This window comes from Oncorhynchus clarkii, chromosome 30 (genome assembly GCF_045791955.1).
Source record: "Oncorhynchus clarkii lewisi isolate Uvic-CL-2024 chromosome 30, UVic_Ocla_1.0, whole genome shotgun sequence".
NCBI classification, from domain to species: domain Eukaryota; kingdom Metazoa; phylum Chordata; class Actinopteri; order Salmoniformes; family Salmonidae; genus Oncorhynchus; species Oncorhynchus clarkii.
The window spans coordinates 12,323,419-12,395,507 of NC_092176.1; the positions used below are offsets into that span (position 1 = coordinate 12,323,419).

The following is a 72,089-nucleotide window of genomic DNA, read 5'->3' on the forward strand; positions in this document are numbered from 1 at the left end:
ACAACTGGAAGTCATAAAGTAGATCCTGTGAAAACAATACTGTGTGACTACTACCCCCTTGTGGCTACAACTGCACATTACCAAGGGTGGACAGGCCGTGTAATGCATTCAACCCAATGCACTATAAATCAAGAAGGTGGATAACAAAATCATGTTTTTTCTATGCCCACCTAGAAATAGAACGGAAATAATGAATCACACATAGTAGTATTATGTCATGAAATAATGTGTTGTTTGAATTGAGGCTGTGAATTAGTAGTGCATCTTCTAGCTGTTCCTGAGCCGTGATGTCCCGTTTGACCATTGAGGGGTTGACGAGTGACAAAAGCCAACGAAGCAACAAAACATCAATGAAATGGACACAAAACCCCAGTCGCAGATCCTGAGGTCAGCATTGTCTCAGAGCCCCCTGCTCTGAGAGTAGAAGAACCACTCAGGTCTAAGCTGTAACACAACATCCCACACGCCGACACCGCTCACTCATAATCCAACTAGTCACGCGTGTACCGGGTGCTGACATCACCATACAAACACAAGTATCTGTGGAAACCGCTGAGATGGTACAGTGAGCTGACGGGACCGGCAGCTGAGATTAAGTTGAGACATGAATAGGTAGGTCTTACTGAAATACACTGTCAGGGTGATACCTAAATCCTCAGGGACACTGTCTCGCAGACTTAAAACTAAGAACATCTGTCCCTTTTGAGGTTCAGGGATCTTTCATAATGTCTTCTTGTCTTCAGGGAGGACAAGTATACAGAGGCACTACTGATCCTACATACAGTGCCTAGTGAAAGTCTACACCACCCTTGCACAGTTGTCACGTTTTGCTGCCTTAAAATAAAATCTAAAAGCGGATTTAATTAGATTTTTTCCCCCTACAGATCTACACAACCTGCTCCACATTTTTAAAGTGAAAGAAAAAGTATAGAAAATGTCTAAAGTAAGAACAAATAAAACATGAAGATCTCTTGGTTAGGTATGTCTTCACAGAGTGAATACTTGGTGGAAGCACCTTTGGCAACGAATTCATCTTGTAAATAGTTTTGAATAAGATTCTACCAACTCTGCACAACTCTTAGGGCAACACATAGCCATTGTTTTTGTCAAAATTGCTCAAGCTCAGTAAATTTGGTTGGGGATCATTGATGGACAGTAATATTAACATCTTGTCTCTGATTTTCAAGCAGATGGTGGCAGCATCATGTTATGTGTATGCTTGTCACCGTCAGGGACTGTGGAGATTGTCAGGATCAAAAGAAATATGAAAGGAGAAAAGCCCAGGGTAAAATTTAGAGGAAACCCTGCCTCAAGTCTTCTGAATAGATACCGTGGGATAGTTTTATTTTTCAGTGGGACAATTACATACATTTTAATGCCAAAGCCACACCAGAATGGCTTTCCAATAGGTTTTGAGTGTTCCTGAGTGGTCCAGTCTCTGCCTTAAATCTGGTTTGAATATTGCTCTCCATCAATGATTTCCAACCAAATTTACTGAGCTTGGGCAATTTTTTACAAAAACAATGGCTATACACTGAGTGTTCAAAACATTATGTCTTTCATTGACATAGACGGACCAGGTGAATCCAGGTGAAAGCTATGATCCCTTATTGATGTCACCTGTTACATCCACTTCAATCAGTGTAGATGAAGCGGAGGAGACAGGTTAAAGAAGGATTTTGAAGCTTTGAGACAATGGAGGGTGAATGGGCAAGTACAAAATATATACAATATAGTTTTTTATTTACCCCTTTTTTCTCTCAATTTTGTGGTATCCAATTGGTAGTTACAGTCTTGTCCCATCGCTGCAACTCCCGTAGGGACTCGGGAGAGACGAATACCGAAAGCCATGCATCCTCCGAAACACGACCCCACCAAGCCGCACTGCTTCTCGACACACTGCTCGATTAACCCAGCCGCACCAATTAAGCCAGCCGCACCAATGTGTCGGAGGGAACACCGTACAGCTGGTGACCTGAAGTCAGTGTGCATGTGCTCGGCCGACCACAAGGAGTCACTAGAGCGAGATGGGACAAGGACATCCCAGCCAGCCAAATCCTTCCCTAAACCGGACAACGATAGGCCAATTGTGCGCCGCCTCGTGGGTCACCCAGATCGAACCTGGAGCTGTAGTGATGCCTCTAGCACTGTGATGCAGTGGCTTGGACCGCTGGCGCCACTCTGGACTACAAGACAAAATATTAAAAACCAGCACACCGATTTGAGTGTGTCAAGAACTGCAACACTGCTGGGTTTTTCACACTCAACAGTTTCCTGTGTGTATCAAGAATGGTCCACCACCGAAAGGACATCCAGCCAACTTGCCACAACTGTGGGAAGCATTGGAGTCAACATGGGCCAGCATCCCTGTGGAGCGCTTTCGACCCCTTGTAGTCTCTGCCCCGATTAATTGAGGCTGTTATGAGGGCAAAAGGGGGTGCAACTCGAAATGAAGAAGGTGTTCCTAATGTTTTGTTCACTCAGTGTATGTCACCCTAAGAGTTGTGCAGAGTTGGTAGAATTGAATCCCTTTTCAGATTACATTTGAAGGCAGCAAAATGTGACAACTGTGCAAGGGAATGTGTAAACGTTCACTAGGAACTGTATCTTTTTGCTGTTACCAATGAAAACTACATTGCATTTCATCCTAATCATTGATTTGGCCAAATTAAATATGTTCAGTCATCTAAGTGGTATCGAAGTAGCTACAATGAGAGATAATGTAATGATCAATGCAAAAAACCGACGAGCCACTGGCACCCTCTCAGGGCAAAGATGAACAATGAAAGTACTCCCGGGCCCAATTCCACTGTAGTGAATGGACAGCTGCTAATGACTGACAATAGGACAAAGGGAGCCACTCCAAGCGACTGATAACCTCCGAAATGGCAGAATCAGCAGTGATTGGTCAACTGTGTCCCTTGGACAGAGTAGGTATGGTGAGGGTGTGGGGGGTTGGAGCCTGGGACAGAGGCAGGTCAGACTAGAGGTGACCAGGGGGTGGAGCCATCCCTGCTGCTGTGAGTGACACACGAGACACCCACCCATAGACAAGCTCATGGTTGTAAACACTTTCCCATCAGGGAGGGACGACCACTTTTCCACATTTTCAATAAACGTCATTAACCATACTTTCTCATCTCTAACAAGTTAAGACAATATGACTATTAAATTCCACATATAAAGCAATTATCTACAAGAAAGCACATCCATATTAAAATAAACCAGCTTAACATTAGTAAATATTGATCTGCCTTTTACAGGTTCACAGAGATGACGGGGAAAGCATTTACAGGGAACGAGAGAGATCACAGCTGCTAAATTCCTCAATTTTACATTCCCCTTCTCTGCTGTTTTAGGAGAGTTTGAGTGGTGGCAAGATTAGGACTTCATCTACTGTGTAGTGGTGAAAACAGCTGTTGCTAACTCAGCTATTTGCCCTCTGAACTGTGTTTTGGTCCCTGAATGAGGGTCTCTGGATTCCCACCCCTGTCACAGCGTTTACAAGCTCATGGAGCCTTGCCTCAGCCCCCCTCCACACTCCACACTCTACAGCCCCTTGACCCCCACATCACCCCTGCCCACTCCATGCACTGAGGCATCCTGAGATGTGAATAGGCTGAGGGAGACTAGTGTTGTCCATGAGTACTCTCTGATCCCGCCTCCTCAAGTTTACAACCCAATCAGGCTTTGCCTCATAAATCCATGCCTCCTCCCTTAGGGGGGCAACAATGCCAGTCTTTTTCTGTGCACTGGTTTAATAGTTCCCCCAAGCTTCCTTCCACTTATTACTGACTCCCACAGGTTTATAGGGGCCAGGACACAGAGGCTGCTAAGAAAGTCCAGTGTAGAGCTGCACACAATCAGGCCAGCATGGAGTCACGGTGGGGTCAGGAGTTTCTGAACTGAGTCTAACCTCTGACCTCTGCCACCTGGCTCCGCAGCCAGGGCGAAGAGAAGGGAGCATCTCAAATGAACTTCGCCTGAACCTGGACCTTAACATTGGACAAAACCCCCACCCCTGCACTGCCCTTTCCACCAGCCTGTTGCCCCACGGTGAGAGGAGAAAGAGGGGCTGCAACCACATGGTCCCACAACAGCCCATAGAACACAGACACGGTCATAGGGTGACGAAGGACTGCCTGACTAGATCCTTTACAAAACTGAGGGGATTGTTTATAGAGAGAAAACTCATTACCATGTATTTGTTCAATTTACATATTTTGGGACTTATGTGCAAATATTCCATTCCACTCCATTATCTTGCAGTATCTGTGAAACCGAGGCTGCGACTAGTGGTGCATAGGGCAGCTGTTTGTTCACCCGCACCCGCCCGCAATTGCTAACACCCATCCACAACCGCCCAATTATGTGTGATAAAGTAACAAAAATCTGAGGCCCGCACCTAGATCATACGCTGTAGTCTACAGTCAGAGATGGCAGAAAGATTTTTGGATAGGGGGTGCAGGATTTTTTGTTGTTGCCTGATTTAGGGGGTATGATGTTTGTGCGTCTGTAACTTTCTCACTCATAATTATTAATGATTCTTTCAGGATTATCGACCATCATGGTAGCATCCACATTAAATGCAGAAACATATTATATTCTTATTTGCAGTGAAAATGACTCTAAAATGACACAATACATTATTTACCAATCATTTCTGTTGGGCACAAAACAATATGAAACACGACCAAAACAAAGAGAGTCACAAGCTTGATGTAGTCATTGTGTGCTAGGCATATGGGACCAAATACAACACTTTTGACTACGCTAATACACATAAGTGAATTTGTCCAAATACTACTAAAATGGGGTTACTATGTACAAAAAGTGCTGTATTTTCTAAACCGCCCACATGGTTTGGATGAAAATGCCCTCAAATTAAAGCGGACAGTCTGCACTTTAACCTCATAGTCATTGAATCATTTAAAATCCAGAGTGCTGGAGTACAGCTCCAAAACAAACAAAAATAGTGTGTCACTGTCACTGTTTGGAGCTCACTGTTTGGAGCTCACTGTTTGGAGCTCACTGTTTGGAGCTCACTGTCACGGAGCAAAACCGTTCAGGGATGGGGAGAAACTGCAATAACCAACAGATAACTGGAAAGATTTACTGTGCAATGACGTCAGTTTGACCGGTTGTAGGGACATAAAAAGCTTTGAAAACAACCTAACATGTTCGGCTTGGATGCATATTTCATGTGGTTGAAATACTATCAAATATGATGCTGACATAGCACCTCTACAGATGGCATCTACCTGTGCATTCACATTCCCTCAAGATGCTGAAAATACATCATACTTCTCCATATATCTGTTCCAGAGTAAAACTGTTGCCTACATTTGATGTATCATTTTAATGCTAGAAATGCTTACTTCTGCAGGAGTAAATATGAAGGCTATGTGAAACCTAGAGTCAGTGTCCAGATTTCAGTTTACATTTATCCCAGATGAACAGTAGGCTACAGTTCCCTTGACATATTTTAGGTCTATAGAGAGCAATATTAATGCCGTTTTTTTTTTTTTTTGTAGGCACTAACTCTGCCATGGTTTGTTGGACAAATCCTATGGGAATATTCATGTAGTTGTGTTATCATCCTAATAAGGTCTGTGGTAAACAGGTTTAGGAGGTGTGTTTTGTTTTATGAGATCATCTAAATAAGGTCTGTGGTAAACACAGGGTCAGGAGATGTTTGTTTTTTCTACCAAACCCCTATTCTTTCCCCATAGGAATAGCTGAACGAACCAGAGGTAACTCATTTCTGGGTTTTAGGACTACAAGCTAACGAGCTCTATTGAAAGTCCCCATCTTGTGACTTTCACATTTGCACTGCGCCTCACAACCACCACACATCCTATTTTACCACTTCACCAAATCTTTCACAAACATTACTTTTCTGCCCTTACTTCTCTTTATGTTCAACTCTCCATTGTGCCGCATTTCTCTTATCGAATTAAACTCCGGCATTGTTATTTTTTTGCCTCCATGGATCGATGTTAACTTTTTCTGCCGTTTCCAAAAACATTTGGCGTACGTGCAGTAAAGCAGGGAACATGAAATAGATTCAGTCGCATACCTGTTTTTTTCTTGAGCGGATGTTCGGGTTGCCAGAACATAACTATAAATCATTTGTAGACTAAATTGACTGCAATAAGCCCAAACAGATATAGTATTTGACTAAAGCATAATAATTTCAAACCTTGCTTACATTTGTATACGATCACGTGTCTCACTATTATGTGCCTGAATAGGTGGGAACAGCTGATTTGCTGAAATTTTTAGTGTTTTATGTCCAACAATTAAATGGTTAAACCCTGCCCTAAAGCTTATCCACTAATGCCAGATAGCCAAAAAATAATAAAATAAAAACCTCAATGTAGCATATAGATATGAATTGCACAAGAATTATACATTTAAAGATTTTTTAAGGTATTGTTTTCTATTTATTCTCATGATCCTCAACCCGCCCGAGGGGATTATGATGCAACTCGCGCATCATGTTGTAGGCCGGTTCCTGCTCTATTTTCAGATTAACATGTCCCCCTGGTGGAGATGGAAGGAGTCACATGCTACATTGAAGACACGGTTATTATGCAGATCCAGTAATCGGAAAGGCAAGAGGAACAGCAAAAACTGTATCAATTATTTTCCCCTGAAATTGGAATGATGAAGAGCCGAGCATGGGCCGACATTTTACATTTCAGGGGGAGCTGGGTTGCCGGCAAAACTGTCTACACTAGTAAAAAAAAATAAACAGGCCATATGAAGCACAAAGTGGCTCTAATTGGGCCGACATTTTACATTTCAGGGGGAGCTGGGTTGCCGGCAAAACTGTCTACACTAGTAAAAATAAAAATAAACAGGCCATATGAAGCACAAAGTGGCTCTAATTTTTCAGCATGTTTTTACGAGGGCACTGTGTATTGACAGAGTGTTGTATACAGTCAGCAAACAGCCTCATTATTTATTAAAGGAGCCAAAATCAATGATGTCAAAGGATGTAGTGATGTAAGGCAGCAGAATAGCATTGCTCCCAATCAACTCCGGTTTATAGGCTTACTAGAGTGTTGTTTTTGTTTTTGAAATCCACATATCCTAAACTATGGGTTACATTTAACACAATATTGTCAGTGATGAATGTTTATTCAGATAACATCTGGGGGAGTGATAGTATCCTGTCTTGGCATCTATCTCCCTACTACACCTAGGACCTGTACATGTACTATTCTATCTCGCCACTAGAGGGGGTTATTTAGCCAATTTTCACTGCCATCCACAAAGCATACAGTAGATGTGACATATATTGCCATTCACACTGTATTGCTGTTGGTTGAATGTAACAGGCCCAACATTAAATTATGTGTGGAATAAATATCCCCAGTCACAATTAGACATGATCTATCTGGATCAAATTGGTCACAATACTCCAAACTAAAATCTTCAACTGAAAATGAACGGAAGAACATCAATCGGCGATTTGCCAACAGGAAATCACATGAATGACTTACTTTATCATTATGTATTTGTCCTATCATGAAGTATAAATACATAACAAGTCAACTTACCTATCCCATTATTTGGTTCAGCTTCCAAGGGATGGTCACCGTAGAAGCCTGAAAAACAAAGGAGAAATGTGAAGACAGAAGGACAATAAGAGATCCCTTACAGTAGCTTTTGCTGTAGACACGAATTCATCATGTTGACTATGAAGTGAGACCCTCTCTGTGATTGGTCCATCAGTGCCATACCATCTGTGCTGTGCACTCGGTCTAGACGCCAGTCCACTTCTCACTTACACACTCAATGACAAGCAATCATTCAAACGCAAAACAGTAGTGTGTGTAAAGTTCCCTGGCGGTATATCCCTCCATTATAGGCCACCCCCCACCCCGCCGTGTCAGCAAACCGCCCTGCTATCAACAGCTGACCCTTGACCCGACACACGCCAGACGCCCCCTGCACCCTCCACTGAACACTGGCATATGGTGTTCCTCAAGCAAACACAATGCACCAACACACACACACACATGCCCATATCAGACTCACAGGCACAGTCACATATGCCCAACTCAGACACACACACACCATTACACTCTCTCTCTCTCTCTCTCTCTCTCTCTCTCACACACACACACACACACACACACACACACACACACACACACACACACACACACACACACACACACACACACACACACACACACACACACACACACACACACACACACACACACACACACACACACACACACAGCCATGAATTACAGCCTGCTCCCAAGCACATGCAGTGTAACCAATAATTAGCACAAACAAGCATTCACTCAACTCCATATTGCCAACAATTAACACCATTACAAAATAAGAAGATTGGCTAAAACATGAATGAAAAATTCTAAAGCACTCTGGTGTGTGGCCCCTTCTTTTCTAATCGTCCTGACACCCGATTGACTATATACACTGAAGTATTCATTGATAGCTGTAAAAGCAGAATATTAAACTGTGATATGTAGGATCAGTAGTGGCTCTGAGTACTTGTCCCCCCTGAAGACAAGAAAACATCCATGCACCTCAAAGGGACAAATGTTCTTAGTTTTAAGACTAAGTTTCCCTGAGGACTTAGGTGCCACCCTGACAGTATATTTCAGTAAGACCTACCTATTCATGTCTCAACTTAATCTCAGCTGCCTGTCCTGTCAGCTCACTGTGCCAGAGCCTCCTCCACTGCAGCCTATTGTGTGTTAACAAAGAAGGGCCGCATCTTTAACCTTTCACCTCTAAAACCTCTGCAACCTCCAGAACACAATCAGCACACAATCAAAATAGCATACTGGCTCTTGTCCTTTCTCTTCCCTCCATGGGGATAAGAAGGTCAGGCATGCTTGACAGAACTCACACCAGTAATCAAAATACTGTAAAGGTTTTTCATAGAGAAATCTATACTAAAAAATAAACACAGTGGCGAGATGGTGTACCTGTGCATATTGCCGTAACCAACCAATCAATTTACGATTCCTACTGTTGTCATTTCTAAATAATAATAAACATGTCCTCCGATAGAGAGAGGGAGAACTACTTCTTCCACAACTCTTTCACCTCTAGCTCTAGTATTCCTGTGAGTTTGGGGATTCTAGGATCCCTCCAGGGCAGGTTTACTACCACCAGTACACATGCTAATTAGCTGCTCAGCTCTGGTAACCAGGTCCGTGACATGACTCCAGTAGGGCCAATGCTAAAGCTAATCACATTAGCCATGCTACGGGCTGGGGAACACCAGCTAACCCACTGCTTCAGCTCTCCCCCCACAGCACCCACTAATGTAAATACAGTATAACCTATTGAACAACCTCTTGGCACCATACTAAAACGTTAAAAGAAAGGACAGTTGGGAGTATGTCATATAAACATTTAGGATCTTCACCTACACAGGTATTCCGAACAAGGATTAAGAGAAGCACAACCAGTGAGCTTCAAAACTACTGTAAATCAAATCCGAAACTCATTTGAGAGACCTCCATGGCTCCAAATATGTTACTGTATGACAAAGAAATACAATAATTTCCACATGCCTTGCAATGGCAGCATTCCTTTTCAACAGGATCCATATGGTGAGAGTGCGTGTGAGATAATGGTGGTGCATAGGTTATAGATGGTAATGTACATGCAACAGAGTGTAAAAGTAAGTCCCCCTCCCATTAGTATGGCCCCCATGTCAGTCCATCCCCTTTCCATTTCAGCACCCTGCCTCTCCCCATTAACATCCACCTAGCCCCTAGATCAGTCAGTCCATCACTGTCCCAGATCGTCTGCCCCAGATGGCCAGTGTTCTGCTTGGCCAGTGAAGAGGCACGCCACCCTGTCATCTGAGTAGAGTGGCCCCTACCTACCTGTCAGCCTGGCCCTGGCCTTATCTCACCCACACACACTATCACATCTATCACATGTCACACTGGGAGGCCTGGCACAGAGGGAGGGAGGGATAGAGAGAGGGAAGGACTGGGGGAGAGAGGGGAGGATGCAAAGAGAGAGGAAAGGAGGTAAGGATGAAGTGAACGAGTGAGTGATTGACTGATCATGTCAGTAGAAAGGGGAGGGAGGTAGTCATATATTTGACCAAGTTGACTCAGTCAAAAAAGCATTATTTAATTCCCATTACAAATTGTTTTGAGTCTTCATGTTTTACCCATATATTTAGTAATTCATTTCTTCAAAATGTATATATTGTTCTTCTTATCCTATTTTCCCAGTATCATAAGCAGGGCCTTTTTACTGTTCACAAGGCTAGCATGTACCAAGGAAATATTTGGTCAAGTTATTTGTGCATTTCAACATCATTAAATGTAGTAATTTACCTGTTTGCAATCCTCCAAGTGGATGCGATGTTGAGGTGCACATGAAAACTTGCTACACTTATGAGAAAGAGGTGCTGTTGATAGTAATGTTTCCTTTGTTTGTGTGTCTCTGAGCTCCATGCCACTGAGGGGATTCGATTAATCTGGCCCAGGCGCCCGGGCAGGTGTGTTTTTGCACCGGGTGAAAGTTGATTTCATTCCCTTTGGAACGTGTTGCCTGCTGGGCAGGTGCCTGTTCAAATCCCACGGGGAAATGGGCTCATAATAAAAGTGATGTAATTAAGCACGTGGAGTAATGAGCAGGATTCTGCTTCTGATAAAAATGCCTTATCTGCCTTCCCAATGAAAACAAGTTGTATGTTTCTGGACCATGCACCATGCTGCGTTGTTGACGACATGACCGCGCAACGCAAAATACTGTTCAAATAGAGAAGGGCACTCTGTAGAACGGTTCCCGCGGCTCAGCATAATGGAATCCGCCCACTCTGTCTGTCATGTCCACTTAGTGGTCATGTCCATGAGGAATGGGAGCGAGTGCGGGTGCAAAGCTGAGGGTTCTACATGGAACCCAAAAGGGTTCTACTTTGAACCAAAAAGATTTCTAGCTGGAACCAAGAATAATTATCCTATGGGGACAGCGTGGAGACAGCGTAAATATTTCTCCATGTACAGTAAATGTAATTTACTAGGAACTCAAGACATTTTCTGTACACAGGGAAATATTTATTCTCCATAGCGGAATGGTGAGTGACATCAGTGATATATCGGCCCACGGGGACAGGAGATTCCTGGGAGAAACCAGCCACGGATATACAATTGTTTCCACTACATTACAGGAGCAAATGAATCACCTGCTATGAAAAGCCAGTGTGGTGTCACAGACCAATAGCCTGTGGGTAGTGTTCAAGTCATCCTGTTCCGAGAGACAGTGAAGCACGTCTTTAAGGAGAGTTTCAGTTTGCCCTCAGCTCCATGCTCTAGAAAGCCTTGAAGAAGCAGATGGGGTAGATGTATAGGGGGGTGTGATACACTGTCACCTGATATTAGTGGGCTCTCTTTGTATTACCTGACATTAAGTTAAGAGGGTCAATGCTTCCTAAGTTGGGGTGGGTCACAGAGGGTAATTTGGCTGACGTGGGTCATTGTTACCAAGAGGGTCAATGTTACCTGACTGGGGCTGTTACGTGACTATAGTGCTCCCAAAATCTAAGAGGAGTGCTACCTAACAGGTCCCCAAATTACTTCCCTGACTTATAACTAATCATATGCACTGAATTTGGTTTATTTTTCCCTCATAATTTATCATATTGTGCACATGTAGCTTTCATTTTCTGCTTATATGCCCCCTTTATTTATCCTATGGTTCTGACTTGGTGTACAGGGAGAATACTGTAAGAACGGCCCATGTTCTGAATTCTGTCGAGGTACATATCAAAAATGTTGAACAAATAGTTATATTGACTATCTACATCCTAGCTCGCTCAGTAATGTCTTAATTGAAATTATGGATTGCTACTTATCCTCTCGTCGTCCCCTTCTGCCATAGTTTGAACATCTCAATTGTCAGTAGAAACCATATTTGATTAAGCAAGTCAGCCATATCAGCTATGTTTTTTTATAAAAGCCAGTAAATGAGGCTGAATTAACTGTTTCGCTGCCAGACAAGGCTCCGCTGAGGTGTAACAGTGGTAAGGTGTTGGGACTGCTGTTGGGACTCTGCTGGTGGGACCGCTTTATGTAGGCCCTAACCGTTTGTGTGCACCGTTTATGACCTTTTTAGTGCAATTCATGTATTGTTTAGTGTTGTGTTGTGTAGTGGCTTTGCTGGCATGCATTCCAAAACATTTGGGGGGAGTTTTCCCCACCAAGATTTACATGCTAAAATTGCCACTGTGTATATTACATTTGTTTTATTTGATGACTTTATTATTTCATTCCAAGTCAACGTCTCATTTCTATAGAGCTGCTGCCTATGCTGTCTGACAAAATCCCTATTTTAGTAGTTTTTCAAAGTAAATAAGTCATACTTTTATGACTGCTGAATACCAACTATCAATCACTTATATAATGTATTTTCAGGTAGAGATACCTTGCGAAGCAACTGCCCTCTATCCCTCTCGACCGCACATTGTTCTGTCTCCCTCTCCATGTCTGCCCCAGACTAACCTAGCGTAGCAGGTGTAAACGAGATACACAGACCGGACAAGTAGGAGGGCAATGGACTATGGTCATTGTAGTTAATTACCATGTTTTCTGTGCAAAACTATGTAGAATATTGGCCTGTTGGAAACTGTGACTCCATACTCCATCACACAGTTCAGGCTTGATCTGATAAAAAGTAATTATTTAACCTTTATTTAACTAGGCAAGCCAGTTAAGAACAAAATCTTATTTACAATGACAGCATACCGGAGAACAGTGGGTTAACTGCCTTGTTCAGGGGCAGAACAACAAGATTTTGACCTTGTCAGCTCGGGGATTCGATCCAACGCTCTAACCACTAGGCTACCTACTGCAGTGTCTTGTAGAGAAATGTGCACAAACTAAATGGAATTCAAAAATGTAACCGATTCAGGTCAATTAGCTGTTTAAAAAAACAAAAAATAACCACATTTTTGGTTAATCATGCAGGGCCCGGGTTTTACCAAATGCATCTTAAGACTAAGTTTATCGTAAGAACCTTTGTAGGAGCTTCGTTAAATCTCTGAGATGTTTTCCAAAACCATCATTATTAACCTTGCACCTGAAAACCCTCATAAGTTAACGCCTGCCTCAGACCACTCATAGACCACCTACCTACATGTAAGTGCATCGTTGGACTCTATACACAGAAGATCTCCGCTAAACATAGAATCACATTTTTAAAATTTCTTTTACCTTTATTTGACTAGGCAAGTCAGTTAAGAATACATTTTTATTTTCAATGACAGCCTAGGAACAGTGGGTTAACTGCCTTGTTCAGGGGCAGAACGACAGACCTTGTCAGCTCAGGGATTTAATCTTGCAACCTTTCAGTTACTAGTCCAACGCTCTAACCACTTGGCTACCCTGCCGCCCCAAATCTCTATGTGACCGCTGATAACCTCAGAACAAAGTGACTACAAATGCAAAGTTGCCAATGTCTTTGCAAATTGATACAAACAAGTGATGTATAAAAAGATGCTTCACATTAAAACTGAGATGACTGCATTAAAATATAAACAGTAGACTATATGACTATTTCAATCAAATTGAAATACATTTCATGTTCAATCAATTTAGTTATATTTTTCTACTTATAGGCTAATATATTTGTCTCAATATATTTAATGATGTGTAGCCTAACATGTGCGCAATGCTGTGCCAGGAAGTAATATCTCTCAAGGAGCTGAACCATCATCAGTATTGTGAAATAATTACACTGAGTGTACAAAACATTAGGAATACCTTCCTAATATTGATTTCCACCCCCTTTTGCCCTCAGATCATCCTCAATTTGTCAGGGCACGGACTACAAGGTGGCGAAAGCGTTCCACAGGGATGCTGGCCCATGTTGACTCCAATGCTTCCTACAGTCAAGTTGGCTGGATGTCCTTTCTGTGGTGGACCATTTTTGATACACACGGGAAACCGTTGAGCGTTTAAAACCCAGCAGAGATCGCAATAGAGATTGCATCATCTGTGGATCTGTTGGGACGGTATGCAAATTGGAGTGGGTCTAGGGTTTCTGGGATAATGGTGTTGATGTGAGCCATGACCAGCCTTAGTGTTCTTTTCAGTCTCCTGAGGGGGAATAGGTTTTGTCGTGCCCTCTTCACGACTGTCTTGGTGTGCTTGGACCATGTTAGTTTGTTGGTGATGTGAACACCAAGGCAATTGAAGCACTCAACCTGCTCCACTGAAGCCCCGTCGATGAGAATGGGGGCGTGCTCGGTTCTCTTTTTCCACAATCATCTCCTTTGTCTTGAAGAAGATAATGCTCTCATGCATGTTTCAGTGTTGCTTGCCTTGAAGCGAGCATAGAAGTAGTTTAGCTAGTCTGGTAGGATTGTGTCACTGGGCAGCTCTCGGCTGTGCTTCCCTTTGTAGTCTGTAATGGTTTGCAAGCCCTGCCACATCCGATGAGCGTCAGAGCTGATGTAGTGCGATTTGATCTTAGTCCTGTATTGATGCTTCGCCTGTTTGATGGTTCGTCGGAGGGTATAGAGGGATTTCTTATAAGCTTCCTGGTTAGAGTCCCTCTCCTTGAAAGTGTCAGCTCTAGCCTTTAGCTCTGTGATGATATTGCCTGTAATCCATGGCTTCTGGTTGGGGTATGTACGTACGGTCACTGTGGAGACAACGTCATCGATGCACTTATTGATGAAGCCAATGACTGTATTCATCAATGCCATCGGAGGAATCCCAGAATATATTCCAGTCTGTACTAGCAAAACAGTCATGTAGCTTAGCATCTGCTTCATCTGACCACTTTTTTATTGATCTAGTCACTGGTGCTTCCTGGTTTAATTTTGGCTTGTAAGCAGGAATCAGGAGGATAGAATTATGGTCAGATTTGCCAAATGGAGGGCGAGGGATAGCTTATTATGCGTCTCTGTGTGTGGAGCAGAGGTGGTCCAGTTTTCTCCTCTGGTTGGAAATTTAACATGCTGATAGAAATGTGATAAAATGGATTTAAGTTTCCCTGCATTAAAGTCCCCGGGCTACTAGGCGCGTCGCCTCTGGGTGAGCGTTTTCTTGTTTGCTTATTGCGGAATACAGCTCATTCAATGCTGTCTTAGTGCCAGCCTCTGACTGTGGTGGTATGTAAACAGCTACGAAAAGGTAGATAGTGAGGTCTACAGCTTATCATGAGGTACTCTACCTCAGGCGAGCAAGATATCGTGCACCAGCTGTTGTTTACAAAAATACATAGTCACCGCCCCTTGTCCTACCTGACGCTGCTGTTCTATCCTGCCAGTGCAGCATATAACCAGCCAGCTGTATGTTTATAGTGTCATCGTTCAGCCACGACTCCGTGAAGCATAAGATGTTACAGTTTTGAATGTCCCGTTGGTGGTTTAATCTTCCGCGTAGGTCATCTATTTTATTCTCCAAAAATTGCACGTTTGCTAGCAGAATGGAGGAAAGTGGGGGTTAATTCAATCGCCTACGAATTCTCAGAAGGCAGCCTACCCTCCCGGCCTCTTTTACTCCGCCTCCTCTTCATGCAAATCACAGGGATCTGGACCTTTTCCAGAGAAAGCAGTATATTGTTTGTGTCGGGCTCGTCAGACTCGTTAAAGGAAAAAAAGGATTCTGCCAGTCCGTGGTGAGTAATCGCAGTCCTGATGTCTAGAAGTTATTTTCGGTCATAAGAGATGGTAGCGGCAACATTATGTACAAATTAAGTTTAAAAAATAAGTTACAAACAATGCAAATAAACACACAAAACACTTAAAACATCTGCCTTCTTCTCCAATGCCATTTTATATGGGGCACTTAAATATTTTGCCTTGCCCATTCACACTCTGAATGGCACACCTACACAATCCATGTCTCAATTCTCTCAAGGCTTAAAAATCCTTCTTTAACCTGTCTCAATCAGTGAACATTTTTGGCCATTGTAGGAAAGATACATTGTTAAAAGATACATTCCATCGCTATCGGGAAACCGTGCCCAGCACTATTCATCACACCATCATGGATATGAAATGTGACAGATTGCGGAGGAACTCCAGTATTAGATCCACAGGCTGTGCTGTGGTCATCCCTCTGGCCTCTACACCTGACCTCTGACCCCAGTATGTAATACCACGCAGCACAATGTCTACTCTGTCCTCCCCTCTGCTCCCTCCAGCCTAACAATGCATACTTCTCTAATCTCGGATGGGCGGCTCACTCCCTCTAACAGGGTCTCTGATCTTTTTTCCACTAATTTGCCTTTTGACCAACCACATTAGATCTTTTTCAGAGCTGATCTGATCGATCAAAAGACCAATTACTGAAAAAATATATTTGAATTGGGCTGCCTGTGTAAACGTGGCCTATGTCCCGCACTCAGTCTAAAATGTATCCTAAAGTATGAGTAACACAACCTATTAACCTTAAATGTAGTCTTCAGTAGATCTGAGATTCTAAAACCTGCAGTATATAAGTGGGGTGAAAAAATGTAAATGTCACTTTCGCTCATTTCTATATGCTTTTTTCTGTCCTCTAGCCATGTTGGTGTAATTTGTTAGAGTAGGTGATTTGGTTAAAGATGCTGACTGTATGTCTTTATCGGCACTAATCCCACCAGCCCCCTCAGCTCAGCTCTCAGGTCAAGCCCTGGTCAGAGCCACAGAGGGGCTGGGCGGGGGTCATTCACAGCTGGTCGACCGACACGCTCAAAGGATCAACTTCCCTTTCATCATAACAGGGGTCAGAGTTTTATTACCACGCACTGGGCTGGATAGCGTAGTATATACACACACACACACACACACACACACACACACACACACACACACACACATATGGCTCAAGGGCATATGATAATAATTATCTTATTAAATGAGTGCCAATAAATAAGAGAAAAGTTATGGCACCATTCATGTGACACTATAAGGAACATGTTATCTTCTTGAGTTTTGTTTTGAGCCTCTCTGAGTCCTCCAAGTTTTCAAAGAGAGTTGGAGAATGTCCACTGGCCAATCATGTACAAACAAAGAGTTTGTGAGGATTGTGAAGTGATGAGGATGAAAGTTTAGAAAGCCCAGATTGTTAGCAGATTCCTGCTAAAACAGTCATTGGGAATGTGACTGTGTGTCTTTGCTGTTGACTGTGAAATGTCAGGGTCAGTAATTCACTGTGCTGCCTTAAATCAGTGCAGATGGCTCAGGTAACAAATGAACGTCGCATTAATGAAATCTGTTTCCTTTCCAAAAGAATGAATGAGTGAGAGACCTGCCGTATCTTTATCGACAGAGATGTATATCAAACACAGGTACACTACATCCGTCACTACTCTAGTGTTGATTGCACTAAGTTTGAGGGGCTAATTTGAATAAATGTGTCACAGTCAGGGGAAGCCGCTCTTTTATAGCCCGTAACAACTGTCTCCTGTAGCAATACCCTGGCTCTGATTTGTGAGATCCACAGGAAAGGCATCCCTACTCTACATACCAAGTTCAGTGTTTTACAGCTCCCTGTAAACTCATCCTCCACCCAAATTCAAACTCAAATTGTAGACGTTTACGGCTCCTGGCTGGCCAACGTGTTGAATATCACAGAGCCCTGACAAAAGCCTGGCCCTAGACTCACGCATCTGCGATGTCACTGTACCAACTGCCTTGATGCCCTTACTGTACTGCCTCCTCCCCCCAAAAAACTTTATGACTCGCCACGCCAGCCCCCCTGCATCTCAATACCAGCTGTTAATTCCTTGTCCATACCTTAAGGGTTCCGCTCTGTGTTCTGTTGGGCTGCTAGCTGGATAAAGGAACAAAACATCTCTGCCTGCCTGTCAGTAACTAGCCTTGTTATTCCTCCAGGCCGGCTCAGTGGCTCTCCTCTAGCTCATGGATCAAGTGGAGGTTGTAAATACTTTCCTGGGTTGTTTGGGGGTCGACAGAGACTTGGCCATTATTGCCTCAAGAGCCACATCTCCATAAGTCTCAGCCCATAGGTGCAAATGCATTGGCTTTCCAGTGTGTTGACTGCAAGACAGACACACATCACGCAAAATGACTTGATCATGTCCTGCGATTTACATCTTCATACTAAAGAAAAAGGAGAATGTTTTAAATACTATGATGCGTCTGGTGATTTCGGTATTGTTATGTGTGAGTCGTGTACGTTCTGAGTTGACTCTACAGTGTGAAGTGTTGAATCCATGAGGCCTGCTGGTTGCTGGGTCACCAGTCGTTGATCTAATTATCCTCTGCTCTCTGTATCATTACAGGGATGACCGAAATAATGTGTTGCCTGGTAACGGCACTTACTGTCAGTGCACCGGGACAGGAGGAGCACCCAGGAGCAGCAATACATAGTGTCCTTACTAACAGCTCTGCTGAGGCAGTACATGTTGGGCAATGGTCATCATTTAGTCACTGTCATTGTTTGGTGAATTTTGCCATGGCATTCTCTATCAAGACAACGAGGAACAGAGCTTGATGCTCGTATCATGATTAGTATTCTGTAATACCAAAATGACATATACATTTCTATTTATTTGTAGAAATCTGTCAAATCTAATAGATTTGCTGAACATTTTTATGTTGGTCCTGTTTGATCATTTCAGAAGGTAAATAATTTTCTCACACATTTATACACAAATCCATAATAGATCTGCATTGTGTCTTTGAATTTAAAAAAATATATACATATCACATAAATCTCTGTTAACAGTATAACAAAGCAATAGAAGTGGCTGATCTTCAGGGTTGGGGAGTAACAGATTAGCCTACATGTAAAGATTACACAAAAACGGTAACTGTAATCTGTTATGTTACCAGCAAAAATATTGTATTCAGATTACAGATACAAAACTAGATGATTACTTCTACAAACATTTGTTTGACACATTTCTGTTTTCTCAATGACATTCAAATCAGCATTGAAAAAAGGTGAAAATGTAAGTTTGATTCTGCCTGAGCAAGTCTGACCGCAACTTAGAGACCACTATGATGACACACCAAATGTGTTTGATGGATGGCATGAAAAGAGCAGGAATAGGCTTTTGTATAAGCTACCGTCCAATCTGTCTTCCAACGATGTGACTGTTGTTGGCATACAAAGATTATCCAACTTGAATAAACACTTGGAGGTTAGGACGACAGCAGTGGTGTAGCCTACGGGCAATACAGATAGCCTATCACTTATTATTATTATTATTATTATCTAGGCTCAGTGGCGCATTGATGTAAATCGTACTGATCTATCATTTTGCTATTTGCGAGTTACGGATCATAGTTGTTGTGGATGGCAAATGTAGGCCTATATGTGTATTTCAACCCAATAATAGTTGAATTGAAGAAGTTGAAGCTGCCTATCAGTCATTGTTTTTGCGACCAGCGGTGTATTCATTATCGAAACTGTTTACTGTTTAACCAAAAGGAAGCAAACAGAGCAAAACAAGAGTTTCTACTGGACACATTAATTTAGGTCCCTCCCGTTTGCTTCCGTTTAAGAAACGTTTTTCAACAGAATCGGCATAATGAATATGACCCAGTGAACAGCCAGTGAAAAATGCACTCTTGCAACAGCTGCATAGCATGAATCCCAGCCTATGGAATAAAAACTCCCCCGGTGTAGACCTATTGTACTCTCAAAAACAAGTTTCATTTAAGAAGACCACCAGTGGGGCTTTTATTGCTCAATCTCCTAACAGACACATGCTCAAACTTGTCCACGTTTGATAGACTTAAACAGCTACAATTTATTGAGATATCAAAGTGTCACCAATTTTTGTTTAACAATAGGCCTATAGCAAATGCGGCATATGGCATTCATTTTTCACATGCAAATAGCACTTGTTTAATTGAATGTTAGGGTTAGGCATTAGGGTTAGCAGTGTGGTTAAGGATAGGGTTTAACATCAGATTGTATGACTTAGTGGATGTGCCAGCTAGTGACCACTCTGGAGAGCTAACTCCAAAACAAGATTCATGACGAAAAACGCTAACCTGCAGTGAAAGTAATCTAAAAACAACTGAAAGTATTGTAATTAGATTAAGTTACTGAGTTTGGGTAATCCAAAAGCACCATTACTGATTAAAATTGTGGACAGGTAACTAGTAACTGTAAAGGATTACATTTAGAAAGTAACCTACCCAACCCTGCTGATCTCTCTCAGAGCAAATACCTCTCACTATGCCTGCACATTATTTCCATAAAGACCTGTTTCTCTAATGACTTCTATCCTCCTGTTTTGTTCCATTATACCCAACAAAACGACACTCTGTCATTCCTCTACTATGATTCTGCCCTAACAATATATTTTCCTGATCTCTGTAAAGGCCAACTCTAATTAGTATTAATCAGGTTAATTACGTAATCAGTCATTTGTCACCACTAGTCTTTCCTTCATAGTATTGACTCTCAACAATATTTGTTTAAATAAAATGAACTAAAAGGTAGAGGGAGTGACAGTGTCTTGTGTCTGCTGATAGCGGGGTTGATGCAGATTGGGAGGTAAGAGATGGAGCTAAAATATGGCCGGGAGTCGAGTTAAGAATCTCTCTGGTAAAAAGGACATGATGGATCACATCTGCCTGCTGTGTGTGTGTCCCCCCCCCCCCCCTCTTCTACCCCACCTCCCCTACTGTAATCTTCAATCATCATTCAGCAGCACCACAGGGGTCGTATCCTGCCCTTCCTCCTTCTCCACCCACAACACAGTTTGTCCCCCCAGGGAAAGGAAAGCCCCATGGTCCCTTGCCCACCTCCCCCAGCCCCTACCAGAGTGGAGGACTGACAAAGCACTCTCTTTCACTGTGTCTGCAGAGATCTGCCAGGCCCTCTTACCACCCTGAGGCTAAACCACAACAGATTCACACAAACTTATTTTCCTATTTAACTTAATGTGAAGACAATTACATTAAAACAGACCTGTTCTATTGATTAGAGGAAAATGTAGAGGTCCTGACACTCAGATCAATGGGAATTGAGTTTTTCTTGGAATGAATTTAGAGATAAGCCAAGCTATTAGATAAGCAGTAAATGAGTATGTGTTTAGAATATTTTCACATTCTGTCAGTGGTGACTGGTGATACTGTAGTATAGGGTGTAGTGCAACAGGGCTCTTCGCCAGAGGACTATACCGTTTTTTAAAAAGGTTTGGCATAGCCAGCACAGTAATGGCCTGATATAGTGCTATACTAAATTGTAATATTGTTTAATTGTGAAATTGTCAATAAACCAACTGAGAAGGAATTCCACAATGAAGTCTTCATAATAATCTTGAAAATAAAATACAATTGGAGTATTTTATGGTAATTATGGTAATGTTAAATTGATGCAAATGAATAGTCTTTTAAAAGTATTTCATTTTCTCTATTTTCATTTGAGAAGAACATTTCTTTGGAATATAACATACTTACTCTAGACACATGCATTTCTTTACAGTAATAGAACATGTCAGGTTCTTTTAGGGTCATTTCAAATTCTCTGATGAAGAAATCAGAACCTTGAAGAATATAACTATTTAAGGGGGGACCAAACTATTATTTTTAGGTAAATATGTTAGGCCCACTAATTACTTTTTAGATACCTTTTTATGTTTCCCTTTTTTCAGGATATACTTATTTAAAAGTATGTTTTACATATGCATAATGATCAAGTTAATTAACCATTGGCAAACGATATGGAAATCATTTGTAAAGAATCTGTAAAAAATACTCATATTTACTTGTGTATTTATTACGAGGTTTAGGCCAAATCAAATAAACATGAACAACACGCCATACTTGTATTTTCTTAATTTAATTTAAATTAGCTACTTTATTTTATTTTAAACTATGTGATAACGTTTATGATCAGTGTATAAGCACAATTTCTAATAACGTATTATAAATGTAACTACAGTAAAGTTAAATACCTTAAATGTAACATTTGTACACGAATGTAAATCATTCAGTTCCATCGAACCCGCCCAAAATGAGCTATTAATCCCGTATTTTAGTCAATTTGGTGAATCTCCACATTTGTCATTGAAATAATGTTTGCACACACAAAAACGAATTGTCATACATGAAAGGAATCAAAACCTTAGGCTATATAAATGCCACAGATTAAATCTTAAATAGCCTACAGTGGGCTACACGGTTTAACATTATTGATACTAAACCATGAATTAGTGCATTTCGGCCTCATTATTGCCAAAATAAGATTAATCAATTCATTTATGGTCCACTAGCATAATGTGATATATACTTTAAATTCGATCAGTCATTTTCGATTACTATTCCTCGTCAAGGCCTAAGGAATTTTAATCCTCGAAATGACAATAAATCTTCACACCCACACTGGGGCACGAGGCACTGGCGCCTGGATGAGACACTAATGTCCCTCCCTTGAAACAACGTGTCGATATTTGTCAACCTGCCTTCGTGCATGAGAGAAATCATTTTAAAAACGAAATATAACCAAATATGTGATGTATAGCCTTATAAGGAATAGTGAATTGGGTCCTCAATAAATAGCTATGACAGGAGATCACACATAGTGCAATTATGGATGGCATCATCTCACCAAAAATGATCAAACAATATAGGCGTATAGCTACTCTTTAATAGCCTCTAACTGTGTTGATTTATTCGATTTAAAACGATGTCAAATATGTGTATCTCTCTACTGAGAATTGGTCTATTAACAGTTCTAAGCCAATGTTGCCAATTTGTCATTCCAATTGGATTAATTGAATTATTAAAACGCAATGTTTTCTCTCTCTTTCTCTCGCTGCCTTGTCTTGGTCATCAGCCATTTCCATGTTTTGTGGTGGTAATAGCCAACACAGGATTTTGTGACTGAACCTAATAGCTTCAGGGCGTTCTCCAAGTTCAAAAGTTCACCTTTTACGATCTTCAAAAGACCGCTGACTGCCCACGTCCAAATAAAAACATTCCTACCTCTATTCTCAACAAACGACCCACAAACCCATCACAGTGTGAAATATGCAAGAATCAAGACTGACTAACAAAAGTAGGCCTATCATATAGATCGCAGGGAGCACACTGGGTCAGATAAGTCCCATAGGTAAGACACATTTTGAAAGGCAATTAACAGCTCGTGAGAAGGATACTATATTTTTCCACCTTATAACACCCCACATAGAATACGCAGAATATGATGTAGGCTAGAAAACAGGATGATTAACTATGTTACAGTAATTGTATAATAATGTATCATGAATGTAAGGACATTGATATATGTATATGCCTGTGTGTTTTCCCCAATGACTGTAAATGTTTTTTCCACATGTATAGATTCGCATGCACAAAACCTGATAAAAAAATTGATCAAATGTAGCCTATAGAAAGCAAGCAGCCTGGTGTTAACATCCACTATACATTCCTAATGGAATTGGAGCAAGGATGCGAACACGTACCGTTAACGGACTTCGCATTGTTTCTCTCTGGGTAATCGAACCCATTCGTCCTCTTCTCTATCTCCATCCTCCTTCATAAAAGCTGCATTTACCACTATTTTAAATTCGATAATGCAATTAGCTGTCTTCGTTGCGTTGATGCGCTCCTGTCTCACTGGACGGACCGTAGCCCCATGGTTTCGAGTGTCAGTAAGAATAACAGTTCTTCCACACCCCCATACCTACACAAACCTGCACCCTGAACATTACGCAATGACGCACGCGCTGTAGCAGGAATTCTGGGTTATGTAGGGTTTGGCCGCGGTGTTTGTAGTTGGGGGTGGTGCGGCTACCTACATAGTTGCATCATTCCGCTGAGTTGGCAATTAGTTGGCCGTCAGATTTCTGCAACAGTTTAGAACGGTAAAGTATTGTTATTAAGTGTTATACAAAGTTGACTTGGATCATCTAAAATGGTATTCAAGGGCTGTGAAAAATAATGGCCATAATAATCCAACGTGATTGACCATTGAAAGGTGATTCTGGGGGAAAGTATGCAAAATGTTGTTGTCACTTGTCTGTCACCATTATATTTCTGATATCTATTTAGATTATTTGGCCAAAACGAACCATTGTTAATTAAGCTTCGTAGAATGAGTGGTTTGTGCATTGTCATCTAACTCAAATCCTTACTAACGGAACCTTAAAACTGTCTACTGTATACAGTCAGTGCCTTTGGAAAGTATTCAACCTCCTCGACTTTTTCCACATTTTGTTGCGTTTACAAAGTTGGATAAAAAATGGATTTAATTCATTTTTGTCAACAAAGATTTACCCCAAATCCTCTCTAATTTCAAAATGGATAAAAAATGCTGACATTGTTCACACATTTACCAAAAATAAAACACTCATTTTTATTTATTTTATTTGATTTCACCTTTATTTAACCAGGTAGGCTAGTTGAGAACAAGTTCTCATTTGCAACTGCGACCTGGCCAAGATAAAGCGTAGCAATTCGACACATACAACAACACAGAGTTACACATGGAATAAACAAAACATACAGTCAATAATACAGTGATCTGTAAACTGCTCTGACAGCTGGTGCTTAAAGCTAGTGAGGGAGATGTGAGTCTCCAGCTTAGCTTCAGAGATTTTTGCAATTCGTTCCAGTCATGGGCAGCAGAGAACTGGAAGGAAAGAAGACCAAAGGAGGAATTGGCTTTGGGGGTGACCAGTGAGATATACCTGCTGGAGCGCGTGCTACGAGTGGGTGCTGCTATGGTGACCAGTGAGCTGAGATAAGGCGGGGCTTTACCTAGCAGAGACTTGTAGATAACCTGTAGCCAGTGGGTTTGGCGACGAGTATGAAGCGAGGGCCAACCAACGAGAACGTACAGGTCGCAATGGTGGGTAGTGTATGGGGCTTTGGTGACAAAACGGATGGCACTGTGATGCACTGCATCCAGTTTGTTGAGTAGAGTGTTGGAGGCTATTTTATAGACGACATCACCGAAGTCGAGGATCGGTAGGATGGTCAGTTTTACGAGGGTATGTTTGGCAGCATGAGTGAAGGATGCTTTGTTGCGAGATAGGAAGCCGATTCTAGATTTAATTTTGGATTGGAGATGCTTAATGTGAGTCTGGAAGGAGAGTTTACAGTCTAACCAGACACCCAGGTATTTGTAGTTGTCCACGTATTCTAAGTCAGAGCCGTCCAGAGTAGTGATGCTGGACGGGCGAGCAGGTGCGGGCAGCGATCGATTGAAAAGCATGCATTTAGTTTTACTTGCGTTTAAGAGCAGTTGGAGCCCACGGAAGGAGAGTTGTATGGCATTGAAGCTCGTCTGGAGGTTAGTTAACACAGTGTCCAAGGAGGGGCCAGAAGTATACAGAATGGTGTCGTCTGCGTAGAGGTGGATCAGAGAATCACCAGCAGCAAGAGCAACGTCATTGATGTATACAGAAAAGAGAGTCGGCCCGAGTTGGCAATTAGTTGGCCGTCAGATTTCTGCAACAGTTTAGAACGGTAAAGTATTGTTATTAAGTGTTATACAAAGTTGACTTGGATCATCTAAAATGGTATTCAAGGGCTGTGAAAAATAATGGCCATAATAATCCAACGTGATTGACCATTGAAAGGTGATTCTGGGGGAAAGTATGCAAAATGTTGTTGTCACTTGTCTGTCACCATTATATTTCTGATATCTATTTAGATTATTTGGCCAAAACGAACCATTGTTAATTAAGCTTCGTAGAATGAGTGGTTTGTGCATTGTCATCTAACTCAAATCCTTACTAACGGAACCTTAAAACTGTCTACTGTATACAGTCAGTGCCTTTGGAAAGTATTCAACCTCCTCGACTTTTTCCACATTTTGTTGCGTTTACAAAGTTGGATAAAAAATGGATTTAATTCATTTTTGTCAACAAAGATTTACCCCAAATCCTCTCTAATTTCAAAATGGATAAAAAATGCTGACATTGTTCACACATTTACCAAAAATAAAACACTCATTTTTATTTATTTTATTTGATTTCACCTTTATTTAACCAGGTAGGCTAGTTGAGAACAAGTTCTCATTTGCAACTGCGACCTGGCCAAGATAAAGCGTAGCAATTCGACACATACAACAACACAGAGTTACACATGGAATAAACAAAACATACAGTCAATAATACAGTGATCTGTAAACTGCTCTGACAGCTGGTGCTTAAAGCTAGTGAGGGAGATGTGAGTCTCCAGCTTAGCTTCAGAGATTTTTGCAATTCGTTCCAGTCATGGGCAGCAGAGAACTGGAAGGAAAGAAGACCAAAGGAGGAATTGGCTTTGGGGGTGACCAGTGAGATATACCTGCTGGAGCGCGTGCTACGAGTGGGTGCTGCTATGGTGACCAGTGAGCTGAGATAAGGCGGGGCTTTACCTAGCAGAGACTTGTAGATAACCTGTAGCCAGTGGGTTTGGCGACGAGTATGAAGCGAGGGCCAACCAACGAGAACGTACAGGTCGCAATGGTGGGTAGTGTATGGGGCTTTGGTGACAAAACGGATGGCACTGTGATGCACTGCATCCAGTTTGTTGAGTAGAGTGTTGGAGGCTATTTTATAGACGACATCACCGAAGTCGAGGATCGGTAGGATGGTCAGTTTTACGAGGGTATGTTTGGCAGCATGAGTGAAGGATGCTTTGTTGCGAGATAGGAAGCCGATTCTAGATTTAATTTTGGATTGGAGATGCTTAATGTGAGTCTGGAAGGAGAGTTTACAGTCTAACCAGACACCCAGGTATTTGTAGTTGTCCACGTATTCTAAGTCAGAGCCGTCCAGAGTAGTGATGCTGGACGGGCGAGCAGGTGCGGGCAGCGATCGATTGAAAAGCATGCATTTAGTTTTACTTGCGTTTAAGAGCAGTTGGAGCCCACGGAAGGAGAGTTGTATGGCATTGAAGCTCGTCTGGAGGTTAGTTAACACAGTGTCCAAGGAGGGGCCAGAAGTATACAGAATGGTGTCGTCTGCGTAGAGGTGGATGAGAGAATCACCAGCAGCAAGAGCAACGTCATTGATGTATACAGAAAAGAGAGTCGGCCCGAGAATTGAACCCTGTGGCACACCCATAGAGACTGTCAGAGGTCCAGACAACAGGCCCTCCGATTTGACACACTGAACTCTATCAGAGAAGTAGTTTGTAAACCAGGCGAGGCAATCATTTGAGAAACCAAGGCTGTCGAGTCTGCCAATAAGAATGTTGTGATTGACAGAGTCGAAAGCCTTGGCCAGGTCGAAGAATACGGCTGCACAGTAATGTCTCTTATCGATGGCGGTTATGATGACGTTTAGAACCTTGAGCGTGGCTGAGGTGCACCCATGACCAGCTCTGAAACCAGATTGCATAGCGGAGAAGGTATGGTGGGATTCGAAATGGTCAGTAACCTGTTTGTTAACTTGACTTTCGAAGACCTTAGAAAGACAGGGTAGGATAGATATAGGTCTGTAGCAGTTTGGGTCTAGAGTGTTACCTCCTTTGAAGAGGGGGATGACCGCGGCAGCTTTCCAATCTTTGGGAATCTCAGACGATACGAAAGAGAGGTTGAACAGGCTAGTAATAGGGGTTGCAACAATTTCGGCAGATAATTTTAGAAAGAGAGGGTCCAGATTGTCTAGCCCGGCTGATTTGTAGGGGTCCAGATTTTGCAGCTCTTTCAGAACAAGATATAATAGGGCTTATATCTTGAGTAGATAAGTATTCAACCCCCTGAATCAATACATGTTAGAAACAGCTTTGGCAGCAATTACAGCTGTGAGTCTTTTGGGTCTCTAAGTCTCTAAGAGCTTTGCACACCAATTGTACAATATTTGCCAGTCATTCTTTTACAAAATTATTCAAGCTCTGTGAAGTTGGTTGTTGATCATTGCTAGACAGACATTTTCAAGTCTTGCCATAGATTTTCAAGCCAATTTATGTCAAAACGGTTACTAGGCCCCATTCAATGTCGTCTTGGTAAGCAAATCCAGTGTATATAGGGTTTTAGGTTATTGCCCTGCTGAAAGGTGAATTTGTCTTCCAGTGTCTGTTGAAATGCAGACTGAACCAGATTTTCTCTAGGATTTTGCCTGTGCATAGCTCTATTCCATTTATTGTTATCCTTCCAATAAACTCCCTAGTCCTTGCTGATGACAAGCATAAACATAACATGATGCAGCCATTACCATGCTTGAAAATATGAAGATTGCTACTTAGTGATGTGATATGTTGGATTTTCCCCAAACATAATGTTTTGTATTCAGGAGAAAAAGTGAATTTCTTTGTCACATTTTTTGCAGTATTACTTTAGTGCCTTGTTTCAAACAGGATGCATGTTTTGGAATATTTGTATTCTGTACAGGCTTTCTTCTTTTCACTCTGTAATTTAGATTAGTATTGTGGAGTAACTACAGTGTTGTTGATCCATCCTCAGTTATTTCCTATCACAGCCATTCAATTCTGTAACTGTTTTAAAATTACTACTGGCCTCATGGTGAAATCTCAGAGCAGTTTTCTTCCTCTCTGGCAACTGAGTTAGGAAGGACACCTTTATCTTTGCAGTGACTGGGTGTATTGATACACCATCCAAAGCCTAATTCATCGTTTTTACTTAACTACAAATCGGTGCACATGTTTGCGAGGCATTGGAAAACCTCCCTGGTCTTTGTGGTTGAATATGTGCATGAAGTTCACTACTCGACTGAGGGACCTTATTCTACTGTATGTGTGGGGTACAGAGATGGAGTAGTCATTCAGAAATCATGTCAACCACTATTATTTGTAAAAATGTCTAAAAACAAAATTACACTTTGACATCATGGGATATTGTGTGGAGATTAGTGACACAAAATCGAAATGTAATTTTAAATGCAGGCTATATCACAACAAAATGTGGAAAAGTCAAGGGCATTGAATACTTTCGGAAGGCACTGTAGGTCTGTATAAGCTACCTAGGGAGTAGAGGTCTTCATCAACTTTTTGGACCCGGACAGGAACGGACCCGAGGACGATCAGACCCAGGCCTGATTGTACCTAGATTTTTGGGGGTTGGGGGAACTGCCCCGAACAGACCCGAGATCAATCAGACCGAAACCCGAATGGACCCGAAGACCATCGGACCTAGACTTGACCCGAACCCGAATGGACCCAAGGACAACCAGACCTAGACCCAACCCGTAACCTAAAAGGTCCGATAGGGACCAGACTGACATATAAAATATGTTTATCAGCCAATATGCTCTTCAGGTTAACAAATAGGCCTTTATATGTTGGCTAGGCCTTCTATAAGTCAATACATTTACCTTATTAGCTTAAAATGTATATTCTATAGGCTATGCAGAGCTGTGGTCAGATTAACTCATGTCTATCAGCTGTGGTTACATAAACCCGAGACCCGTTGTCATTCAAACAGGACCCGACCCGGACCAGAAAGACAAGTTTGAATTTTGGACCAGTACCCACTCAGGTCCCAATGTCAGGTATCAGGTTCGGTTTCGGGTGGACCTGTGAAGACCTATACTAGGGAGTCTATGTTGGACTAGTAGGTTTATAGTGCCCTTTTTACCCAAAACCATGCTGTGATTTTATTTGATTACGGAGACAAGATCTAACCTTCTACTGCGTAAATTCCGCAATGGGGGTTTGATTGAGTCGGGGCCCCGGTACGAGAAGACCTCAAAGAACACAGTGACTGTAGGTTTTACAAATAGCCAGGAGATGGTGCTGCTACTCTTTTACATTCTACTCCATCTGTGTCCTGTCTCTCCTGGTCCTGTGTTGTTGCGAGTTAGCCATACTGCTGCCAGATGGCGCTATTATAATAGTGCCGTCTGGCGGCAGTAGGGCTAGTTGCGAGCACCAGTGAGACAACTCTGAAACTTGTGCATACATTTTATATGTGCTACTCATTTATCAAATTAATGCTAAAATGATATAGACAAAGTGCAGCTGTTACGTGTAATTCATATCCCTGTGCGCCATGCGTAAATGCTAATTGTCAGATTTGTCGCAATAAAGGTTGTAAAAAGTTGTATGGAATATTAGAAAGTTATTCAACTATAATGAAATACGTCTGAAACGACTCTAAAGATAAGATTCGATAAGAAATATTATGTCCCAAGTTCATGTCAAGTGTGTGTGCAAATTGCCCCTCCCATGTGTGGAGAAGAGAAGATTGGTGGATGATGATTTACCCCTGATGCGCAGAGTTGAGGACTAGTGTGTGGACAGCGCCTTATCAGCTTGGAAAACTGATTGTTGCGCATATTACAGCAACGACATATACGATTTGGGTCTGTGGCAATGGAAGCCTAATATCTCGTGCGGATGTCCTAATGTATGGATTGAGTAATACTGTAACCGACCTTGTCATTCCGACTCCAAAAGTTGTGCTGAGGGATTCTTTATCTGCTATCAAGCACCTGGAAGGAAAATGTGGAGATTTACGAATTTATTAGCTTGCCTACTTGTGGTGTGTAAAGATGTCACTGCACAGAGTAAGGTAAGTAAGTTATGGGCATGGCTTGGTTATAGACTAATAACACCAATATGATGTTGCAATGGCACAAGTAAGTAAGGAACTCCCCCATATTTAATGTATCTAATTCCTTGTGGTAAAATATTAATACAAATTTGTCAACCCTGTCTTGCAGCTCTGCTACAGTACATTTATTATTGTTAACTTAATATCTGAATACCAATGTTTTATGCACTCTTTAAAAAAACATATTATCCCACTTTAAAGTCAACGTATTTCAACGAAATGATTGCACAATTTGCGCAAATTAGCCTAGTGAATTCGTTCACGTGCGCGAAGGAGCGATCGACGCTTCCCGTGTGACGTGAGGTTGTTGAAAGCGGGAAGCAGTTTGCATAACAAACGATAAACATTATGCTCTTCCAATTATCCATGTGATTTCCAAATTAAAATGCCAATTCCCCAATATCAACTGTTGCCCTCAATGACCAGGTGTCCAGTCAGAGATCAGTTGATTTGCCTGACCATAGACACGGACTCTCTCCCTTCTCTCAGTCTGAACACGTGTTGATATAAAGAATAGATGCATGTCATTATTGAACATGACATCAGCCTTCTTGGCGTGTAAGTATAGACTTTGAATCCCCTTATTGCACACCAGACACACCATTACATTAGGTTTCCCCAGTGAAAGGTCAAATAGGGCGTGCTTATGTTTGTCCTGTTTCACACATGCACATGTGTGTAACCTGTACACGTGTGGTGTGAAATGGACATTTATTATCATATCCCACTCCCCGAGACACCCTTAGAGACTGGGGTAACTGCCAGGGATGAGCTATTATTTAGGCAACCCTGGAGCAATTAAGTTTCTTGCTCAGGGCAGAGCGACAGATTTTTCACCTAGTCGGCACAGGGATTCAAACTAGCAACCTTTCGGTTACTGGCCTAATGCTCTAACACCCTCAAACTCGACTCTGGACCTCGAGACAGTTTCACTGCATTTTGTCATTGTTCCATTCTAATCAGGGACTGATTTCGACCTGGAACACCAGGTGGGTGCAATTAATTATTAGGTAGAAGAGAAAACCAGCAGGCTCCGGATCTCGTAGGGAAGAGTTGAATACCCTTGCTCTAACCACTAGGCTTCCTGGCGCCTTTTATGTGTACGGCCTGATGCCAGATGAAATGTGGGAAGAGATGGCAGCCAGTGGGGTAACAGTAATATCTGCCCTGCCTTGTTTGCACAGCTGCTGGACTTCAGTAACCCCTCTCTCATAGACCTGCATTCCCCTGTGGAGAGTCTAATCCCTGCTCCCCACTGTAGAAGAAGAACAAAAATGGGCACAAAACAAGACGCACACAAGCACATGAAGGTTGTCGAGCAGAGTTTCTTCTTGGTGCATGAGAGGAAGTGTGATGCATTTAGAACATTGAGCACAAGTGTCATGTGTTCACATCATGGTATTTGTGTCCTCTCAAGAACAGTGGAGTGTAACATTTCTCATGACAATGATAATCCCTTATTATTACAATGATCATCAAATGTATTGAGGGTAACAACTTACACAACTGATAACTCAGGATTCAAGTGGACTGTACCAAGGCCTTCTGTCAAAGGATTTTTTTTAAATGGATGAGAGCTGCCCACCACTAATATGCATGTGAATATCTGGCTCAAAGTGGAGACACTGACTTCATCACTACTTGTTTTTGTAAGTGTTGACATGCTGAATGCACAGAGGTGTCCGTTTAAACTACTGGCACACAGCTCGGACACCCACGCATACCCAACAAGATATGCCACTAGAGGTCTCTTCATGTTCCCCAAGTCAAGAACAGACTATGGGAGGCGCACAGTACTACATAGAGCCATGGCTACATGGAACTCTATTCCACATCAGGTAACTGATGCAAGCAGTAGATTCAGATTTTAAAAAACAGATGAAAATACCTTATGGAACAGCGGGGACTGTGAAGAGACACACACACACACGCACACACAGGCACAGACAGAAACACATACACATGATAAGAAACGCACACTACACACACGTACACATGGATGTGGAATTGTAGATATGTGGTAGTAGAGTAGAGGCCTGAGGGAACACACGCAATGCGTTGTGAAAAGTGTTATGAAATGTAATGGCATGTCATATTTTCAATTGTGTACAACAGCCTTAATGTTGCTGTACCCCAGGAAGAGTAGTTGCTGCCCTGGCAGCAGCTAATGGGGATCCTTAATACATATAAATAAATACAAATACAAAAGCATAGTATAGGACCACTAACAAACTTGTGGTTGATTTTAGCACGGCTATGGTTCTCTCTGTTCTCTGTGTTCATCTCATGTGCCTGTCTTGTGTGCTGCCTGGATGCCCTCTGTCCCCCTCTGTCCCATTGGACATTGCCCACTGGTGACACTGAGATGATTGTGAGACAAAGCCAGCTCAGAGGAGGACACAGAGGGAGTGGTGGCGTGGGAACAGGCATGTGCACCTGCCCCTTGTTTTGGTTGTAAACAAACCCAGGAATCCCGCCGAGAGGTCCTTGAGAGGGCAGAGAGAGAGACGGACACCGAGACATAGGGAGGAGACTCACAGAAAGCCCCTCTGTCAGAGTAATTAACTAATGAGACTTGGTGTGTCACTGGGACTTAATGAGTTAATGAGACTTGTCAGTCAGTCAGTCTGTCTGTCTGGGGGACTCAGTGGCCCCTGGCCCCAGTGCGGCTGGGAGAGGGCTCTAATTCTGAACAGCAGGAAATGAAGGAGACAGTCACACAGACCACAACAGCAAACAAAAAGCAATCTCCCTTTCCCTCTGAGCAATGTAATGTAGGAGAAAAGTAACACAAAGAGAGCTGAAATTACAAGCCCGTTTGTCTGAGCCCTTCATCTAAGGATGCTCCATACAGAACATGGCTGCCAGAGGACCACATTGCCAAAGGGAAGTATGATTCACCCATTCTCTGCACCACTTGCCCTGCACCTGTTTTCCCAGTCTGCATTACTGTACGCCTCCTTGACTGTGTTTACACAGGTAGCCCAATTATGATCTTTTGACTAGATTAGCTTTGAAAAATATCTGATATGAATAGATCTGATTGGTCAAAAGACCAATCAGTAGGGGGGGGGGGGATCCTAATTGGGCTGCTTTTGTAAACACAGCCTTTGTGTCTGACTGCTATGATGTGAGTTTGTGCCCAACGAGGAGCCAGCTTGGTCTTCCTATTAGTTCCACACAGGAAAGATATCCCCACTGAGCACACACTTGTTGAATCAATGTTGTTTCCACGTAATTTCCTTGAAATTACGTGGAACCAACATGGAATAGATGTTGAATTGACGCCTGTGCCCAGTGGGTCTCCTTCAGCTGGCACATTCTCACTCAGCATCTATCACATCCATGGTCCTTCACTGTGTTTTATGGTGGGGGGGAAAAAACATCCAAGTAAAGGTTTGATACAATTGTACAATCATGTGGAATATTAGACACTGATCTATCTATCAGTTCCATCAATCTATCCAGTGGGCCCTGTCACACATCTGGCTCCCAAAACAACAGCATCTGGGGAGGAAAGCAATTGCAACCAGCTAATTCCATTCATGACTGTGGTCCCCAGACATGCGCTGATAATTAAGAGAGAACTGTTTACAGATAAATCATCTGATACTGTTCCACAGATTAGCTGATTCTCTCTCTCTCTTCCATCCCCCCTTTTTTTTATCCGCCCCTCTTAATCTCTGCCTCACTCTTCTCTCATTAGGCTCAATCAGTAGTAGCCACTGAGGTTAACCGGAATGTTCTGAGTGTGCTCGGTCGGACACATTATGGCTGCATTTACACAGCCAATTATTGGCAAAAGATCTGATCTGAATGGTCAAAAGACCGATTAGTGGCAAAAGATCAGAAATGGGCTGCCTGTGTAAACGCAGCAAGCCTCGGATGGAATGTGGACGTGTACCCCCAAAAGCAGCAAGTGCTCAGTAAGCTTGTGTCCAGCTAATTAACGTCCCAGTGCTAACGCCAGTTTCTGTTCAGGTTAGGGACTGCAATCTCATGGTTCATCTCCAGGCTGAAGGCTTACGTTTCCTTTTGCAGTCCAGGAGGTTCAGATTTACAGTGGCACTAAGTCTGTTTATCATAAGCAATGCTAATTAGATTAGGAATCAGGTGGACTTTCTGGACAAGAATTTGGACTCCAGATTTGTCTATAATGTTTAGACTGGAGAGCAAGGTGATACGTCGGGGAATTTCAACGAATAGTTCAGATGTCTTCATAGGTCAAAAATGATCTTCAAGTCAAGCTGAGTCAATATTCCATCATCTGTTGTGTAAACCCTAACTGGTGGATTACGGCCATCGAATTCCAGTTTAATAGACGGTGATTCTGAGATGAACTTTCTCTTTAGCATTTGTCTATCCTGAAATATCATTGCTTTGATTTAGTCATCAGATAAACCCCTTCCAGACATGGACACTGTGTGGATTCATTCCACTCTAGTAGTCATACTAAGTATTTTTTTGTATCAGTTTACCTCAGAAACAGTTTCCTGAGTTGAGCGTCTTTGAAGTGGACAACACCCGGAACAGGGTCTGTTCTTTATCTGTTTATATTAAGAAATATAAACACTTTTGTGGAAAGTATCCTACATGAATTATCTTGTTTGTGAAAGCTACAGTGTCATTGTTAAGTCCATATGCCGTATGCCTAGTAACAACATGCAGATGGCCCGAACAATTATACAAAACCTACGGTCTGAAACGGACATCCTTGTTTATAGGACCGTGGTTAATGTTACAGTAACGCTTAAGGCCATCATATAATAACATTGGTTTTCTGTGTTTAAAGATAAGCCTTAAAAGTGCCTGGAATGTGCCAGCCATTGTGTGCAATGTATCTTGTTTTTAGCAGTTGTGGACACAATTGGGATTTCACTTAGTCGCTGTAAGAGTGGCCACGGCCTTCAGTGAGTGAGTGATCTAATCATGTACTGTGGTCTGTAGAGTGTGTGAATGTGAAGCTGTGCAGTCGGGTCCCTTCCGCCTATTGTGCAGACCAAAGTTTTGTATTTGAGTCCTATTCTTTTGACCTGAAACTTGACTGCTCTCAGAGGTCAAAGCCTACGGCGCCAAGCTCAAAGCATGCATTAAGCTCTTAGCGGTCTTAATTACGAACGCTCTGGTGTCTGTTCTCATATGAACAGAGCAAGGACAATAACGGTTCTCACAGCCAATATCATTTCTTTAGAATTAGGACAGCTGACGTCCAACTTGCTCCGGTCTGTGTGTAAAGGAAAGAGGATTGATAGGGAAGAGGCTGCACATCAATGGTGTGTACGAACTCTTCCCTGTTGGTCAATACACAAATGCACACTATCCCAAATGCAGGTGTCGAGGAGGCAACCAAACCCAATCAAGCTGGCAGGAATTCCACTAGGTTTGCCATGCTTAGTTGGTACTAGAAGCAACTTAAGCTGATGTTGCTAAGGAGCAGGCTGGGTTTGGATCGCCTGGGTCTGTGATGGAACAATAAGGCGCAGCAGGGCTGTGGGCACAACCCCTCCAAGGGAACTTTAATCTGCTAATCCACTCTGTTTTCATGTGGTTGTAGCATTTGTCAACCCACTGCCTTTTTTACTTGACATGGGTCAGGAATGGCTGGCCACTATGCACACAGGGGTCCTGCCCCATAATCAAAGACCCCTCTGAGTGTAAGTCTACAGTAATGGAGGGTACTGCCCCCCCACCGCTGTCACAGGCTGCATTCCTCCACTAATGAGCCCACCCCCTCCCCCCCTCTCTCTCCCCTCACCAGCCTACAGGGTCTGGCCTCCATAAAAATCCTCACTTTCAGAGACCACTCAGTCACTGGATATTTGTGCACAGTTGTGTGGATGCTCTCCTTGGGTTTTCTCTTTACTCACATTGGCAAGAAGACTTGATCTCCATAGATGTTTGCCCCGATCTACAGGTTACGTGCCCAGTGTGGATTTGGTGAAGGACAGGACTGACGATTCTTCCAGAAATACCTTGATTGAGTGCAGAGTTGAGATGTTTATCATGTCTTGATACAATGTGGCAAAGTAAGGGCTCAGACAGACAGAGTCACATTTCATTTCAAAGAGATAGAGACAGACAGAGATAATTTAATGAAGAATCCCGTGCTGCATTCTTGTGCTGCTGTAGGGGAGAGTGGAGCAAGTTGAGTCAAAGGGGTAAGATGAGTCCCCTGTTCTTCTAGGAAACCATACACACAATGTATGATTTGACCAAATATTTAGGAAGAGGTTATCATTTCATAGAGTCTGTGAAGGAAGAAACCACATGGGAAAAGTGGTAAGCAAGTTAGGTCCAAAACACAGATTTTCACCAAGTCAAATTAATTTAGTGTGTTAGATATTTCATGATGCTTGTATCTTAACCAAAGTAGATACTTTTAAGATTGTTCTATACGTCAGTTGGGGCCTTTATAAGCTTCAATATGAAGTCAATATGAAGTCCTAAATCTAGCATGAAAGTGCATCCTTATAGCTGTGTGAGCCAATAGTCAAAATGTTTGCCTTTGGGTAAGTTGAGCCAGTGGTTGAGCCAATGGCAAGTTGAGCAAATATAAGTGTTTTCTTCTCAGGGTCAATGCAAGGCATTATCGCTGGGATATGAGGTAACATGACCTGGCCTATGTTAAAAGTTGTAACACTAGGCCTCCCGGGTGGCGCAGTGGTTAAGGGCGCTGTACTGCAGCGCCAGCTGTGCCATCAGAGTCCTGGGTTCGCGCCCAGGCTCTGTCGTAACCGGCCGCGACCGGGAGGTCCGTGGGGCGATGCACAATTGGCCTAGCGTCGCCCGGGTTAGGGAGGGCTTGGTCGGTAGGTCGGCTTGGTCGGCTTGTCTCATCGCGCACCAGCGACTCCTGTGGCGGGCTGGGCGCAGTGTACGCTAGCCAAGGTGGCCAGGTGCACGGTGTTTCCTCCGGCGCATTGGTGCGGCTGGCTTCCGGGTTGGATGTGCGCTGTGTTAAAGAAGCAGCGGCTTGGTTGGTTGTGTATCGGAGGACGCATGACTTTCAACCTTCGTCTCTCCCAAGCCCGTACGGGAGTTGTAGCGATGAGACAAGATAGTAGCTACTACAACAATTGGATACTACGAAATTGGGGAGAAAAAGGGGTAAAATGTAAAAAAAATAAATAAGTTGTAACACTGAGAGTTGGGAAGCAAGTTCAGGGAGTGAGCGTTTTAATAAAATAAACAGAACATAATACAAAACAAGAAACACGAACAGCCCACAGACATGAAACTGAAACAGAAACCATGACACCTGGGTAAGGAACCAAAGGGAGTGACTATATAGGGAAGGTAATCAGGGAGGTGATGGAGTCCAGGTGAGTCTGAAGACGTGCAGGTGCGTGTAATAATGGTGACAGGTGTGCGCCATAACAAGCAGCCTGGTGACCTAGAGGCCGGAGAAGGAGCACACGTGACAAGTGTTTTTTTTTTAAAGTACAGTGTTTTTTAGTTAAAATATGCTTACAATTATTCAAATTTAAAAAATAAATTATGATTGTGTTGAATTGCGTTTGGGAAATTGGCTTTAAAAAGCTTTAAAAAGTTAGTGGTAATATTTGATTCAGTACAGAAATTTGTAGGTGGCTTAATTTACCCCATACCAGGGGTAAGTGGTGCCAAGAGACCACTTTATTTGGACAAGCAATGTTTTCAAAACTGTAATGTTTTCATGAATTCTAATTATTTTCAGCGATACACACCATCCTGAAATATATTTGAAGTTTTGGAATGGCCTAGTCGAAGTCCAGTCCTAATCCCATTTGAGATGTTGTGACAGGACTTGAAACGAGCAGTTCATGCTTGAAAACCCACAAATGTTACTGAGTTAAAGTAGTTCTGCATGCAAGAGTTGGCCAAAACTCCTCCAAAGCGAAGTGAGAGACTGATCCACAACTACAGTAAGAGTTGCAGTAAGGGTTGCAGTCATTTCAAGGTGGCACAACCAGTTATTGAGTGTAAGGGGGCAATTACTTTTTCACACAGGGGAATTGGGTGTTGCATAACTTTGTTAATTAACTAAATTAAATAAGTATAAATTGTTTGATTTGTAAACTCAGGTTCCCATTTATCTAATATTAGGTGTTGGTTAAAGATCTGATAACATTAATTATACAAAGAATATGCAAAAATACAGAAAATCAGAAGGGGGGCAAGTACCTTTTCATGGCACTGTATGTAGAGACCTTTGTCAGAAAGAACGTACATGTAAAAAAACACTCAACTTACCCCACTCTCCCCTAAGTGGTACCACATGTGGGCCTGCCTCAGGGTTTATAGAGATCCCTAAATCTCATTGGGGGAAGATGACAGGTTAACCCTGGACAGAGGGTCTGAGAGGGAGCTGGGCCCCAGAAGGTACTGGAAGACGAGCTTAGCATCAGTAGAGTGCAGCGACCCCCTGGCCTCTACATCAAATCAAAGTTTATTTGTCACATGCTTCGTAAACAACAGGTGTAGACTACCAGTGAAATGCTTACTTACACAACAATGCAGAGAGAGAAAAAAAGAGATAGAATAGAAAAATAAAAACACAATAAATAAATACACAATGAGTAACGATGACTTGGCTATATACACTGAGTATACAAAACACCTGCTCTTTTCATGACATAGAATGACCAGGTGCATCCAGGTGAAAGCTATGATCCCTTATTGATGTCACCTGTTAAGTCCACTTCAATCAGTGTAGATGAACGGAAGGAGACCGGTTAAAGAAGGATTTTGAAGCCTTGAGAAAATTGAGTCATGGATTGTGTATGTGTGTCATTTAGAGGGTGAATGGGCAAGACAAAATATTTATGTCTTATAACGGGGTATGGTAGTAGGTGCCAAGTGCACCGGTTTGAGTGTGTCAAGAACTGCAACGCTGCTGGGTTTTTCACGCTCCACAGTTTCCTGTGTGTGTCAAGAACGGTTCACCACCCAGGGCCTCCCGGGTGGCGCAGTGGTTAAGGGCGCTGTACTGCAGCGCCAGCTGTGCCACCAGAGACTCTGGGTTCGCGCCCAGGCTCTGTCGTAACCAGCCGTGACCGGGAGGTCCGTGGGGCGACGCACAATTGGCCTAGCGTCGTCCGGGTTAGGGAGGGCTTGGCCGGTAGGGATATCTCATCGTGCACCAGCGACTCCTGTGGCGGGCCGCGCACTAACCAAGGTTGCCAGGTGTACAGTGTTTCCTCCGACACATTGGTGCGGCTGGCTTCCTGGTTGGATGCGCGCTGTGTTAAGAAGCAGTGTGGCTTGGTTGGGTTGTGTATCGGAGGACGCATGACTTTCAACCTTCGTCTCTCCCGAGCCCGTACGGTAGTTGTAGCAATGAGACAAGATAGTAGCTACTAAAAAACAATTGGATACCACGAAATTGGGGAGAAAACGGGGTAAAATTAAATTTTAAAAAAATAAAAAAATAAGAACGGTTCACCACCCAAAGACATCAAGCCAATTTGACACAGCTGTGGAGTCAACATGGCCTCCCTGGGGAACGCTTTTGACACCTTGTAGAGTCCATGATGATGAATTGAGGCTGTGTTGATGGCAAACACTTGGTGTGTGTGGACCATGATAATTCCTTAGTGATGTGGACAACGAGGAACTTGAAGCTCTCTATCTGCTCCACTATAGCCCCGATTTATGTGGATGAGGGCGTGCTCGGCCTTCCATTTCCTGTGGTCCACGATCAGCTCATTTGACCTCTCAGGGAGAGGTTCTTGTCCTGGCACCACACTACCAAGTCTCTGACCTCCTCCTTGTAGACTGACTAATCATCATCGGTGATCAGGCCTACCACCGTCACATCGTCGGCAAACTTAATGATGGTGTTGCAGTTGTGCGCAGCCACTCAGTCATGAGTGAACAGAGAGTACAGGAGAGGACTAAGCACTCACCCCTGAGGGGAACCCATGTTGAGGGTCAGCGTGGCGGATGTGTTGTTGCCTACCCTCACCACCTGGAGGCTGCCCATCAGGAAGTCCAGGATCCAGTTGCAGAGGGAGGTGTTCAATCACAGGATCTTTAGTTTAGTGATGAGCTTGGAGGTCACTATGGTGTTGAATGCTGAGCTGTAGTCAATGCACACTGTTCTCATGTAGGTGTTACTTTTGTCCAGGTGGGAAAGGGCAGTGTGGAGTGCAATAGAGATTCTGTGGATTTGTTGGGGCGGTATATGAATTGGAGTGGGTCCAGGGTGTCTGGGATGATGGTGTTGATGTGAGCCATGACCAGCCTTTCAAAGCATTTCATGGGTACAGATGTGAGTGCAACAGGGCGATAATAATTTACACAGGTTATCTTGACATTCTTGGGAACAACGACTATGGTGGTCTGCTTGAAACATGTAGGTATTACAGACTGGGGCAGGAAGAGGTTGAAAATGTCAGTGAAGACACTTGCTAGCTGTTCAGAGCATGCGCTGAGTAAGTGTCCTGGTAATCCGTCTGCCCTGTGGCCTTGTGAATGTTAATCTGTTTAAGGTCTTACTCACATCGGCTACGGAGATCGTGAACAGCTGGTGCTCTCATGCATGATTCAGTGTTGCTAGCCTCGAGGCAAGCATAGAAGGTATTTCAATTGTTTGGGAGGCTTACATCACTGGACAGCTTGCGGTTGGGGTTCCCTTTGTAGTCTAATAGTTTGCAAGCCCTGCCACATCCAACAAGCTTCAGATCCTGTGGAGTAAGATTAGATCTTGGTCCTGCATTTACGCTTGCCTGTTTGAAGGTTTCTTCGGAGGGCACCGCGGGATTTCTTATCTGGATTAGTGTCCCGCTCCTTGAAAATCGGCAGCTCTAGCCTTTAGCTCAGTGCGGATGTTGTCTATAATCCATGGCTTCTGGCTGGGGTATGTACATACGGTCACTGTGGGGACGACATTATCGATGCACTTATTGATGAAGATGGTGACTGATGTGGTAAACTTCTCAATGCCATCGGATGAATCCCGGAACATATTCCAGTCTGTGCTAGCGAAACAGTCCTGTAGCTTAGCATTCGCTTCATCTGACCAGTTCCATATTGAGCACATCACTGGTAATTCCTATTGAAATGTTTGCTTGTAAGCAGGAATCGGGAGGATAGAGTTATGGTCAGATTTGCCAAATGGAGGTTGAGAGAGAGCTTTGTATGTGTCTGTGTGTGAAGTAAAGGTGATCTAGAGTTTTTTGCCTCTAGTTGCACAGGTGACATGCTTGTAGAAATTAGGTTAAATGGATTTCAGTTTTCCTGCATTACAGTCACCGGCTACTGCGACCGGGAGACCCATTAGGCGGTGCACAATTGGCCCAGCTTCGTCCGGGTTAGGGAAGGGTTTGGACGGCTGGGATGTCCTTGTCCCATTGCGCTCTAGTGACTCCTTGTGGTGGCCCGGCCATACACACACGCTGACTTCAGTCGCCAGTTGTACGGTGTTTCCTCCAACACATTGGTGCGGCTGGCTTCCGGATTAAGTGAGCAGTGTGTCAAGAAGTAGTGCGGCTTGGCAGGGTCATGTTTTGGAGGAAGCATGGTTCTCGTCTTTCTTCTCTCCCGAGTCCGTACGGGAGTTGCAGCGATGGGACAAGACTGTAACTACCAATTGTATATCATGAAATGAGATAGGAAAAAGGGGTAAAAAGTAACACTACATTTTTATTTTTTAAATAAAGTCACCGGCCACTGGGAGCGCCACCTCTAGGTGAGCATTTTCTTGTTTACTTATGGCACTATACAGCTCGTTGAGTGTAGTCTTAGTGCCAGCATCGGTTTGTGGGAGTAAATAGACAGCTACAAAAAATATAGATGAAAACTCTCTTGGTAAATAGTATGGTCTACAGCTTATCATGAGGTATTCTAACTCAGGCGAGCAGAACCTTGTGACTTCTTTAATATTAGAGATTGCGCACCAGCTGTTGTTAACAAAGAGACACACACCCTTCCGCTGAGCTTCCCTGACACCACCATTTTGTCCTGCTGATGTATAGAAAAAACAGTTAGATTTACATTTACCATGTTCTTGTTCAGCCATGACCTGGAGAAACATAGGATATTACAGTTCTTCAGATCACGTTGATAGGATAGTCTCGAACAGAGCTCATCAAGTTTATTCTCCAGTGATTTCACATTTGCCAATAGAATGGAGGGTACAGGAGGTTTATCCACTCTTCGACGTAGTCTCATCAGGTGTCTCACACGCCAGCCTCTATAACACCGTCTCCTCCTGGTCCCTGATAATCAATGTCTTTCGCCTCGTCCAAATAGAGGTTAATGATAGCTGTTCTGATGTCCAGAAGCTCTTTTCGGCCATAGGAAATGATGGTGGAAACATTATGTAAAAAAAAAAGTTACCATCATCGCAAAAATAAATACACAAAATAGCACAATTGGTCAGATGCCCGTGAAACGTCCGCTATTCCCTCCAGCACCATTCTCGCATGAGGCGCTGGGGGAGATGGCCAGACATGGGAAGATGAACAGAGCAGTGCCCGTCACAGACAACAGACAGAGAGACAGGCACTTGAGAACTACTGTGACACCTTAAGCTCTCTGTGGGATGAAGGTTTGGCACTCATTGGCCTCTTACCAACAACAACTGAACATTCAATAAGATATGCAATAAATCTATGGTATATCAAATGTCTAACTGGGCCTAGAATGAAACCTAGAAACACATCACTTTAATGATTACTGTTTATGCAATGTTTGGCTTTTGTTATGTATCTGGAATGATTATGAGAATAATGTCAGTGTGTGGCGGGGACTGCTACTGTCCAACACACAGCTGGTGATAAGAGTTTATATTAATTGCATTGCATTGGTCTCAATTGCTTTCATGTGCTTCAAAGGAGATGAAGCATGTGGTAAATGTCCCAGGATCACTTTCCTTTCCTTGCTTTTGTTTCTCTCCTAAGAAAATTGATTTACTATTCATAGTATGTCCACCGGGGAGGGAGTCATTCAGAACATTGGAACAACTCTCCATAGACTCCTGTGAGAAAACCCAAGCTCAGCATATATATTTATGAATCATAATGTCAAAGTTAAATCCTGGCCATTGATCACTATGGGTCAGATAGAGTTGCTTTCACAGAATGTCTCTGCTTGAATGCTGCTCAGCCTCCAGACTGGCCCTCTCACATTCAACCCCACGTTGTGACATCATTCCAGGCTGTGATTGCCTCCTGTAGCTGAGGGACGGGAACCATGTCCAGTTCACGCATGTCAGGAATACTTTAGTCAACCACTCCTACACCACTCTATTTAAAACCAGTGTAATCAGTCCATTTCATCCCTTCTCTTCAACTCTGTCTCTCTTGTCAGATCTTTGGGGAGACAGAACCGGTGCGGATGACATCGGAGGGCTCAGACTGTCGATGTAAGTGCATCATGAGGCCACTGAGCAAGGATGCGTGCCAGCATCTGAGGAGCGGAAAAGCACGGGTGGAGGACTTCTACACGGTGGAGACCGTCAGCTCTGGATCGGACTGCAAGTGTTCTTGCACAGCCCCTCCCTCTTCCCTCAACCCCTGCGAGAACGAGTGGAAGATGGAGAAACTGAAGAAACAGGCCCCAGAGCTTCTCAAGGTGACGGGAGGTGCAGCAGTAACAGACACTAACTGTAACTTGGTGGCAAAATAACCTTATAACTGTAAATGTTAGTAGTAAAATCAGGTAATTGACTGTGTAAAGACAGTGACCAGAGACCCTGATTACATGTGTGTGGTTTGATCCTGAAGATACAGTATACGTAACCATGGGAGAAGCAGAAACAGGATATGATGTGTAATTGTTCAAATGAAAGCTTCAAGGTGTCCCAGGTTGTTACACAGACAGTTCACTATGACATCACTGGATTGTCTGTCTGATATCCATCTGCTAATAACATCTCAGCACCTCTGAGGACCTTCATATCTGAAGCACACATTCCTTTTTCACTGGCAGTGAGAGGAGAGGAGGCACGCTATGTAGCATATGAACAGAACAACCAGAACCAGATGTGTGATCTGACTGGATTTAGGCCTTCTGCACTCTTTTAGGGTCCTTACTACTGAATAGTGTCAGGTACATAGGAGTAAAAAAAAAAAGAATACTGGAAGAGATGGCGACCCGCACACTGTCAAAAACTGAGGCTTGAATGAAAAATAAATAAAAAAAATTTAAAAAATCACTGTGCCCCCAAAATAATGATAGTGCAAGAATTTGCATAATGGAAAGCTGAAAACAAAACACGAACGTTTCGGCCCCAGGCCATCCTCAGTGGATTTAGACTTAGCCATAGATTAAGCCTGGTTGTTGTTTCGTGTTAATACTCTCCTCTGTGCTGTGGTTGTGCAGCTCCATTCCATGGTGGACCTACTGGAGGGGACGCTGTACAGTCTGGACCTCATGAAGGTTCACTCCTACATCAATAAGGTGGTCTCCCAGATGAACACACTAGAGGAGGTAAGCACAACAACAAAAAACGTCCTGGTATAGTGGAACAAGTGTCACAATAACTAGGACATAAAACAACAACCAGGGTACACTAGGTTTGCATGCCTTTCTACATACTGTGTTTGAGTGTATTTGGGCTCTTTCCAAGGGTTCTAAGCTGTTAAAGCTGTCTACGGTCCTTTATGGAGACAGAGCTGATTAAATGGTTTGTGATTGGATACTAGTAATCCCCCCCCCACCCCCTAAACTGCATGGCTACAGTAACCCTACAGTTATTCACTTCTCTAACAGGAAAAGATGTACTAGAATGGGGTTAGAGATTTGTGTGACTGGCTCCGCCAGAGAACGAGTCACACAAAGTAACGTTTTAATAATCTATATACAAAAGGGTTCCTTTCTGGTTAGAGTTATTTGCACATTTGTACAATGGACTGGTCTGACTCTTAGAACACGTCTGTTTTTCCAGACAATCAAGACCAACCTGACTCGGGACAATGAGTTTGTAAGGGACAGCATGATAACTCTGACAAATCAGTTTAAGAGGTATGAAAACTACTCAAACATCATGATGAGCATCAAGAAGGAGATATCCAGCCTGGGGCTGCAGCTACTGCAGAAAGACCAAACAGAGACCAAAGCTCAGGTAAGTGTGTCTCAAACAAACACACACACACACACACACACACAAGCTTGCTCACAAATTACACATCAAACACACACAAACGTTCACATGCCCACACAGACGCACCGTAAATCACAGGCTTGAATGTTAATGTTTACAGGACACCAATGATGAGAAAACCAAAGAGACCGTAAAAAAACCTAACAAAAAGTCCCCTGCATCTAAGCCCCCTCCCAAGCCGCCCAAGGAAAAGGTTGTAAAACCCAAGAAAGAGAGCACCAAACCTGGGAAGCCCATCAAGCCTGACCCCACAGCCAAGGCCAAGGTGGCAGGGCACCAGCCGGGGGTAGTGAGGGGCATCACATACTACAAAGCAGCCAAGGTGGATGGGGACGGGCATGTCACAGGCGGTAAAGGTGAGAGAAAAGGGGCCGATACAGGGGGAGAGTTTGACCACTCTCTCTCCCAGCCCAGTGTGTATGTAGCCCCCTCACCCCTTAAGACAACATTAGAATGTGACTTCAGCTGAGTTAGCAGAGCTCAGCCAGTCTGTATGAGATCATTTATATGCTGTCCTAATGTGCTCAGACCCTATTGTGATTGTTATAAACTAAACCAATTCAAATGTAAGTTATACTCTTTTGGGGGGGGGGGGTCTTCATTACATAATGCAGGATCTGCATTGCACAAGACTGATCTGGAGTCCCATAGAGCGGCACACAATTGGCCCAGCGTCGTCCGGGTTAGGGGAGGGTTTGGCCGGGGTAGGCCGTCATTATAAAATGAGAATTTGTTCTTAACTGACATGCCTAGCTAAATGTAAAAAAATATTTCATATTCCCAACGGAGACAGATATTGTACATTCTATTTCTGTATAGATCAAGCCATTTAGATCTTAATTGAAAGATGATGTTCTCGCACTGGTGTGATAAAAGAGTGTAAATCTTCCTGCTACATGTATACTCTTGGCAGCTCTGCTAGAGGAAGTAAAACAGTGAATCCTTCATCTTGTAGATCACCAGATCCTCAGGACAAGACTTATCCTGCTGTTGTTTTAAAAAAAAGCAGGGCTTGGGCCATTGGAGGATCACATTGCTTGTGTGCATTCAGCGAGCATTTTTTGTATTGACATAATACATCGAGCTAATGGAATGCTGTTTCAATAACATTGCCACATCCAGGACATGCCCCAGCTTCACGCCTAGCACACAATGTGTGGGAGAACCTCATCACTGTGCAGATTTCCTGACTCCTTCAAATCCTCTTTAAGTTTACAAGAAGAAAAATGCCTTTATTTGTATAGCATGTTCAATGGAACAACGATTTTAAAAGTCCGAAGCGTTTCGGCTGCATGGCCTTCATCAGGGAGTACAAAGATATGATGATACAATGTCTTCTTTAAAACAAAGCATTTTCCAATCAACCCTGATTGAAGAGGGAGTGGTTACAGAATAGTTAATACTCAATACCAAACAAACCGAGAACATTCCCAGAACATTAGCTAAGATTCCCATTAATCTCTAGTTAGAGTTTTATCTAACGTTAGTATGATAACGTCCCCAAAACATTTTATAATGTAATAAATACCTTTGGTTTGTTCTCCTTGTTCTGCACAACACCACAGAACATTCACCAAAAGTTCTCATTAGTTTTCCAGGTAATGTAATAATACAATGTACAAGTAACGTTTTCCCAGCAAACCAAAGTTGGATCTGTGAAAGTTCCCAGAACGTTGGTTAGGTTGTTGCTAGCCTCTGCCGAGTCCCCAACAACTAGATGTTCTGGTTTTCAGGGGAAATGGAAAGAGAGCCTTCCGCTTTTGGACATTAACAAGGCAACACACCATCTTAAAACCTTTTACTGCCGTGGGTTAAATCAGGGTCACACAGTGTTTCTTGGTAGTCTTAAACAAATCTACTTTGAAACAAAAGTATACACCTCACACACATGGTTGCGAAAATAAAAAAATATGCTCAGTTGTGATGACATTCATTCAATGTTGAAGTGAGGTTGCACAGGACATTCCCTTAATTGTACAATAATATTATTGTGATATTCACAAAGGTTGCACAGAACATTCCCACAATGTTGCATAATGTTCCACAATTTCCAAATAAGTCTGTTTTTATGACGTTCATAGTATATTTGTTTTAGGTTTAACATAATATTCCATTGATGTTCATGCAACATACAGTACCAGTCAAACGTTTAGACACACCCACTCATTCAATGGTTTTTATTTTATTGTAGAATAATAGTGAAGACATTGAGAGAATGTCAAGCGTGTGCAAAGCTGTCAAGGCAAAGGGTGGCTACTTTGAAGAATCCCAAATATAAAATATATTTTGATTTGTTTAACACTTTTTTTGGTTACTACATGATTCCATATGTGTTGATGTCTTCTATTATTCTACAATGTAGAAAATAGTAAAAATAAAGAAAAACCCTGGACTGAGTAGGTGTGTCCGGACTTTTGACTAGTACTCCACAGTTGACCTTGTCTTAGAGGTCTTCAGAACATTTCTAGAACATGCTATATTTAAGCTTTACCTAATATTACCACTACATTCTCAGCATGCAAATGTGTAGCTCCTTAAAGCAGATTGGAATACATCCCAGTATGTTTCTCTACAGATTTAATGGCAATTTGCATTTGAGGACTGTATTGTACACAGCATTTTAATTTAGAGCACATTGGAACAGCCTTCAATCATACAGTACAAACACAGTACAAACATATCTTTACACTTCATACACTGAAAATATGCACATGTGGTGTTTGAACCAGCAATGTTTGGTTCCCAAGTCAGGTTTTTTATCTTCTGCCACACCAGGGAACCTCTCTTACGCCTTATTTTTTCAGTGTGGCAGTATGGTCAATCAGGAATTCCATTCTTCCTTTTTAGCCTTCTTACACATAACTAACCCAGGGATATACCCGATAACTGAGTTATTCACCATCACCTCACCCATCCTCTTTATATACGGCATACTGCTGGGCCCATATTTACAAGGTATCCAAAACTATGAGTGCTCATCTAGGATCAGTTTTGCTTTTCAGATCATGAACAATAAGAGAGGGGGGGGGGGGCATGTCAAGCGACTCAAAGTAGGAATTGTATTGGGTGTCTTTTTAAAAGTTGAACAGTCCATTTTTTGCACAATGTTTTATTTTTACAGTTAGTCTAAATTCTGCATTTCTGGCTAGAATAAAAAATCTGGATGAAATAAATACATCATCTCTTTTAGTAGAGTGTATCTGAGCCTCAATTTCACCGTTTTCTTCAAAAGAAACATGGTTAAAGAATATGTGGGATTGAATCTGCAATCCTAAAATCAGCAACCAGATCATTAACCCTCTGTGCCACCAGGAGATAACTGTGGCCTTTCAGGGTTTTTTCACTCTAATATGGTCAATCAGGAAACAGAACAAAATGTTTGAGTTATTCAAATATTCCCATCCTCTTCATATGCTGTGTACTTGTAACGCTGTAACGCGATTTCAGTCTTGGAGGAGTGTTTTCTGACTGATACTGCATTTGGTTAACCTTTCTAGGGCAGGCGTTCCACTAGCGGAACCCCTCGACAACATTCCCTCTTGAAAAGGCAGCGCGCGAAATTCAAAAATATTCTTTAGAAATATGTAACTTTCACACATTAACAAGTCCAAAACAGCAAATGAAAGATACACTTCTTGTTAATCTACCTATCGTGTCCGATTTCAAAAAGGCTTTACAGCGAATGCACAACATATGAATATGTTAGGTTAATTAATCACTAACCTTTGATGATCTTCATCAGATGACACTCATAGGACATCATGTTACACAATACATGTATGTTTTGTTCGATAATGTGCATATTTATATCCAAAAATCTCAGTTTTCATGTTGCATTATGTGCAGTGATGTTTTGATTCCGAAACATCCGGTGATTTTGATAAAAGATACAAGTGTTATTCACATAAATAAAGATAGACTTCTCCTTAATGCAACCCCTGTGTCAGTTTTCAAAATAACTTTATGGAAAAAGCATAATCTGAGAGAGAGCCCAATCCAGCCAAAGAAATATCCGCCATGTTGGAGTCAACAGAAGTTAGAAATAACATTATAAATATTCACTTACCTTTGATGATCTTCATCAGAAGGCACTCCCAGGAATCTCAGTTCTACAATAAATGACTGATTTGTTCCATAAAGTCCATAATTTATGTCCAAATAGCCACTTGTTGTTAGCGTGTTCAGCCCAGTAATCCATCTTCATGAGGCGCGAGCACTACGTCCAGACAAAAACTCGAAAAGTTCCATTACAGGTCGTAGAAACATGTCAAACGATGTATGGAATCAATCTTTAGGATGTTTTTAACATAAATCATCAATAAGGTTCCAACCGGAGAATTCCATTGTCTGTAGAAAAGCACTGGAACGAGAGCTAACTCTGTCGGGACCGCGCGTCACGAGCTTGAGACACTCTGCCAGACCCATGACTCATTCAGATCTCATTCCCCCCACCTTTGTAGCAGTAGCCTGAAACAAGTTTCTAAAGACGGTGGACATCTAGTGGAAGCCTTAGGAAGTACAACTTGACCCCATTGACACTGTATTTGGTAGGCCAAGCTTTGAAAATCGACAAACCTCAGATTTCCCATTTCCTGTTTGGATTTTTTCTCAGGTTTTCGCCTGCTATATGAGTTCTGTTGTACTCACAGACATCATTCAAACAGTTTTGGAAACTTCAGAGTGTTTTATATCCAATACTAATAATAATATGCATATATTAGCATCTGGGACAGAGTAGGAGGCAATTCACTCTGGGCACGCTATTCATCCAAAAGTGAAAATGCTGCCCCCTATCCCAAACAGGTTTTAAGGAGCTAGACATTTGCATGCTGAGAATGTTGTGGTAATATCAGGTCAAAACATTGTATGAATGTCATCACACTTTTGTGTTTTGGGAACCTATCTCTTGTAATGTACCCACACTATTCCCACAACATAATTAAATGTTCTGGGAACCTATAAAGAACTCAGAAATGATTTTTTGTTAACATTCTTGCAACATCAAAGGTTTGGTGCACCCAGATAGAAACATTATCTGAATGTCAGCCAAACTGGACGGTTTAAGTGTTTTCGGAATCTCTTGTTATATGCCCACAATGTTCCTACAACCTAAAGAAACATTCTGGGACCATTTAAAGAACAGATTAAATGTGTTCTAAGAACGTTCTAGTAACATCAGGCGAATGTTTTATACAAACATTTTATAATCATCAGCACGTCTGGACATTTTTTTGTGTCATGAGAACATTCTCTACAACCTAACAAATGTTCTAGGAACCAATTTTGGTTTGCTGGGTAACTCTAGTTGAATGAATAGGTATGCTAGGTTTGCTCAAGGTTCAGATGCACATATGCTGTTAGATCATGTGTTCTGCCATGCCTAGCCGTTTAGCCATACTTTGGTGAGTCCAGCCACCTTTGTCAATCCAGTGAAGCGAATCAGCTTACTTTCCATAATCTCTCACAAAGAACAGGAGGGCCTTTTTTTCAAAGGTGAATTACATCTATTAGATAAAAGACAATGTGGCTTTTCTTTCACCACAACAATACCTGTGATTTTGACTCTAGAGACCCACAGCACATTATCTTATCTATGCCTGCCTCCTGATTCCTAAGGCTTTCCCTGACTCTCTATCTTGCTGTTAAGCCTTTAACAGATACATGTGGTCAGGTAGTGTGCACTATGAGGTTCAGAGAGCGAGTGTTGTGCAGATGCGCTGCTTATGTAGCAGGGAGAGGCGTTTTATCTCACATGTGTCTAGCAGCACAGGAAGTGAGAGTAGGCTAGGGTAGAATAGGATAGGACAGGATAGGATTAACTTTAATGTTCCAATGGGAAAATTGTCTTAGACACACGGTACTGCTGTATACAAAATAAACACTGCACATTACACACTCAACATAACACATACATTGCACTTTACTCTTAGCATGATACACTTCTCATATAGCCACATACATAATACTTTGCCTATTCACTTATTCTGTCAGTGGTGTACTAACACACTTTACATATTGCTGTTCAGGTATTTGATGGACATGGGAATGAAGGAGTGTTTATACCTGTTCAGCTTACACATGAGGACCCTATAGCGTCTACTTGAGGGGAGGAGCGGATATTCAGAGTATAGTACATGGGAGGGATCTGAAATCATTTTCTCTGTTTGTCTGTTCAGAAATAATGTTGTTTCACACCCATGACCTTCATGGCAGTTTGTATCAGGCGGGAAATTTGGGATTTCAGTTAGACTGATACATTTCCAGTAATATGAGTAACAGAGGTGAGCAGACTCAGCCTGGCCCTCTCCTCCTGGTACTGTCTTCTGTTCAGAAATAGTGTTGCCTCACACCCATGACCTTCATGGCAGTTTGTATCAGGCGGGAAATTTGGGATTTCAGTTAGACTGATACATTTCCAGTAATATGAGTAACAGAGGCGAGCAGGCTCAGCCTGGCCCTCTCCTCCTGGTACTGTCCTCTGTTCTGCTATTCTCTCTCCATGGCCAAGGATAAGAAAATGTCATGTGAGGACTGTGGAATTCTGAATCCAAACAGGCAGAGGCAGAGGTTAGCGGGACCGACTTGGTTACAGAGGAGGGGACAGAGAAAGTGAGAGGAAGCTGGCATGCTCTGTGTGCTGCATAACTAATGCATTCCCCTTTGATGTGGCCCCCGGGAAATCTCTGGTACTGTACAGTGTCTGTCTCTCTGACATAGGTCTCAAAAGCAGCTCATACAGGGCCTGTGGCTCTGAGGCTCTATTTTAGTCAGTTAATTCTAATGAAATCTCGTAAAGACAAGGCTCCTCCAGAGTTTGATTTTGAGTAACTAAATTCCAGGGCCTGCTTTCCAATACTTCATCCCTTTATCCTCAGACAACTCTGCCAAGACTCAAACCGTCCAACACGTCAAAGAGACACACTCGGAGGACGGAGGCGCTGAAATCATCTTGGAAACCATAAAGGGAACCACAGCTGACTCGACAACCACCACAGAAACTGTGGTCACTACCACGACAACAATGGCAGCAACAACAACAACAGCCAGTACCACAATGCCATCTACTACCACCACCACCACCACCAGTGCAGCAGCAGTAGAGAGGCTAGACAGACCAGCTCCCACCATCATGCTCTTCCTGGACAACTCAGACAACAACAGCCGACCAATCCTACACAGAGCAGGTAGCCTGACCAACACAATACCCTACTGTACACTACACTACATCCTTTATCAACTGAATGTGCTCATTTACAGCAATACTGACAGTCAATGCTATGACTCTGTTCAGTTCAGTAACAGATAAGCATGTAACGTTTAGCTGCCAGAATATGTGTGACTGTGAAATTGGATGATTGGAAACTCATGCAGGCCATTATTTATCCAGTTTTTCTGGTAGTTTTTGTGTTGACTGTTTTGAGCTGTACTTGGCAGGGAAGATCCTAGACTGTGAGGGGACCCTGGCGTCTATCGAGCTACCAGAGAAGCAGCACAGCTATGGGAGGAATGAGGGAGCATGGATGAAGGATCCTCTGGCAAAGGACTCCAAGATCTACGTCACTAATTATTACTATGGCAACAACCTGGTGGAGTTCCGAAACCTGGACAACTTCAAGCAAGGTGGGCATGGCATAGAGAGATACATATTATAGACCAGGGTTCCCCAACTAGCAGCCTGGGTATTTATTTGAATTGTTGGACATAAGACTGTAAAAACACCAGCAAATCAGCAACAAGTGATTTTAATTTTGGAAATCTGTTCCAAAGTATTCTCATGCAAAATAGAGAGATACAGTTGAAGTCAGAAGTTTACATACACCTTAGCCAAATACATTTAAACTCAGTTTTTCACAATTCCTGACATTTAATCATAGTAAAAAAAGTATCTCTGTCTTAGGTCAGATAGGATCACCACTGTATTTTAAGAATGTTTAATGTCAGAATAATTGTAGAGAGAATGATTTATTTCAGCCTTTATTTCCTTCATCACGTTCCCAGTGGGTCAGATGTTTACACGCACTCAATTCGTATTTGGTAGCGTTGCCTTTAAATTGTTTAACTTGGGTCAAGTGTTTCGGGTAGCCTTCCACAGCTTCCCACAATAAGTTGGGTGAATTTTGGCCCATTCCTCCTGACAGAGCTCGTGTAACCGAGACAGGTTTGTAAGGCCTCCTTGCTCACACTTTTTCAGTTCTGCCCACACATTTTCTATAGGATTGAGGTCAGGGCTTTGTGATGGCCACTCAAATACCTTGACTTTGTTGTCCTTAAGCCATTTTGCCACAACTTTGGAAGTATGCTTGGGGTCATTGTCCATTTGGAAGACCCATTTGCGACCAAGCTTTAACTTCCTGACTGATGCTCCCTCCCCTCAGACTGACCATCAGATGCAGGCCATCAGTCCAGTAAAACAATATGCAAATAATTATGCCTCACAGGTAATACAACAAATGATCTATTACCAGTGTTATCATATGCCTAACATTTTTTAAATATAATTTTAAAATGGTCTGAGAAGAACAACATTGGCAGGACAATTCAAGCGTAGCCAATATGCAGTGATAATGTATTGGGCCTATAGCCTACTGCACAAAGCTAATTGCAACAGAACTGTTTTTAATTGGTTAGTGTTGCATAGACTTACATTTTTTAAGTCCTTTTTTGTCTGAGTGGTAGATCTCGGCATGCATTTTGACTCAAAGTGATCTTGACGCAGCTTGAGACTCAAACTCCAGGTTTTAGTTGTCATACTGTGCTTTTCATTCCACACACAAAGTTCCTAAAACAGCTGGGTGGGAAAAATCCACCCCTTCTTGCACTAGTAATTGGAGAGAGAAATAAGATTACTCCTCTTAACTGACTGGGTAAAATGATCTTTCTCACAGGACTGGCCTGGTTGATTTAGAGGTGTTAGGACAATGTTTTTTGAAACTCACTAACATCTTGCAAAGCGTACAGAGATTTTGCTCTGATATCCATAAGGGTGGTGAGTTCACAGCAGCGTGCGGATGGCTAGGTATCTCTGTGAGTGGCTGTGATCTCTGCTTAGGCAGGGCTGGCCTCTCATTTGAACTGGCCATAGCTGAGGGATTAGAGGCATGGGCTGGCCTCGGGGGGGAAAAGTGCTGTGCTATGGGGTTGTTTTTGTCCTTCGCTGCAGCTTCATTCATTATCTAAATCACACTTCCTGAGGTGGAAATGTAAGAGAGCAGATGTGACCAGATATGAGTGTAACCCTAATAACAGAACATCTGTTTGGACAGCAGGGAGTGGGATAATAAAACAGAAACTAGTCTGTCTCTCATGTGAAACAATTGTAAAAACTGTTATGGAACTATTAAAATGTTTGTGTGTGTGACACCTGTGAAACCCAGAATGATTTGATTTATTCTTAATTTTACATGATGTTGGCATAATGTCTGGGGGAGAGGGGGGGGCAACATGGTATGTAGTTAGCGCTCGCTAAACATGTATATATTTGGTCCTGTTAGGTCGTTGGAGCAACCTCTTCAAACTGCCTTACAACTGGATCGGCACAGGCCATGTGGTGTACAACGGAGCATTTTACTACAACAGAGCTTTCACCAAAAACATAATTAAGTACGACCTAAGGATGCGTTATGTGGCTGCCTGGACCCTCCTGCATGACGTGGTTTACGAGGACACCACCCCTTGGAAGTGGAGAGGCCACTCGGACATTGACTTTGCCGTGGACGAGAGTGGACTGTGGGTGATCTACCCTGCCACGGACTATGACTACTCTCAGCAGGAGGTGATCGTCATCAGTAAGCTAGACCCTGGGGATCTGTCCATGAAAAAGGAGACAACTTGGAGGACGGGCCTGAAGAGAAACTCCTACGGGAACTGCTTCATCATCTGTGGGGTGCTGTACGCTGTGGACGTCTACAACCAGAAGGAAGGGGAGGTGAACTATGCCTACGACACCCACACCAACTCAGAGGCTATCCCTCGTCTGCCCTTTACCAACGAATACGCCTACACCACCCAGATCGACTACAATCCCAAGGAGAAGGTCCTGTACGCCTGGGACAATGGACACCAGATCACATATAACATACACTTTGTTGACCAATGAGCACAGGGGTTTTGCGCTCAGGTAAAGTATAGGCCATCAGCACTATGACAAGTTCACTATCCCCATAGAGATAAGAGAGATGCTCAGTAATTGATGCGGTAAAGAGGTCAATGGAATGTAGACCGCGGGGGATAGGAGAAGGATGCCGGATTGGGGCACATTCAAATCTGATCTAATGAAGTGGATATTCATTATCATTGATGTATTGTAACAGCCCTACAATGTGGTTACTAAAGTCCAATTTTTATATATTTGGCTGTTTTTGCTGCATACCATTTAGAAGTAGTCCCTGTTCAGGTTTAGAAGAAGTAACTGCTAAATGGTAACTCCCGTTCGTATAAGCTGGTAGCGTAGCTAGCACTGAGAAATCTGTGGCGATAGTCAATGTTGTTTTTAACTGTAATGCAGTTCATTGGTGATTATGACATGAACAAGTGTTGGGGTTGACATCCATACAGCATTATACTCTGATTTTCACCTCAACATATTGTGAAATACACATATAAACAAAAGCCTAAATGTAGGTTAATTTTAATGGGGGGCAGTGAGGAGATTCGGATCTTTCCCCCCGAGCGTTTCCATGGCATTTTCATTGCATTGGTCAAGTTCCATTGACCTCTTTACCGGATCTATGGACAGTCCAGCAGCGCCCATATTAGATTCAACAGCCAACATTCCTCTTTCAATGCATATTAACCAATACACTTGACAGCATACCATGCGTCCCGTACTCAACAAGGTTCCTGGTCAATGTGGACTCTATATTGGGATGCTATTGTAAATCACGAACGGCTCATATATTCCACCCATTTGATTTTTATGGCCCATCAAACTCTTATCCTGTCACCTAGCACTATGATCATCTGTAATTGTCATTTCAGGCCTATTGACGATGTTTGTTTTTAAACTTGTATAAATGTTGCTGCGTACTGTAGTGTTAACTGTTAAAATTGTTTCTTTCAGTGAGGACGAGGGATGCTTTGAGTATAGAGTACCAGTCAAAAGTTTTGAGTTTTTATTTATTTTTACTTTTTTCTACCTTGTAGAATAATAGTCAAGACATCGAAACTATGAAATAACACATATGGAATCATGTAGTAACCAAAAAAGTGTGAAACAAATCTAAATATATTTTAGTAGCCACCCATTGCCTTGACAGCTTTGCACACTCTTGGCATTCTCTCAACCAGCTTCATGAGGTAGTCACCTGGAATGCATTTCAATTATTATTATTCTTTTTTTTTACCTTTATTTAACTTAAGAACAAATTCTTATTTTCAATGACGGCCTAGGAACAGTGAAATAACTGCCTTGTTCAGGGACAGAAGGACAGATTTTTACCGTGTCAGCTCGGGGATTCGATATTGCAACCTGCCGGTTACTAGTCCAACGCTCAAACCACTAGGCTACCTGACAGTGTGCCTTGTTAAAAGATCATTTGTGGAATTTCTTTCCTTCTTAATGCGTTTGAGCCAATCAGTTGTGACAAGATAGGGGTGGTATACAGAAGATAGCCCTATTTGGTAAAAGACCAAGTCCATATTATGGCAAGAACAGCTCAAATAAGCAAAGAGAAATGACAGTCCATCATTACTTTAAGACATGAAGGTCAGTCAACCCAGAAAATGTCAAGAACTTTGAAAGTTTCTTCAAGTGCAGTCATAAAAACCATCAAGCGTTATGATGAAACTGACTCTCGTTAGGACCGCCACAGGAACAGAAGACCCAGTTACCTCTGCTGCAGAGGATAAGTTCATTAGAGTTAACTGCACCTCAGATTGCAGCCCAAAAAAATGCTTCACAGCGTTCAAGTAATAGTCACATCTCAATATCAACTGTTCAGAGGAGACTGCATGAATCAGGCCTTCATGGTTGAAATGCTGAAAAAAAAAACTACTAAAGGACACCAATAAGAAGAAGAGACTTACCTGATCCAAGAAACACTAGCAAAGGTCATTAGACCGGTGGAAATCTGTCCTTTGGTCTGATGAGTCCAAATTTGAGATTTTTGGTTCCAACCGCCGTGTCTTTGTGAGACGCAGAGTAGGTGAGCGGATGATCTGCGCATCTGTGGTTCCCACTGTGAAGCATGGAGGAGGAAGTGTGATGGTGTGGGGTGCTTTGCTGGTGACACTGTCAGTGATTTATTTAGAATTCAAGGCACACTTAACCAGTATGGCTACCACAGCATTCTGCAGCAATACGCCATCCCATCTGGTTTGCGCTTAGTGGGAGTATCATTTGTTTTTCAACAGGACAATGACCCAACATACCTCCAGGATGTGTAACCACCCGACCTCAACCCAATTGAGATGGTTTAGGATGAGTTGGACCGCAGACTGAAGGAAAAGCAGCCAACAAGTGCTCAAGTTGTTCCTGGTGTAACTCGGGCAGTTGATGTTGCCATCCTGTACCTCTCCCGCAGGTGTGATGTTCGGATGTACCGATCCTGTGCAGGTGTTGTTACACGTGGTCTGCCACTGCGAGGACGATCAGCTGTCCGTCCTGTTTTCCTGTAGCGCTGTCTTAGGCGTCCGGATATTGCAATTTATTGCCCTGGCCACATCTACAGTCCTCATGCCTCCTTGCAGCATGCCTAAGGCATGTTCACGCAGATGAGCAGGGACCCTGGGCATCTTTCTTTTGGTGTTTTTCAGAGTCAGTAGAAAGGCCACTTTAGTGTCCTAAGTTTTCAAAACTGTGACCTTAATTGCCTACTGTCTGTAAGCTGCTAGTGTCTTAACGACAGTTCCAAAGGTGCATGTTCATTAATTGTTTATGGTTCATTGAACAAGCTTGGGAAACAGTGTTTAAACCCTTTACAATGAAGATCTGTGAAGTTATTTGTATTTTTACGAATTATCTTTGAAAGACAGGGTCCTGAAAAAGGAACGTTTCTTTTTTTGCTGAGTTTATTACTATGCACAACCCGTTGTGCTTGTCTCTGTGCTATGGATGACATAAAAAAATCCGCTTTTAAATATTGCTGTGAGAAGTGCAAATGTCCACAGGCAGACCCAGTGGATGCCATGGGGAGCAGGACTTTCACTGCCCAGTGTTATGTGTTGACAGGACGCAGTTGAATGACTCAATGATTCCTCTTGAGTTTTTTGTGTGTGGTTAACTCTCCCTGAATAGCACCACAAACTCACTCTCATGAGTTGTGTTTTGTTCCAGGACAAAGGTCACTCAGCTCTGCTTGATTGGAAGTCCAAGTGCACTAAAGGAGCCGGCCTGCCCTGAGGTCACGGTAACAAGGGTTGGGCAGGATGATTGGCTGGCTCGGGATGTGAAATTCTTCAACTTTAGCTCTGAGCTCTGAGCCAGGCAATGCTGGAGGGAGGAGTGGAAATGGAGCATGAGATAAATGTATAAGGGGTGTGGTCCTCTCATGTGGTCCTCTCATGTGGTCCTCATTTGGGAACATGAAACACCCCCTCAGCAACGCTATTTAAAGTACAGCTTTCCACACAATGTTGGAATTTTCGTCGCCTAATACAACTAATACTTCCATCACGAGATTGAGAGGTACACATTTCTGTGTAATGAACTCTGTTTTATGGTTTTGTTAATGGCTGATTGCTAGCTAACTCCAACGGTACAGTGAGATTCTAACATGTTGTTGTCACGCAACATGGGACAATGATGGTCAGTCAAAGTTTTGTAATGAGGAACAGTGAGAATTCACATGACTCAGGGTGCTGAGGTCCCATTGTCTAACACGAAGGCTCTCCTGTTACTCAAAGTGATCCTGTTCACATCAACAGGGCCTCCTGCTCCGGTGATGACCCTAGAGCTTAAGTGTCACAGGACCGGAGATCACCTGAGTTGGCTGTTGATCAAAGCAGCGGATGTATAGCTTTATTTACATGGACAGGAATGGATTGGGTTAATGTTGAGAGAGCTTGTCCTCCAAGACCCTCTACAAGGCCTTTTTTCAATGATGATGTCATACACACCCGCTATAGAGACCTTTGCATGTTCTCCACGCATCTGTAGCTCCACACCCTATTCCAAACGAGTGCGCAGAGACCTCTCGGTATATTAGTCTCATTATGGACATATAGGAAATGCACATCTCCAGCCATGAAAACCCCAGAGTCACTGAGCTCTGAAACATGAACAGAGAAAATGACATGATGATTGACAGGCCAGATATGTTGTGATCTGTAGCAAATCATATGGCCAGAGATTTTTCTGGCACATAAACTTTACGTGAGGTGGACAAGAACAATTCATATGCCGTTCAAAAAAATCAGGTGGGTGAGCAAAGAATCTGAGGATGAGATCATCCAAGAACTACTATAGACATTAGATCTCAATGAGAGACATTGAACAGAACACTGCACGCAAAACACATTGTAGAGTTTTATAAGCGCCGCAACATGGTATCCATTCCACGTAAATGATTAAGTTCTGAGTAAATATTTTAATTCCTATTGATAACACATTGCTAACACATTCCACCAGTGCTGACTAAATGAAATGTGTTGAGGAAACAGAGCTCATGAAAGCTTATGCTAGTCCAGAACAATATGTGCAGCCTCAACATGACTTTAATTAAGATCCCACAGGCTATTTCCTGCAGCCAGTCAGTCACTTGAAAAGCAGTTGATTGAGCAGGATGTAGGGAGCAGGACTGGGACAGTGAACTATGAGCGCAGGCCAAAGCCTTTTATAATGAGGAAGGTGAATGGCACTCATGATTAGCTGTCTTGTCGTCAAACCTGTAGGCTTTATTAGCTCTAATGTGCAAGACATGGCCCAGAGGTCTCATACTCAATAACTATCCAATTAAAGGTATTAAGTGCCTTCCCCTTCACTTGTCTGTGGGAGTTGGCACACATTCAGTTATGTCCCATGCTAGTTTTAGAGGGGGCTTTCCTACAGTCTAGCCTAGTGGTCTAAAGAGAGCACTAAGGGAAGCCATTGTATCAGACACAATGGAGTCTTTGGAGATTATCAAGGAGGAGTGGTTGTGTCGGGACCTTGGCAACACATATTGTAGCAGAGCATCAGCCTCAGGCACAGAGACTCCTACTCAGGCTGGTATGCGCTTGCGGCTATGCACTGCAGGGCATGTACAGTGAGCACACTGGAAACATCAGCTGTGGAAAGAAATCTTCCAAGTGAATCACAATGTTTAGCTGTTGGATCAGAGGCGTTGGAGGATTGCAAAGAAAATGCCTGGCTTAAAAATGTGAGATTTCGAGTATGTGTTTGTGGCGCTATGGTCAACATAGTGTGTAATGATTGATTTATTCACTGTGCATTCCAAACATTAGCCAGTGCTGGTTATTAATACGAACTCATGAATGAAGCGTAGCCTATGCATTTTGTTCACTGTGTGTTCTTTCCCCTTTGGATTATACATTACAGCATTGTAGTCAAACCTGAATACAATAGAGCCATTTAGAAGAATAAATAGCAGTTTGGGCAACCTAATAAAGCATGAAAAAAAATCACACCATATTAAAGACAATGTGCCTGATGCCAGTCTTTCAGAACACTAAACATATTTCTAATATTTCAGCACTTGGCAAGGATCTGGTCACTATGGTGACAGAGGATACATCTGTCAACAAACAGGCACAAAAGGTATGCAGTGGTATGATCACCGATATGCCTCTCCAGACTGTGTCCGTCCTGTAGTTATCAACGACTATTCATTTGTTCTTTTTGAATGTATGTGTAGTGGACTAACATTTATTTGGATGCTGTCAGTCACTCTAAGGTGTGTCATGACAGACGTTGCAGTTGTCTACATTCTACTGCACCCCGACATACTATGACATACACTACACACGTATTACTTTGTATTGACTGTAACAAGATCAAACTGCATCAGTGTAATGACATCATCTGTCTGCTGCAGTATTTCTCTGTCCCTTCATACTACTGACAGACTCCACTGAAGTCATGCTGATTATCATGTTCCAACAGGAACCCTCAGAGGAACAGAAACAATGAAGCAGAGGAATCCCCAATAAAAAAAAACATAAGAATTCTACAAATCACTTCCAGACTGCATTTACACTGGCAACACCCTCCTCTCTTATTTTTCAGAAACAAAATAACAAATAAAACAAACATCCTAAATATTTATCTGGGCCTAGTTTAAGAAGGGAAAGCAGTGCTCGTCTGGGTGTTGGGGAGCAGAGCAGAGAGACTGACCAAATGGGTTGTGGTTGGCCAAGAACAATGTATTGCAAACGCTTAGAGTCACACATCTAATGCAATCAGCCCAAGGCCGAGCACGACATCCCAACAGCTGGCCTGGCACACTGGAATAACCCCAAGAGGGCTAGGCTACCTTACCCTCACTCAGCTATGCCATAAATCAGACTGCTCTCTGTCTTAACATGTGGTGCCAGGCTCCTCGGCTACAATAGGGCAAGATATCAACAGTACAGAGCAGCTGTCGGACTGGAGGCAGGCGTGGAACATTGATGGGTTTGTTTAAAATGCCACGGCAATTCCTCATGTCCTTGATGAATGTCTATTGGCATTCATTTACAGATGGATGTTTTTTTTGTAATGCAAAATCAATATTGGATTTATGATGTGAGTGGGCAGGTCATTCTTTAAAAGCCTCATGAGTTATGCAGCGCATTGCAAACACACATTTCAGGATGGAATGGAAAGTCTACCCTTCAGAAAATGTGCACTGCAGAAAAATAATACCTGTTTTCATCGAAATCAGAATAGGTTTCTTAACGGTTTGAACAGTGTAACTAATTGCATTAATAATCAGAAGGTGCATATGGCCCATATTAGTTATACACATACTCCGAGTCGGTATTTATGTCATAAGAAAGAATTCCTCTCGACCAAGTATTGAGAACTGTTGGGAGCAGGGAATATTGAAAAGTAGTCTTTACACATGTCGTACTTTTCTTAAATGTAGTTTTGTAATTGACTAAAACAAGCAGACAACAAGAAAATTGCTTTTGAATAAGGTCAAGTTTTTGCTGCGAGCCAATGGTGTAACCAAGGTAACCATGGGTTGTTTTCCCCACAGGCGGCCGTGGCCTCAACGTTCTATTTCATACCAACTGGGAATATTGCAGAGATTGAATTCCAGCCTACGCCTTATTCTTTCCAGTTGTGATCAAAAGGAGTTTCTGATGGGTCCACACAAATCCCAGAGGTCTCTGACATTCAGCACTAAACCAATGGCTCCGCTACCCTTTTGGCTGGAATGCTGGCTTGGCGACAGCAAGCAGAATCGAAGCTAATGAAGAATGTGACCATTGTACCATCCTTCAGATACCCCCTCTTCCACTTAATACTTACCACCACACACATCACAGACAGCTGTTGTTCACAGAAAATCTGAAGCTAAATGCTATGACACATCTTTCTACTGCTACAGTCTCTCTACAGAATCCACTCACTCACACAGACCTTTTTCATAACATAAGACAATCCAACAAGGGACTCTGGAAAGGGTCTGGTCGGCAGTGAAAACATTGTCGGGAGAGCCGGGGTTTGCGGTATGGTGAATGATGTTTTCTCTGAAGGTGCCTCAGCATTGGGGCTGCAGACGGTATGTGTTTTGTCTCAACAGATGTCCGTGCCTCTATGTTGCTTCCACTGGTCATGATCCCTGTCACACCTTCACTAATCATCCACTTCCTCCTCCAGTTCTACCTGCTGTCTTATATCATCATGACAGCACCACTAGAGATGAGCTGCTGTTCAGTCAAAATATTTGCATTCTGATCTAGCTCATTTGTGGATGCAGTCAGTCAGACATCTGTTTAATGGAGCACTTTCAGCTGGTAAACTAAGCCCCTCCTCCCCAGCCTAGCTCCCATTAGGGTGTGACCATTATGGGGAGAGTCATCCCACTGGGCAAAAACAGGTTGAATCAACGTTGTTTCCACGTCATTTCAACAACAAAATGCAATGTGATGACGTTGAATCAACGTGGAAAACTGATTGGATTTACCCAACTTCTAACCTGAATCCAATGACTTGGTGAAATGTTTTGCGGATTTCATGTTGAATTCAGTTGTTGTTGGGTGTCCCATCAAATACGCATCTTTGGCCAAATGGTAAAATAACATGATCATATATTATAATATCATTTTGTAGATAATCCTTTAAGAAAACAAATGGCGTTAACCTCATGTCTCTATCATAACACGTTCAGAAGTGATTGGAGTTTTTACCAATGTAGGATGGCCAAAATTATTGTGACTAAATCAATAGAGGAATTGCATCAGGTCAGCTGGGCTGGATTCTGTGTATGAATTAAAGCTTCTGTCTACCTGACAGGCTCACTTTCCCGTTGAACTCGTCATCTTTCTTCTCGAATCCACAGGACATAAAACAATATAGAGGTAAGATGGATATCAATTTGAGACATGACATGTAGTATTTTCATATTTGAGTATATACGCTTTTCATAATATATATATTTTTTTACGTTTTTCAAAGACTTCTCACAAAAACAAGTGTATCTCCGTGAAATCTCAAAGGAGCACTGAGCGTATACCAAGCTCTATTTTCGTTTACATTTAATTCAGCTCGTGTCATGCTAATCTGGCTTTCTGCGACCTACGGAAACAACTTTGAAGACGACGGACAAAAATGTAAAATCCTCAAAAGTTGTTCGGAGAAACCTGCACCGCTATGTCAACAGAGATCGGTGCTTATTCTCGGGTGCATTAGGCTCCAGAATCTGACTTTTGGGATAGAAGATTAATGATATGCTAGAAAAAGGCCTTACTGAACAATCTGAACAATCATATTTGTCTTTGTAAAATGTATTTTAGAACATCAGGAAGTGACAGTTCTTCACAGTGGATGGGCACCCTATTAGTTGACAACTCAACCAAAAAAACTAGACGTTGAAATGACGTCTGTGCCGAGTGGGATGTGTCTGCTCAGAACTAATCCCTATAGGAACAATAACACACATTTCCCCTGAGCATGAGCATGACCTGAGGAGTTTACCAAGTACAGAGATCTGAGCTTCAGTAAAGGTGGAACTACAATACTGCAACCATGGTTGATAAGGGACCCCTTTGCATGTAAAGACACTAGACATACATCATAAATAGTATACAGCCGAGTGTACTGTACTGTACACTGAGTTTACAAACATTTAGGAACACCTGCTCCCTCAATGACGTAAACTGACCAGGTGAATCCAGGTGAAAACTATGATCACTCATTGATGTCATTCGTTAAATCCACTTCAGTCAGTGTAGATGAGACAATTGAGACATGGATTGTGTACACTGAGTACACAAAACATTCTGAACACCTTCCTAATATTGCGTTGCACCCACCCCTTTTTGCCCTCAGAACAGCCTCAATTCATTGGGGGCATGGACTCTACAAGGTGTCGAAAGCGTTCCACAGGGATTTTTTTATTTTAAAAAATTTAAAAATCACCTTTATTTAACCAGGTAGGCTATTTGAGAACAAGTTCTCATTTACAACTGCGACCTGGCCAAGATAAAGCATAGCAGTGTGAACAGACAACACAGAGTTACACATGGAGTAAACAATTAACAAGTCAATGACACAGTAGAAAAAAAAAGAGAGTCTACATACAGTGCCTTGCGAAAGTATTCGGCCCCCTTGAACTTTGCGACCTTTTGCCACATTTCAGGCTTCAAACATAAATATATAAAACTGTATTTTTTTGTGAAGAATCAACAACAAGTGGGACACAATCATGAAGTGGAACGACATTTATTGGATATTTCAAACTTTTTTAACAAATCAAAAACTGAAAAATTGGGCGTGCAAAATTATTCAGCCCCCTTAAGTTAATACTTTGTAGCGCCACCTTTTGCTGCGATTACAGCTGTAAGTCGCTTGGGGTATGTCTCTATCAGTTTTGCACATCAAGAGACTGCATTTTTTTTCCATTCCTCCTTGCAAAACAGCTCGAGCTCAGTGAGGTTGGATGGAGAGCATTTGTGAACAGCAGTTTTCAGTTCTTTCCACAGATTCTCGATTGGATTCAGGTCTGGACTTTGACTTGGCCATTCTAACACCTGAATATGTTTATTTTTGAACCATTCCATTGTAGATTTTGCTTTATGTTTTGGATCATTGTCTTGTTGGAAGACAAATCTCCGCCCCAGTCTCAGGTCTTTTGCAGACTCCATCAGGTTTTCTTCCAGAATGGTCCTGTATTTGGCTCCATCCATCTTCCCATCAATTTGAACCATCTTCCCTGTCCCTGCTGAAGAAAAGCAGGCCCAAACCATGATGCTGCCACCACCATGTTTGACAGTGGGGATGGTGTGTTCAGCTGTGTTGCTTTTAAGCCAAACATAATGTTTTGCATTGTTGCCAAAAAGTTCAATTTTGGTTTCATCTGACCAGAGCACCTTCTTCCACATGTTTGGTGTGTCTCCCAGGTGGCTTGTGGCAAACTTTAAACAACACTTTTATGGATATCTTTAAGAAATGGCTTTCTTCTTGCCACTCTTCCATAAAGGCCAGATTTGTGCAATATACGACTGATTGTTGTCCTATGGACAGAGTCTCCCACCTCAGCTGTAGATCTCTGCAGTTCATCCAGAGTGATCATGGGCCTCTTGGCTGCATCTCTGATCAGTCTTCTCCTTGTATGAGCTGAGTTTAGAGGGACGGCCAGGTCTTGGTAGATTTGCAGTGGTCTGATACTCCTTCCATTTCAATATTATCGCTTGCACAGTGCTCCTTGGGATGTTTAAAGCTTGGGAAATCTTTTTGTATCAAAATCCGGCTTTAAACTTCTTCACAACATGCAGCCTGGTGTGTTCCTTGTTCTTCATGATGCTCTCTGCGCTTTTAACGGACCTCTGAGACTATCACAGTGCAGGTGCATTTATACGGAGACTTGATTACACACAGGTGGATTGTATTTATCATCATTAGTCATTTAGGTCAACATTGGATCATTCAGAGATCCTCACTGAACTTCTGGAGAGAGTTTGCTGCACTGAAAGTAAAGGGGCTGAATAATTTTGCACGCCCAATTTTTCAGTTTTTGATTTGTTAAAAAAGTTTGAAATATCCAATAAATGTCGTTCCACTTCATGATTGTGTCCCACTTGTTGTTGATTCTTCACAAAAAAATACAGTTTTATATCTTTATGTTTGAAGCCTGAAATGTGGCAAAAGGTCGCAAAGTTCAAGGGGGCCAAATACTTTCGCAAGGCACTGTACATTGTGTGCAGAAGGCATGAGGAGGTAGGCGAATAATTACAATTTTGCAGATTAACACTGGAGTAAAATTGGGTGGGCTCTTTACCGATAGACTATGTACAGCTGCAGCGATCGGTTAGCTGCTCATATAGCAGATGTTTGAAGTTGGTGAGGGAGATAAAAATCTCCAACTTCAGCGATTTTTGCAATTCGTTCCAGTCACATGCAGCAGAGAACTGGAACGAAAGGCGGCCAAATGAGGTGTTGGCTTTAGGGATGATCAGTGAGATACACCTGCTGGAGCGCGTGCCACGGGTGGGTGTTGCCATCGTGACCAGTGAACTGAGATAAGGTGGAGCTTTACCTAGCATGGACTTGTAGATGACCTGGAGTCAGTGGGTCTGGCGACGAATATGTAGCGAGAGCCAGCCGACTAGAGCATACAGGTCGCAGTGGTGGGTGGTATAAGGTGCTTTAGTAACAAAACAGATGGCACTGTGATAAACTGCATCCAGTTTGCTGAGTAGAGTATTGGAAGCTATTTTGTAGATGACATCGCCGAAGTCGAGGATCGGTAGGATAGTCAGTTTTACTAGGGTAAGTTTGGAGGCGTGAGTGAAGGAGGCTTTGTTGCGGAATAGAAAGCTGACTCTAGATTTGATTTTAGATTGGAGATGTTTGATATGAGTCTGGAAGGAGAGTTTACAGTCTAGCCAGACACCTAGGTACTTATAGATGTCCACATATTCTAGGTGCTGGTCCATGGGGCGGCAGGTAGCCTAGTGGTTAGAGAAAGGTTGCTGGGTTGAATCCCCGAGCTGACAAGGTAAAAATCTGTCGTTCTGTCCCTGAGCGAATGACCCACTGTTCCCTGGGCGCCGTAGATGTCGATTATGGCAGCCTGACTGACTAAGTATCCTCGTTTCCATGTTGACTCCAATACTTCTTGTGTCAAGTTGGCTGGATGTCCTTTGGGTGGTGGGCCATTCTTGATACACATGGAGAACTATTGAGTGTGAAGAACCCAGCAGTGTTGCAGTTCTTCACACAAACCAGTGCGCCTGGCACCTACTACCATACCCCATTCAAAGGCACTTAAATCTTTTGTCTCGCCCGTTCACCCTCTGAATGGCACAGATACACCATCCACTTCTCAATTTTCTCAAGGCTTAAAATTCCTTCTTTAACCGGTCTCCTTCACTTCATCTACACTGATTGAAGTGCAAAAGGAGGGTGCAACTCAATGTTAGGAAGGTGTTGTTGATGTTTTGTTCACTCGGTCTATAGAGAACTCCAATTACTTTGTTTGACATTGTAACTTAATACAATCCAGTTCCTCCATAGTAGACAGAGAGGCCAGTAAGCCTCCTCTCACCACACGTGATGCATAGGGCCCAACTGCTGCTGAAATCAATTTCCCCCATGTAATCTCCTCTGCCTTGCGCACAATGTGACACACTGGCCGTATAGATTCAGTTTAATGGTTGGATGTGTTGAGACTGGATGTTTTCTAATGCTTCTGTTTCTTAGTGTTCCATGGAGACATGCAGAATACTCACCATATAATACCGTGTGATAGGAAGTCTCTCACAGACGTCAAATTACCGCGCCACAGAATGCAGAGCTGAGAACATGCAGGACACAGGACAAGTGACCAATGATGTTGTGAAACAAGATGTCACGTTTAGACTGAATGTTGAATTTGCCTTTGAAACGTGCTAGTATAACTTGTGTAACAGTGTTTTTGTCTTGTTTTTTTAAGAATGATCATATCTATTCCCGAAAAGTAAATGCTCTTTACACACCAATGATCTGCAGACAGTTTGATCATCCAGATAACCTACACGGCACATACGTATGTTTCCCATTCTTACAGGAACCCCATTTGTAAAAGTTTGATAGAAAAATACAATCCTGGGGTCTCTCTCCCACCTAGAGGGGGCTTAAATGATGATGAGATAAAGGAACAGGCACCCAGAATGACCAGGCTAATAGGTCAGACATGTTGTGAGGTCTCATATCCTCTAAAGAGATCATTAACCCCACACATTCCTTTAACTATCTCACATTTACCCACAATGCACAGTTCAAATTACTCCTTTCATAATGCAGGGGATAAAAGTGAACAGTAACTCTTCCAGCAAAGGAAAAGTGGAACGGGAACAGTGAAGCTGCAGACTTCCGGTGTAATGGTGATTTCATCCTTGAGGGTGGCCACGCCAAGGATATCAACCCAAAGAATCCAATGTCTGTATCCTGTTGTCCTGAGAGACGGGGCGCATGTGGCGCAGGCCAGCACTCTCAATGGTAAAACGTCAAATATAAAAGTGGATTTACTGGCTTCTTGCTCTGGCCAGATGTTGGCAGACCTTCTCTTCATTTCACTTGTAAAACAGAGAGGGAAGCAAGTGAGCATGAAAAGCATGAATAATTCCAGGGCATTCTTTCTGAGGAATTGTCTGAGCTGTCTTATGAAAGAAATGGCAGTATCTGTGAATACAGAGAGCGCTTTGCTGAAGATGGAATCCAACTGATAAAGCTATAGATGGACTATCAAATCTCTGAGGACTTCTTCCACCCAGTTCGGGAGCTCTCTGAAGATAAAGTCACTGCGCTGCATGGACGTAAATCATTAGACAAAGGGAAAAAATAATTAGACAAATATCGACTTTACATCCTAATCGTTTGTTTGTATCTTGCAAAATTATTTAAAAGACGTTGGGGGCAGGACAAGTGGGATAAACACATTGTATTGCAACCCCACATTGTATTACATCCCCATATACATACAGGGAGACCTAATGTATTTTATTTTGTACTTTTGGGCAAGCCAGTGTATCCAGGGGTGATGTTGATAGTGATACCCATAGTGTGCATATTCCAGGACAAGGGACTGTCCTATGACAGTGGGCAATATGCTAGGGGCTGAGTGAGTGAGGGGTTTGAGGGGATAGACTGACGGACAGACTGACTGAGGGGAAAATCCCAGTGAGCCAGACAGTCTGGACAGCTGGGAGAACAGAACAGAACAGCATCCAGCACACCATCACCACATGACACCAGATACATTTCACTGATCAGCAAGGGGACTTTTTCTCATGAAAATTAAAGCTTCTAGGGAAAACGTAAAACATGTTCTGAAGACAAGCTTTGGGGATCCAGATGAAGTCACTGCTCTTTTTAACACTGGAGGTTCACTGGCTGAGAGAGACCAGACACTTTCACCGTTCAACAAGGGAGACTAATTTAACAGAGACATCTGGATTCTCTCTCAATGACACCTGGCGTAATTAGGACCAAATGACCATCTGGTCCAGACCCCCTTCTCCTTTTCTCTTTCCTAGGGTTGTGTTAACGAAGAGACAGACCCCTGCACAATCTTCCTCCACCAGTACAGGGAGGAGGTCAGAGACCTGGCAGTGTTGTACAACCTCTCCCTCAACATCAGCAAGACAAAGGAGCTGATCTAGGACTACAGGAAACGGAAGGCCGAGCACACCTGCATCCATATCGACAAGGCTGTAGAGGAGCAGGTTGAGAGCTTTAAATTCCTCGGTGTCCACATCATTAAGGAATTATCATGGCCCACACACACCAACACAGTCGTGAAGAGGGCACGACAATGTCTCTTTCCCCATCAGGAGGCTGAACAAATTTGGCATGGGCCCTCAGATCCTCAAAAGGTTATACAGCTGCACCATTGAGAGCATCTTGACTGGCAGCATCACTGCTTGGTATGACAACTGCTTGGCATCCAACAGCAAGGCGCTACAGAGGATAGTGCGTATGGCCCAGTAAATCACTGGGGCCGGGCTCCCTGCCACCCAGGACCTCTATACCAGGCAGCGTCAGAGGAATTGTCAAAGACTCCAGCCACCCAAGTCATAGACTGTTTTCTCTGCTACCGCACGTCAAACGGTACCAATGCACCAAGTCTGGAGCCAACAGCATACTGAACAGCTTCTACCCTCTTGCCATAAGACTGCTCAATAGTTATTTTAATTATACTGAACAAAAATATCAACACAACATGTAAAGTGTTGGTCCCATGTTTCATGAGCTGGAATAAAAGATCCCAAAAATGTGCCATACTCACAAAAATAGAATTTCTCTCCAATTTTGTTAGCGAGCATTTCTCCTTTGCCAAGATAATCCATCTACCTGATGTAGATGGATTAGGTGTGGCATATCATGAAGTTTATTAAACAGCATGATCATTACGCAGGTGCACCTTGTGCTGGGGACAATAAAAGGCCACTCTAAAATGTGAAGTTTTGTAACACAACACAATGCCACAGATGTCTCAAGTTTTGAGGGAGTGTGCAATTGGCATACTGACTGCGGGAATGGCCACCAGAGCTGTTGCCAAAGAATTTAATATACATTTCTTTACCATAAGCCGCCTCCAAAATTGTTTTAGAGAATTTGGCGGTACGTCCAAGCGGCGCACAATCGCAGACCAAGTGTAACCACGCCAGCCCAGGACCTCCATATCCGGCTTCTTCACCTGCGGGATTGTCTGTTACCAGCTACCCAAACAGCTGATGAAACTGTGGGTTTGCACAACCAACGGATTTCTGCACAAACGGTCAGAAACCGTCTCAGGGAAGCACGTCTGAGTGCTCGTCATTCTCACTAGGGTCTTGATCTGACTGCAGTTCGGCGTCATAACCGACTTCAGTGGGCAAATGCTCACCTTCGATGGCCACTGGCACACTGGAGAAGTGTGCTCTTCACGGATGAATCGCGGTTTCAACTGTACTGGGCAGATGGCCGACAGCGTGTATGGCGTCGTGTGGGAGAGCGGTTTACTGACATCAACTTCGTGAACAGAGTGCCCCATGGTGGCAGAGGAGTTATGTTATGGGCAGGCATAAGCTGCGGACAACAAACACAGTTGCATTTTATTGATGCCAATTTGAATGCACAGAGATACAGTGATGAGATCCTGAGGCACATTGTCGTGCAATTCATCCACCACCATCACCTCATGTTTCAGGATGATAATGAACTGCCCCATGTCGCAAGGATCTGTACACAATTCCTAGAAGCTAAAAATGTCCCAGTTCTTCCATGGCCTGCATACTCACCAGACATTGAGCATGTTTAGGATGCTCTGGATCAGAATTGTCCAGTTCCCTCCAATATCCAGCAACTTTGCATAGCCACTGAAGAGGAGTGGGACAACATTCCCCAGGCCACAATCAACAGCCTGATCAACTCTTCGCGAAGGAGATGTGTCGCGCTGCATGAGGCAAATGGTGGTCACTCCAGATACTGACTGGTTTTCTGATCCTGA

The 72,089-nt window shown here is 42.8% G+C and overlaps 1 protein-coding gene across 1 annotated transcript; it reads left to right on the forward strand.

Annotated features, from left to right (window-relative positions):
• The first annotated feature begins 30,086 nt into the window (after positions 1-30,086).
• LOC139389704 (olfactomedin-like protein 2A) lies at positions 30,087-56,486 on the forward strand. The gene is made up of 8 exons (XM_071136602.1): positions 30,087-30,404; positions 43,740-44,003; positions 44,754-44,861; positions 45,319-45,495; positions 45,635-45,890; positions 52,410-52,718; positions 52,969-53,154; positions 55,026-56,486. Exons 1-8 carry the CDS (start codon positions 30,336-30,338, stop codon positions 55,628-55,630), a joined length of 1,974 nt encoding a protein of 657 aa, XP_070992703.1. The 5' UTR covers positions 30,087-30,335; the 3' UTR covers positions 55,631-56,486.
• The last annotated feature ends 15,603 nt before the right edge of the window (positions 56,487-72,089 follow it).

Excerpts from the sequence above, each read along its gene's own strand:
- LOC139389704 (XM_071136602.1), top strand. The coding sequence starts at position 30,336 with ATGTGGAGATTTACGAATTTATTAGCTTGCCTACTTGTGGTGTGTAAA. Across the intron at positions 44,004-44,753 it reads AGGCCCCAGAGCTTCTCAAG|CTCCATTCCATGGTGGACCT; the intron begins GTGACGGGAGGT and ends GTGGTTGTGCAG. Across the intron at positions 53,155-55,025 it reads CCTGGACAACTTCAAGCAAG|GTCGTTGGAGCAACCTCTTC; the intron begins GTGGGCATGGCA and ends TGGTCCTGTTAG.